This window comes from Tinamus guttatus, unplaced genomic scaffold (assembly GCF_059628265.1).
Source record: "Tinamus guttatus ecotype Peru unplaced genomic scaffold, ASM5962826v1 Tinamus_guttatus_pri_ptg000038l, whole genome shotgun sequence".
Taxonomy (NCBI): Eukaryota; Metazoa; Chordata; class Aves; order Tinamiformes; family Tinamidae; genus Tinamus; species Tinamus guttatus.
In genome coordinates, this window is record NW_028288572.1 from 4,732,683 (window position 1) to 4,804,771 (window position 72,089).

A 72,089-nucleotide genomic window follows, 5' to 3' on the forward strand; every position below is an offset into this window, starting at 1 on the left:
TTTATGCATTTCTGTTTGCTCACTTCTTGAAAAACACCACCATTATTTAATAGGTTAGCAGTGCTGCAATGCTTCACACTTTCAAGAAAGTTTTTTTGTGTAAAATGTATTTTGATGTGTTTTACATACCAAAAAGAGGCCAGCATTGACATTTTAACTGTGTGTGCTAAAAATTAATCAACATGATAGGAAATATTTAAATTTTAGTTTATTTTATTGCTTAAATATAAATTGCACAGTGTATTCTTACATTTACTGAAACTGTTTCATTGCATACAGTACAGAATATATGACCATCAAGATGACAACAAATTAGCCCTATGCTGATTTTGAACAACAGGCTCTTTTTATCTTTTGAAAATAACAGAGATTTCATTTGATTTAAAATGAATCACTGCCAAAAGCCAACAATTTTCAAGATGACATGAAGAACAAGAGAAGTCAAAGCAAAAGCTGGAATACATTAAACAGCTGGATACCAATTTATTAACATTTAAACAGCACTCAACACGTTGCAGATAAAACTCAGATTGTGCATACTGAATTAAGTTCTGCAACTCTTTTCAAAAGCACAGAAAGATAAACGAATCAAAGCAACCCAATACTGTAAAACAACATTCTTAACTCATTTGGTTTCATTTATTACTGACATACTACAAGAATCTATCAAAACAACACATTTTGCAGTGACTCTCATTTCTTAACTGTCCAAAATGGCCAGACTGAACCAACTGACAACTTACAGACTCCCCTGAACTTCCAGAACGGCAGAACTTAGACATCATCTCAGCATTTGGAGCACTGCAGAGTGTTACAAGTGTCTCTTTTTTTTTTTTTTTTCTCCCTGCTCAATACCTGTACAACACCTGCTCTCCCCAAACACGGCTAATTTGAACTTTGGAAGCATGGAAACCTACCATTGGCATAAATGAAAAAAAAAATTCATGAACACAACAGAAGATGAAACAAGGTAAGTATTTTCACAGGCAGCATTCATGCAACAATTCAGAGAAACAATTCTGCATTTACACAGTCTGCATATTGCAAGAGTGCAAACAAAAGTACATTCTATATTTCTTATTCTTTAGACTGCTTTTTTGTACAAAAGTGCACAGTGTTACTCTAAAAATGACAGTGGAGAAGTGTTTTACATTGTATCTTTAGGTTATATTTACTATTTTAAAAATTACACTCTTTATATAGGTAAACACTATTATGTCTTACCTTAAAAAAACAAAAAGTGAAAACTAAAAGCTAGGGTGACAACGAGTCCTATTTATGTGCAGACTGTGGTCTGATCAGGCTGATACGGTGCAGCAGTAAAAATCACACCGGAATGCTGTAGGTAAAGGGCTGTTTCGTCATCCACTAACAGCTGTGATTGCACTGTTAAACTGAAAAGAAGGTCTCAATTACCTTTGAGTTTTGCGAAGGGTTTCTGAAAGTCTCAGCACGTTAATTCATAGGTTTAAGTAGCTGAAATATCTCTGATGTCATGTCATATGAGAGGCTTTTAAAAGTAATGTAATGGAATGCTGGACATCAGTTTAAAAATCTGGAAGTCTGCTCACAGCAGGTGTGTAAATGCTCAAAATATTTAGGAATTAGGAATAATTTAGGAAGCTAGCCAGCTTGCTATCAAACAATAGCCATTTGGGTCTCAGAATTATGAAATCACAGATTAATTAAGGTGGGACTTCTGAAGGCAATCTGGTCCAAGCCCTTGCTCAAAGCATGCCTGAATTAAGCTACATCGATTTGCTCAATGCTGGATCATTGTTCATCTAAACTGCTGGCTAACTTAGATGTTTTATATTTGACAGTAATATTTGAGAACATTCACTGACATTTGTACTTGCTTCAGTCAGATTCAGACAGATTACAGCATTTCAAATTTCTATTTATGACATCAGCTAAACACACTTTTTGTCTACAGAATTTAGTAAGACAGATTTAGGAAAGGCAACTTACTCAATTATCATTAAAAATTCAGTGATTCACTCTCAGTTTTACTGAATTTACACTTGAATTATATACTCAGATACATAAACCTATGAAAGCTACTACGTTTTCCTTATTTCCAGTAAGATTTGTGAAATGAAACGAAAAGGAACACACAGATGAATCTGTAAAAATGCTTTTGCTTGAAAACACATGTAATAAATTCTTGGTCTTTAAATAGTTTCATCCAGTCTTCTTTCAATTTCCAAAATATCTTTATAAAGCTGTAATAAACTACAGAGATACATCTCATAGAATATAATTGTAATTTTGGTATTTATGATTTAAAATGCCCTCAGTTTATTTGTTGCTATACTAAATATATCTCTCATGTATTTATACTAAAGCAGACAGAGCAAAATACTACTGCATTTTCAAAAGTACAGTCTGTAAACTATACATCTTAAGACATGAAAAATATTGCACAATTCATTATTTCAAGAGGAGACTTTTCATCTGTTAAACAAAGCACTAACTTTCAGCTGGTAACAGAGGATAGATACTGGGCATATATAGCTAAAAGCGTGTTATATATCAAAGATACTAACAAGTGTCCAATCATTCCTTTACTGTATTTGAACACAAGTAAGGTATTTTCCCATCCTGTGCCCACCCCCAATATATACCAAAGTAATGAAATAGATCAACTATGATGGAGAATGAACAAAAGGAATCCAAGGTCCTGCTCTACTATTACATGTATTGAGATGAAACAAGCCAAAAGCATTCTAGTTAGGTATACAAATTGACACAGAGGAAAACAAAACAAAACAAAACGGAGAGAAGCCCTAACAAATCCTGCAATTACAATACCTTAAATGAAAGGAATTTACAGAAATACAAATTCCTAGAATAACTGAAATACTCTTCTATATAGAAAAAACAGCTTTAACACCTAACTTTTACATGTACTTAAATATGAAAATTAAGGAATGTGATATATAACAAAGCTAATGTCAAATATACTAGAAAAACAACTCAAGACAGTTTCACTAGTTTGGCTAAAAATAGTCTGCATTTGGCTCATGTCCATTATTTTTAAGTTAATTTATATGAACTAAACAATAAAATTTGAAAACTCATCTTGCTCTTTCTATTGTATTCTACTCTAAATAATATCCAGCAGACTTCAGAAGACACTTAATACACACAAAGATCTGGAAACTTCATCTCATAGACTGGAACAGATTGGTAATGAGCATGTCCAGCAGTAATGGTCATCGTTCCTGAGGGGCTCGGTGGAGGGCTGCATGAGAAGAACAATCATTACATATAATTTATTAAAATAAAAAAGGCTTCCCTTTATTTAAATAATTATTACACTAATAACTGAGATCAAAAATGATTTTCCCCCTGATATTTTATCTTATTCTTGAAATTATAATTACCATGCCTCAGTATTTATTTGCACTCCAGTCTGAATCACCTTTATTGATGTTAGAGATATGAAAATCTTTTTTTTTTCCTAAATTAACAAGTATGATTCATACTGCACAACAGATGAGCACAACTCTTACTAAACTAGATTCTAAACAAGAGTGACTCTCTTAGATTAATCTTAACTTAAACTTTTTCAAGCATGTCAACTATTTTATGAATATTATATATCTTTAAGATACTATAACCACTTAGAAACAGTCTATAGTTATTTTCAAAAGCATTTTTCATTCATCAGATTCCTCTTGCAGAAAATCTTACCGAATGGTGAGCTCCAATATCTGTGCAAGTCTATCATGAAGCAAGTTTGCCTAGAGAAAAACAAGATTTGATAATTACCTACTGTATACTGACACTAAATCGAACACACCAGGCTGACTTGATGTTTTCCACATCACCATGAGGCAAACCTAAGCTACATTTTCCATTTAGACTTTTCCCTCCACTGCTGCAAGGATTCTAAGCCCCGAAGAGGCATGTGAGATGGATTGAGCTAACCTTAGAGTATAACTTTTGCTGTTGCAGAAAGGCACTTAATAAACTTCAAGAACATTTAGCTATTCAAAATGCCTACTGAGGTGAGCACTCATACTCCCCAACAGAGTATACATCAAATGTGAATCTCGGTTTCAAAGACAGTAAGGAACAACATTAAAATGGAGAGTGTTTAGGATCTCCACTCCTTTTCAAATGGTCAATCAAGCACCAATCAAAATTGTACTTTAAAACACTGGAATTTCCTAAGATTGATATGAACAGAGATGAAGTTAAAGAGCTGATTTGTATTCTTTAAAAGTAACAGTAGTGATACATTATCACAAACAACTTTTGTCCAGCATATACTCATTAAAGCTTATATTAATATATCTTCAGTGCTGTGTAACATTTTTCAGAAACTCACTTTGGTTTCACATTGTGCTGCGATTTCTTCAAATGGTGCCTTTTGGAACTTTTCAATCACAAGGCGCCGTTTTTCTTTTTCCTGTTCTTCAAGTCCATTATTATCTTTAAAAAAAATAAATACAATGTTATTTGAGGACAAGTGATAGAAACCTCTCAGTGTTTTGTCTTCATTTACATCATACTTTTAACCTTCAAACGTGCACTGCAGAAACAAAGAATTGTATTTGAAGTGATGTAACCACCATAATCAGGACAGCTGTCATCAGACATTGCATCTAATGCAAAATGCAGATTCATTTTTGAGGAATTGGGTTGAGAATGCTAGGTTTGTCCCTTTCTCACAATATGTTTTAATTACAAGGCAGTGAGAGTTTCTCTTGCTTCCATTTCCTGGGCTGAAACTTTTTACTTACAGCACATGAGAAAAGACATTGAGCAGCCTCTCTCTCCCAGTATCACACAGGTGGGTAGGATAGAAACACATGATTTTGAAAATGGAGTGTTTTTGAAGGCCACAACCTGTATCTTACAATGTATCTCTGAATGCACTGAATGCCTACCTGATCTGTTTTTAATATGTAAAAATGTTACATATTAAACATACATATATTTGTTTTATTAATAAACATCCCATGGAAATCTTACTGTTTTCATACATTGGCTTGTAATGACCAATTTATGCATCAGAGGCATTTCCAAATGTCCCTCATTCAGTCATATTAGCTTCAGAAAATGAAAAGGCTTAATTAAAATTATGGAAATATTGCAGAAAATTGGAAATGACTGATGTTTTAACTCAATTTATTATTTGATGAGAAATAAATATAATATTTCAATTATTTTATTCTAGCAAAGCTTCTTCTCTGGTGATTCCACAGCAATCCAGAAATAAACTGCATAAGCACAACTGTAAAAAGTCTTACCAATTGCTTTCTTCAAAGCTTCAAAAGTTATTTCTTCAGTATTATCAATCTAAATGAGAAAAAAAGAAAAACCCTTAATCCTCACATACCAAAGGCTTTGGAAAAACAAGGAATGTGATAAATACAGAATGCAAAACAAACACAGAATGCTGGAATGCTGGGTTATAGAGCTTTTTTTGCCTTACAAGTTTCTAATTTTTTTGTTAGGAGCTCCTACTGTAGCAGACACTAGATCAGTAGTTTATGCTCTTGAGGTACTGTAAGCGACTCTTGTTATATAGTCAGAGCTGACAGTGAGAGGTTTTTTTTTTTGTTGTTGTTTTGTTTTTGTTTTGTTTTGTTTTTTTAAAGAATGTCTTTAAATACGAACAATATATCAAGATAATTTTTCAGGCTCAACTTCTGACTTAAACAGCTTCCCCAGGATGGTCTGGGGAAAAATGGAAAACTGTACAAAATGAGAACAGGGAAAACTTTTCAGCTCTCCAAGATGCTCTATGACAACAATGCTTTGTAAATGGACTTGAATTTCAGCAGAACTTTCCTTTGAGAACAATTTGGTATTATACAGACAGAAAAAGTTTTGTTTGCAGTTTCTTTCTTCCCTGCCACAAAAGGCAATTTGTTAAAAGAATCTTGTGATTTTCATACCTTATCCTCTGTGTTGTTCCCAGGTAGAATATCCACCTGAATAGATACCGTGTCAACAATGCTCTTCCTTCTGGAGAGCCTGTCTTCATCTGAAAGAAAAACACTTTTACAACAGCTGAAACGAAGAACTACATTTCTACATGATTGATGATGATTTTTTTTTTTTAAAGATTTCTACATGAAAAATGACCAGTTACTATTCTGACAAATCCTTCCAACTTTCCCTTGAAAATTCAGTTTAAGAACTTGAGGTGAAATTTCATTCAAATTCACACTACTAAGAGATCACATGATGATACAACTGTTGTGAAGTGATTTACAAAAGCCTTAAGATTTTTGAAACTTAAACTTTAATACTTAGTTTGAAGCTATTCTGAAACAGAAAATAGAAATCACTTGAAAGTGACTCACTGATGAAAGAAGTAAAGATTCCTGCATGAAAACTGAAAACAATTCTTATTTTGTTATTACAAATATTGTATTAGGAGATTCTATAATCTGCTTGGTGGAAAAATGTATTCTAACTTTTTCTGACTTTGTCCAATATTTTAGGAAGTCCAATTATCCTGAAAATGTCAGAATAAGACCAGCTATGCTTTTATTAAAAGGAAAATTATGATTTCATTAATGTGGAAATAGATTAGGGTCAAATGGGAACATTATTAGATGGATTTCTCTTTTGTGACCGTATCTATGAAAGATAATATAAAAATAATAGTTTACCTTTAATATATACATGGTAACAAAAAATAAAAACAACAATAAATTTAAGGATATGTCACGATGCTCCTCTGACAGACACCCTCATTTTCGTGCATCTGACCTAATCCATCACGTCACATTTTAAATTTTAGTTTAGATCAAGATTTAGAATTGGTCAGTGTTATTTTGAGTTGAATACGTGTAGTGCACATAGTGTCTATGCACACTTGATACTACATTGAGGATAAGGAGAACGACAGAAAGATTCCCCTGCACATGGGATTTTATGCTGGTTCTTTCATAGTTTTTTTTTGAAGACGCTCTTAAGGAAAATGTTTTTGTGGTACAGATACTAAGCATGAACAAACACAATTGACTCCATTAGATCCAAACTTAAAAGCTTCATAAAATGAAGTGCCATTTTAAGATGAACAGGCAATGAAAGAACACATTCCAGCTATCTTTATCCAATTCTCAGGATAAAGCTCTCTGTTGAGATTTTGAGGAGGCATTTTGAAGAATTTATTCAATTTTTTGAGCCCCGACAGCTTAAAAGCACTTTCCAATAGACCAAGAATTGCAGGGAAACATGTTGTCAAGAGCAAATGTGAGGCAAAACTACATCTTTGCTGCCACCTTGCTGCTCCCTCTGTAGTTGATGTGCAAGCAGGAGCAGACACATTTTTAGTTCTACTTTGCATATGACTTTTTTTTTTTTTTTTTTAAATAATGGATGCCTCGCTGTTCTTGCCCTTCTCTCATTTCAAGATATGAAGCGAGTAAAAAAATCATGAAATTTGCACTTTTTTCTTTTAGACCAGAGAGTTACTACTGGGTACATGATTTAATTACGGGATGCTGGGAAGCAGTGTTTAGAGACTGCTCAAGACTTATGGGAACAGTTAGGGCAAGGACTAAAGGTGAATAAAGGGAGGATGAGGCATTTTGGGAAAACAAGCATGGAAAGCAGAGGGCTAAGGTGACAGAGGGACCAATTGCATGTGGCCAGGTGGCTGAGCAGTGCACTTGCCTGGCCATGCCCTGGGGATGATCAGGGCAGCCTGTCCAGTCTTCTCGTGAAACCCCATTTCCAGCTATTTTCCTGGGTGAAAGAGACTATTCTGTGCATACAGGTGCCTGGAGGTCTACGAGACAGCAGTGGAGTGGGACCCAGCTGACAGCGCCTGTGTGCCCAGGTCCAGGCCAGCTCTTGGAAACACTGGGATCCAAGGATTGACTGAGAGACATGGAGGTGCTGGCATGTGCAAGGACTCTACCAGCTGCCATCTAGATCTGAGGGCACAGGTTGGTTTGATGGGCTGAGACCAATTGTATGAGGTTCAACAAGGCCAAGTGCACTTGGCTCACAACCACCCCATGCAGCACTACAGGCCTGGGGCAGAGTGGCTGAAGAACTGTGTGACAGAAAAGGATCTGGGGGTGTTGGTCAAGAGCCAGCTGGAAACGAGCCAGCAATAGGCCCAGGTGGCCAAGAAGGCCAATGGCCTCCTGGCTTGTATCAGGAACAGCACAGCCAGCAGGACCAGGGAAGCGATCGTCCCCCTGTACTGCGGTGCACTGGTGAGGCAGCACCTCGAATCCTGGGTTCAGTTTTGGGCCCCTCACTACAAGAAAGATATGGAGGTGCTGGGGCGTGTCCAAAGGAGGGCAGTGAAGCTGGTGAAGGGGCTGGAACACAGACCTTAGGAGAAACAGCTGAGGGAGCTGGGGTTATTTAGTTTGGAGAAGAGCAGGCTCAGGGGAGACCTGATCGCTCTCTACAACTACCTGAAAGGAGGTTGCAGTGTGGGGGTTGATCTCTTCTCCAAAATAACTACCAAAAATAGCACAAGAGAAAATGGCCTCAAGTTGCACCAAGGGAGGTTCAGGTTAGATATTAGGAAAAATTTCTACATGGAAAGAGTAGTGAAGCACACAAACACGTTGGCAGGTCCCTGGCAATGTTCAAGAAACATGTAGATGAGGTACTTAGAGACATGATTGAGCAGGCATGGTTGCACATGATCTTGAAGGTCTTTTCCAACCGTAATGACTCTATGACACCTTACTTCTCAGGAAGACTGCAAACTGATTTGTCCTGAATAAGCAAAACTAAAGTAATTCAATAATTTGAATATTTTGAAATAAAGCCACAATTTGGTGAGTTAAAAAAAAATGTAGGTTAACACACTGTCTGACTCCAAGCGATTTTAAAAGTATGACTCATAAGTCATTTTTGGTCTTACTACCTCTGTAATGCCCGCCAGCAAATTTTAATCAGGACTGCTACTTTCCAAATTAAAAGCCAGCTTTCAGCAGCATTTGTTTTTCTGTACAAAGTAATAAAACCTATGCCTGAAGAATAAGCTTATGTCAAAATATGATTTAGTATGAGGATGGATTTACAATAGTGCGATGCTCTAAACATCAACTGCATTTTAATCATACAGACATTAATCCATTTGGAATGAATCAAAAAAATTAGTTTCCGCTTTAAGGACCATTTATACTGGCAGAATAATGTAAAAGAACAACAAAAAAATCTTATATAAATCAAGCTCCCAGAGTAAGCAAAGCACTAAACCCCTATACATCATCCTTTTTACCAACTTGGGTAAAACAGCACATATCCTCACTGACTCTTTCAGGTCTAGAAAAGCTGTGGTGAGAGATTAATTACATTTATGATATTTTCTAAAATGACAGTATTATGCTAAAGAATAAATAAATTGAAGTTTTTTTTTTTAAAAAGGAAGCTTGTACACAAGTAAAACTTTCCCCACTTCCATTTGTTATCACTCAGCTGAGGCAAAGTCTGTTCTTTGAGGAAGCCAGGAGAGTAAATTAGCTTTCCCACAATGACCAATTTCTTCATTACTAGTTGCTTTCTCTATTTTTTTTTTTTAATTTTTTCCTCCCCTTTCTCATTTTTTATGCTATGAAGGTATCTACACCAGAAGATGGTGGCTTACTTTTGAACATCCTGATTCTAACATCAAATTTGCACTTCCACAACTCACTATATAGCACATCTAAAATGCTTCATGGATTTATAGCTTAGTCTGGGGAACACTACATGAAACAGTAGATTACTAACAAGCCTGCAGTATTGAGGACAGCAACTACTTTTGTTGCAAGTAAATACAGTATTTTTGCTGTAAGCACATACATTACTCTAAATATTTTTTTTCTCCTTTTGCGTGGCTGAAAGTTTGATTTATTGTCTCAGTGATATTTGCTGTAGTATGTCAAGGCAGAGTGGGAAAGATAATAAAGAGTAAACTGTGCACCTGGGGACAAAACTTATTTTGTGTGTCTGGTTTACAATCAAAATCTATCCCATGCTCAAATCCTGCATTTACAACGCATCACAGTCCCTGGGGAGAATCTGCAAGGGAAAACTAAAGAGAAAATCTTAAAATAAGAACTGTGGGGGCAAATCTTCTTTTAATTTAATATAATACAAGTAAAACTAAATTAGATCAGTAAATAACAAATTGAAATAAACAGAACTGGACGATAGCAAAAGTGATTAACATTGTATTTACGCATCTTCACATTTCATTGAAAACCCTCAGTTTTAGAGTTTACCATGGATACTGAGGAAGATAAATCATCATGTGTGAACAGGTGACAGCTTCTTGCAACTTCCCACCAAACTCTTGCTATTTCACTACATTTTCACTAATATGTATTACCATTTCATTTTTTGTCATCAGTATTGTCACAAAAATCATAGCTACGGACCTACCATCTGCTCAGAGAAAGAAAATAGGAAGCTGCCAAATTTTAGAAATGCCAAACCAAGAGCAAACGTATAGGGAAACCTTGCAGCTACAAGCATGGTTACAGGTATATCAGGAAGGAGATGCAGCAAGGAGAAGGAGGAGGAACTAACACAACTTCTGGCCTGCTTGGCTAAAGGCCTTCTAAAAGCAGTTTGTTCAGCTGGGCACATCCTATCCAAACACACAACAGCTAACAGGAGAGCAGGCTGACCTATAACATTACCTTTTGACTTGTGCCTGCATTTATGAGATTTTTTGCCTGATGGAAATAGAGCTAAATTAAAAAAAATATAAATAAACAAATAAAATTATAAAAGAAATATAATCAAGTGCATATTTAAGCATCAGTTACCCTCTTCCTAAAAATAAAGGGCCTTCTGAATATGCAGAACATCAACTCTTTATGAATACTAAAACCTAATATGAAAGCAGAGATTATCACAATTCTATCTTTATATGTCATTGTTAAACATTAAATTCTTGAAGCTTAGGTATACTAGAAATATTTAGGATGAAATCTTCTTACTGGCTTTTTTAAAAAATTTGGATTCAACTATAACTTTCAAAATAAAAGATTCATCTTCTACTGAATTTAAGATATTTTGAAACACTATATTCTAGCACAACATGCAACAGTAGAAAAGAAACATTTCAATCAAGTAAAAGTGAAAAGTTTCACAGTTTAAAAATATTCACTTTGGTCCTGACTTTGATAAATGAAAACTTTGAAAGCTTTATTTTGAGCAGAATCAATGATTCTCAACGTCAAGATAATTATCTTGACAGTAAAAATTGAGAACAAACCCTTTCCCTACTTGGCACCTATCTCTTCCTCCAGTAATAAGATGTATAGTGTTAAATTACTTCTCTGTGCCAGATGAAACAATCAAGCATAGCAACATTTCCCTCATTAGAAGAGGCCACCCCAGCAGCAGCAAACATCAACATTGCAAATGTGTCCTGGAATGCATCACTTCCTTGCTTGCTAATATATGGAGCAAAAACAGAGCTGTTGTCCTGGAAAAATCATTTCCCCAGATAGCACCTATCCAAACAAAACTTACTCAAGAGCAGGCTGCAATGTCCTTGAACTACACTGCAAGAGTCACAGGTCTGATATTTTCTGTCTACAATCTGTCTATGTAAATACAATCTACAGAAGACAAAAATCATTTTCCTAGAAGGAATTTTGACTTAGGCTACAGATTGGAAGTAACAAGAACTCCCACAAATCTTCCTCAGATATACTTGACCTTCAGTGTGTTACCTCACATGTAGCTTGAGAGCCACAGACAGCCAGTTAAGGCAAACATAGAATTCTTGATTAAAATAACACCTGCTCATTGAGAATTCTGCTAATGCAAGTAACGCCAGCCAGCACAAAGTAAGATGGCAAGAGCATGTGAATCAGGATGGGATATATTCCCTCCAGTGACTACAAAAAAGCACAAAATATATTGACTTCTATAGCCCTGCCTTCCCTGCTAGCTCAAGTTAATAAAGAAACACAGTCATAATGGCTAGTGTCCTTCCAAGTCTTTTTTAGAAAGCAAAGGCTTCTTCAAAAAGAATTTAGGCGGGCTCGAGACATATGAAGTTGAAATATCTGAACAATAAACCAATAACTCATAGCATCATTATGTAATGATACAATTTCACTACTTGCCAAGAAAATTGTATGTTGTTTGATGTGGTGACAAGCAAGGCATTAGGAAAGCACTCTTAACCGGTACATAGAAGTTTTGCCACTAATCATCACTTACCTGTGACCTGGGGCACATATGGAACTGACAGTCTTTCCACACTGTATCCACTGCCGCCTAATGATTCTGCAATCTTGTTTGTGAGGAAAAATAAACTTTTTTCATGCTTCTCTAAGGATTTTGGAAGACTGTTAAAATACATATTTAAGGTTATTATCTAACAACAATGATTTTTTCATGGAGTGAAATATTCTTCCAAAGTTTACAAGCAACAAGAAAAAGCCTCAAGAAGAGAGGAAGAAAAGCAACAATAAAGATTGGTGATACTCTGATGAAAATAAAATTTGTTCAGCTATTTAAAAAGGGATGTGCACTTCAAAGTGAGTCCACTGAACAACTCCACCATATTTTAAGTTACCTTAACACATCTTGATCAACTGAAATACATTCCTTACCTATTCTAATATTTAGGAAATATGCTCTCTGATTGACAGAAAATTTCAAACTACAAGTAAAATATATTTGACTTTATCAACACTTAGAACAAGCATCATATGGTACAGATGCAAGCATTTCTGACTGCAATAAAATAAAGGCCAAAAAACAATATTTTTTTTATACGTTTTAGTGCTTGATTTTATTCTATCTGGTACATTATTAAGTCTCCATAATGCATTTCACAGACACAACCTATTTCAAAGATGTATAACTTTCAATACAACTATAGCCGTTTAGTAGGTAGTCACTAGGATAGGCAGTTAATTAATCAACATACTGAGTTCTACTTACTTGCATTTGTCTTTGAAAATTGTTTCTGGCAGAAAATAAGGTGCTTCCAAACTTCTGGTTTCAATGACCTGCAAAACAAGACAAATAATAAAAATGCAATACTTCCATACTTATCTCCTCCAGTGAACAAGCTGAGCCTGAAGTTCTGCTGCAGATTAAATAATTCACTAACATCTACCTCGGCACAAATGAGACATTGGGTGATGTCTTTTAACTGAAGATGATGAACTAAGACTCTAGTTCTCATGATCCGGTGTATGTCAGCACTGTTTCAACAAAGCCAGTGAGGCTGGAAATTCTTACACAGAAAGGGGATTTTGTTTATGCTGCTATATATAATGGACTAAGTAAAACAGCTATACTGTGAAAGAATGTTCTGGGGATAAGGTTAAGAGTCAGCAGGTAATGTCATTAGACACAGAAGACAAGCAGCAGTGTCAGGGGGTGCAAATACAGTCATTTCTTAATATAAAGGCTGGGTGAAGATTTGCTTAACTTTCTTAAAATTATGCTTTTTTTGAGGAAAGTGTCATATATAGCTAGCTGTAAGGGCAATTGCTTCAAAAACAATATGAAACAGAAACGATGCAAGCAAAATGAAGACTTGAAATAAAAGACAATATTTTCACCTATTTTACCTGTTATGCAAAATTTTGTTAGTTATATTATGCTACCACCATGTTCCTCATTAACACACGAAGTCACAGAACACAAGCAATTACATGAAAATCTATTTATTCATTTTGCAATAAGACACACTGTGCCAAGTGGCTGAAGTTATTTAGTTATGTGTTACCTTGCTGACATGCTGACAAAAGGCAGGGACCGCAATCATCTGACTGAGGAAGTTCAGATATGCTGCAACCAGTGCCATGACCCCACAACGATTAAACATTGGCAGATTATCCTCATTTATGATTGCCATGTCCTGAAATGTAAAGGACAAATTAAACACCCCAAGGTTCACAGGTTGTTCTGAATATAGGGAAGTAGTAACAATTGTAGTAACAATAACATTAGCTGATACATAATGACTATCTAGTATTTCTTGGCATTTAATACTTTCTGTGTACAATATTGGCATGATTGTTTAGCTCCTGAATTAGGTAAACATTGATCTGGAGTTAGAGAACCTGAAGGCTCCAAGCACTAAGAGGAGGAATTAGACTCCTCACAGAGTCAGATTTTCACAGAATCACAGAATGGTTGAGATTGGAAGGGACCTCTAGAGACCATCTAGTCCTGCTCAAGCAGGGCAGCCAGGTCCAGGGCTCTGTCACCCTCACAGGAAAGTTCTTCCTCACATGGAGATGGAGCTTCCTGTGTTTTAATTTATACCTTTCACCCTTGTCCTATCACTGGCCACCACTGGGAAGAGTTTGGCCCCATCTTCTTTATATTCTCCCCTCAGGTATTTACATGTATCAATCAGATCCCCTCTCAATCTTCTCTCCAGGCAAGAGAATTTTGTTTTGTAGGAAGAGAGCATCTAGTAATGACTGATAATCTCTGGACCTTAAGATGCCCATAATGATCATCCACTATTTAAACTTTTTTCAGGAAAGTTGAAACCATTAGTTAAAAAAAAAAAAAAAAAAATCACTGTGGTGAATCAACAGTACTAAACCATACATGGCAGCATTTAACGAATATTTTTAATATTACTACAGTAGTAGGTGGGTAAGAACTGTTTTTTAGAGACCAGGAAGCAGAAAAAGGCAAAAAGCAACATTGTTGTCAAAATGACTGCTCAGGATGTCTTTTAGTCACCTTTTATTCTACATCAGCTTGATTCTTTTGTATTTCCAGCTCACACACTCCACATTTGCTCATCTCTTCTGTAAAAGCGATACTTTAGGAAAACTATTTTACAATGCAGATGCCAAATAAACTATGTAAAACAAATGTAGGAAAGTCTTCCAAAGAAAATCATCTAAATAAGTACCTTTTAAGCTTCCCAAAGATACTGTGCAGCTAGTCTTGTTTAAAATGCATGTTTAGGTTCTTAATTATAATTTTAGCCCCAGTGAATGAGCTAACAAAATATAAAGTTACACCTCAAACTTATCGTCTTCACGCAGCCATTTAGGTTTTTTCTTTTCATGCATATTTCCCAGCTTTGACAACTGAAGAATTCTTCTGACCTTGGACTAGCTCTCCGCATTTTTGAGAAAACCAACCTGAGACTGTTGAAGGTTAGAGTTTGAACAAAGCCATATATTCACATATCCTGCTCAGTCTCCTGTATTGGGGTTAGGAGCGGCAATTCAGCTGATTATCAGCCTTCTTACACACCACAATTTAACCTCACTGACAATTTCCTTTTACACAGATATGTAACAAGATTTATCTTCCTATGCAAAATTTGGTAGTCTTATTGCTGGAATTAACTTGCCAGCCTTCCAGAGACAACACATGAGATCAAAGTGCAGATGATGCATCTCTAATGCTTCCCAAGCTGAAGCCATAATATTGTTCTACATCTCTTAAGTATACCTTCTGCATCTTCTATACCTGATTAGTCCAAGGGTCCCTTTTAATAACTATTATGTACATACTGCACATCCTTAAAATGATATTAGGTCTGAATGATGTAATTCCCAATTTAAAGACTAATAATGCAAACAAGCAAAAATATTCATAACTATTCACAAATAGAAATTATTAATTGGTGATCTCAATGCTAATTCAGAATCATACCTGCAAAGCAATAGCTAATCGGATGAGGTCAATGACTACTTCTTCATTTGCTAGTTCAATAGTGATAAGAGCTAGAGATGTATAGAGAAGCTCAAAGTTCTTTTGGACATTGTCGTCTTCCTTGCAGCCTAAGTAGATGTGTCTGTACAGCTGCTGACCATGCTGTAATAATAAAAATAAATAAATAAATAAACATAGTAATTTAGGTTAGAAGGGACGTTTAAGTGTCATCTAGCCTCAAGCAGGGCTAACTGATGTCTGATCATTTTGGCTAGAGAATTAAAAACATAAACATACATGTACATGCTTAGTCATATAACTAGTTCACAGCCATGAGCCATGACAGCTATTTCAAACAGGTAACTTAGGGAAATATTTCCCTAGCAAGACACTGGCTACCATTATTATCTTCAGTTAATTTAAAATAGAGAGAAAACACTGGTTTGGAAGAGGTAGATTCAGATTAAAACAGTTTAGTGCCTATATCTTGTAGAGCTTCACCTAATTTCAGATATCAAAAAAAGACCAAATCTGATATGCAGACACTGTTTTTCTTCAGAGATATCTTTACCTCACAGACCCCGCAGCTAGCAGATTTTTAAATAAGTCTTTTAAATAATGATCTGAACACACATGAAATATGTCACAGCAGAGAAAGACTACTACCATAAACTGAGTTTATACGTTAATTCAGCTTTTATTAAAAAAAAAAAAACAACTCTTTATAAAACAGTAACACTGAACATAAATTAAATGCTCTAGAGAGGTCCAACTATACGGAGCTCTTTCCGAATCATGGTTTAGATATACACTAAATTCAAATTCCATGTTTGAGATTTGAATAAAATACTTGCTAATCATCTTAACAATTTGTAACAGAATTGCAAAACAAAAGCAAAGCTACAGGTCCAATTACTTTATCTTCTTTCGAGATGGAAAATCTAACATTTTCTTTCTATTACCTTTTTCATGAAGCTTACATCTTGCCTAGAAATTTTGTCTCGTTTTATCTTTAGATCAGAAACATCCGGTATTATCCTACAAAGGAAAGCAAAAAGGCATTTCAGTAAAAAGAGGTTGCAACGGAGGGTCTGTGAGATATACAAATTGTTTAAACAAGACTTGAAGCAATTTCCACTCTAATTATTCATGTTTAACAGAACGTTTAAATTCCAGTTGAACAGGGAAACCATAAATACAACTATGACAATCACAAATGCCCCTCATCTCCTCCTTAAAATACAATATTTTGTCTTCTACAAAACAGATAGCAGACAGAGTCAGTTAAATTAGCAGGTATTTGGAATGATACTTTAATGTATCATGCATTAAGGCTTACCCATGAAACTCTTTCCATCAACAAATGCACTAAGGGCACTGTGCATTTATCACAGCACATTTGCATTTAATATCTAGGAACAATTTTAAAAGCCTAAATTACTTAGTATTCGGATATTAAACTAGAATTTCACCTATGTCAAAACAAACAAACAAAAAATACCGTATTCCTCTGAGCTTTGCTCTGTTGTCATGTCGATCAATGAGATTATGCAGTACTTCCAACACCAGCTGCCTTAGCTCAGAGTCATCCATAAGCGAAGGTGACAATAGTGGGTCCAGAAATGGGGCAGGAAGGGCATTAGTAATAGCTGTTGCTTTGTATCCTGAAGTCACCTGTTCAATGTTGGAGTTATATTTAATGCAAGTCATTATTACACTGTAAGAATTACAGACTGATTACATTATCAGTATTATTCTTCTCTAAAAGACACAAATAAGAGTGTTCGGTTCAGTACACAGAACACACAGGGTTCAGCAATTTCCAATTCTCTATTATGTATATGTGCAAATGACATCTTAACATACCACCAAGAAAGCTTTGCTTCTTCCAACATCTTTTCTGCAATCTGCATCTTCACTTTATAAAAGAGGAGCCAAAACAAAATTTAAGCTCAAAAATACTCCATTATTTTATAGGCATAACTTGAATCCCTCATGGCTACTTCAGGCTGTATCACTTCAGTGATCAAAAAAAAGTTTTCACTGATTTCAACAGAAAGTTTTAGGACTTGCCAGATAAATACTGTCAGAGACAGTGTAGGCAGAGCTGATCCATCTCAAACAAAGACACTGTATAAGATGACCCTTTGAGGTCCCTTCCAACATGTTTTCTATTACTAACCTACAGCTGTGAAGCTTCAGGCCTACTTGAGTCAGAATTCAGGACTTCCTATTCTGACCTGAAAATAACAGTTTAATTGATTTGCCTAGCACTACACAGAAATTTCATGGCAAAACAGAGATAGAAATTCATTTTCCAGAAGGGCATTTTACTGCTTTAGTCCTGAAATACTAATCATACAATTTCCTCCTTCTCAGGCACTAAACAGTTTTCAGCTTCTGCAACAAAATAGCCCAGAATTCTGCGTACAACATCCTCCTTTAGTACTGAGTTCTGGTTCTTACCATTAGGACATGCCTCCTGATTTCAGAATAAACCCAGAGACTTGTGGAAAAAATAGTTAAACTCCCATGACACATTCATGCCATGAGAACAAAAGACGACTACACAAACAAATTAACTATATCCTCCAATTTGTGATACTATTGTTACTGAGAGTATTTTTTGGTGAGCAATATAATATACGTCTACTGGAATTACTATCAGGCCCGAAGAGTGCCGATGTGAGGGTTAAAATTGCAGTTCAGGAAGTTCCTGACAAGTGCTTTTTGAATATAGTTTCTTACACTGAAACCTCAAGAAGAACCAAGTCTCTAGGATAACTCCATCAAACAACAGAACTTAGCTATACCAATTATATAAAACCTCTGTATGTTGTTCAGTACTGGTGTTGTACAAAGTATTAGCAAATGAAACTCCTTGAGTCCTTGCAAATATGGTTAAAGTATAATTTTCAAGAATTCTCCAAACTCTTAATCCTAACTGCTACTTTTCAGAGCACCATTTGTAGGCTAAGGTTTGAAAACCGTATTCATGATAATACATTTATATAATTCACAAGAAACTGAGAAATACCAGGAAGTCAACACATGATATCTTAGGCTTGGCGATCGGCATCCATTCCTACACTGTAAAAATATTATCAATTTTACGAGGTAGAGCTTTCCTAATGCCAATGATAAAAGCAATTTCAGTTTGATGTTGCTACCACTGGTTGCAGGACTAGTCAACTCCACCCATTCATCTTTTCTTGCATCTGCAGTTCTCTATAATATGGAAGAATATTTCCTGAATTGCTTGTAACACAACTACTAAAAAGCTGGCAAATTTTATTCAGTATAGCTAAAGACCTACTTAATAAAAACATATACTTAATTTCATAATACAGAATAGAACTATACTTACATGTACATACAGTGAAACACTGTGCTTATAACGTACTGAATGAAGAGGCTTACCATAAGCAAAGACCTCAGTAACATGATCTGAATCCTCCTAGTTCCCAAGTCTCTACAATCAGAAAAAAATGAAAATTAATTTCTTTGCATATCTTCATAATACTACTCTATTGCAGACATCATTCTCGTGACAACTTTTTTTTTTTTGACAATAGAATAAAGTTATTGTGGAAGGGCAGTGTGGAATGATCCCAAATAAGGGGCAAACATCTCCAAATGAGGTACAATAACTAAGCATTTCTAAATGGAATATTTACATCAAGGGTTAAGAAATACATATATCACTTTTTATATATGTTGTACGTGGACCAGATCTAAAACTTTCCATATGGAAAGTAAAAAAAACCTTCCGTTAACTAAAATGCTCACCCGACACACGCTGAGTTTCATTTCCTGAAGCATCAGTGCTCAGATTTTTTTCTGAATTAAAGTGCTATTGAGTCTGTTAAGAAACCAGGACATTTTGTTCAGTAAGATACTGAAACTTTGAGCCTCAAAAGAAAGTGAGCTCCAAAGCTAGCATGAAAAATTCAAAGAACTGCTGAGTTCTTGTATCACAGGAAGGCACACGGAACAAGACGCAGCTTGTGCTTCCTCCATTCTCATCTTCCATCTGCTGCTACTAAAAGAAGTTAAATACCCATCGGTATGTAGTCACATAAACGCTGTTCTTGCAAGGATTAAAGTGTATTTGGACTAAATTGCTCCATCCAAGGAGACTTTTTCTAGCAAGTAAGAGAACTGTTTTTTTTTTTTTTTTTTTTTTTTTCTCTGATGTGCAAAACCCTCTATCCACCAAACAGCATGAAAACAGAGCAAGCTTCTTTACAAAAGTTTCCGCATTGCTGAAGAAACTTCTGTTTTCACCGAATATAACCCTGAACACATGCGGCTGGTAGCATCATCCAATTGTCTTGTGTAGCAGAGACCAAGTTTTCAGATAAGCAATGCTAGACTGTACCACCAGTCAAAGCCTGCTTTCTTTAGAATGACACATGCATATATATGAAAATACTAAATATTCAGCTCCAAGCTGACAAGGGATCCCCTCAAGGTAAATTGGAAAACTGGGGGGGAAGGGGGCACAGAGGGAAAATAACACCAACTGGTAGTCCAAGTACAGAATCCAAATACCTGCTTAATAACTTAGGATTGCATAGCATGGACAGATTCATATTTTCCACGGATGATTACTGCCCATATTGCTGGGGCATGGTAAGTTTTAAATTACATTACAAGTTGCCAAGAAGCCAGGAAAACGATAGTCACATAAGTAAGTCTGATCCCCTGCTAGTTTATGTATGGCATAAAGTTTCCATGTATACCTGAGATATATAGCTGCAATCTCCTGTTAATTTCCCCAAGTTGAGCAAAAGTAGCTTTTAAATATAATTATTAATACTATAAGCAAAAGAATCAACTCAGAATCAGGAAGTTTGAGTTTATTGCTGAAGTCTATCCATCTATAGCTTTTTTTCTTATTTCTAAGTATAAAATGGAAAATCTAAGGTGTAGAAATTTCTATTTAGCTTCTGCAGTGAATTTCTTATTTAAAGCCATTTTGAATAGACTAGGCAAAACCAAAAAACAGTTAGGCAGTTATGTGACAGTTACAGCAACTCCCTGATTCATAAAACACACGTTTAAGTTATAAAATTAGTAAGCCATTAGCCATTTAGTTCCAGAAATACCATATATGCAGATAGCAAAATAAGCAAAATAATTAGAAAATGTTTGATTACAATGCTAGGAAAGATGTTTGCAGACAGAGTTCATACTGCTGATATTGCATTTACTTTGTTTAGATGTGACATTTAATATTGTCCCTAACAAGTGAAAATTTGCATTCCATTTTTCTTATTTTTTTTTTATCCACTTCATGGTTTTGCAGCATTTGAAAAGTTAAGTTTATAATTAGAATTTCAAAACATAGAAGGTCATACAGACCCAAGATGGCTTGTATCCAGCGACTGTGAAGTTATCCCAAAAACAGGTACTTTTCCCATAATGAACATCATAATCTCTGATCTCTGGTAATCCGGGAGATTGCTTCCAAAAAACCCTAAACAAAAAATGGAGTGAAAGCACAGCAGGAAAGAGAAATACCACGCTCTTCTGTCTGAGAGAAGCCTTATAACCATTAGGAATATATTTACAAGGTCAAGAGAGTAAGAATAAAAATTCTATTCTATCTGGAGATCTAGTATCTCTACAAACTAAGGTCTGTTTCAGTATTAAGGTATGTAAACAGACTCTCACAAGCATACAGCTATTAACAACTATGCCTTACAGCAATAATCTCAAAATCAGTTTGAAGGAATAAAAAAGTTTTACTTGAGATTTTTTTATACACTTTAATTTCAACTGAGTTTTACTACAATGGTGAGAAATAGCTTATCATTTATTGCATCATTAAATTTATTATTTAATTAAATTTCAATTACTTTTAGATGTGTATTCCTTTACATTTTCTCTTTTTCTTTCAATACATTGCAATATATATCTAAATATATATAACAGTACTATAGTGGGAAAGCTTTTAAAGAGATGTTTTGATGAAATTTATAGAAACGGTTGCTACCATTCTCTTAAAAATACTGTATAGCAAGACAACTGGTCATTAGATGTCACTGTAGCTATGTTGAACATGGGTTTCCACAAGCTGTTGGGTAATACCTATTTAAGTGTTGCCATATAGAGACTGCTATATGATTTTCATAAAAAGAAATAATAATGTGGTACCAAATGTATTAAATGACTACAAGAGGGAGCAAAATATAATCAGCATGCTTATTAAAAAGTCCACTATAAAGAGGACAAAAATTGACCAAATGCTTACATTTTCTTCTTCATTGAGTTTCTCAGTTATCTGTTCGCTTAATAACAAACAGGGCAGCCTCTTAGGACACAAATGTACAAAATAAGCTTGGGATTTAGAAGAGCAGTCACGGATCCCACCCTCACCATGATTCACTTTTAATTCAAGCTCTATTTTAATACCATCTCAGTGCACGAGACGGAAGGATTTCAGGCGATCCTGTGTATTTTTACTTACCAATTGTTTGAATAATTGCATTCTGGACAATCCTCTCATCGCTCTCCTTGGAGCTTGTGCTGAAGGTGGCGCTCCCGGCTGAACTGCGCCGGTCGCCCAGCTCAAAGTCGACGCTGATGCGCAAGTGTTTCAACAAGGTATTAAAAACCTCCAGAACTGTCGGGCCTGGAAACAACACACAAAAACGACTGCAGCTGCCGAGGGAGAGAAGCCTTACGAAAACAAAAGCTAACCTTTTAGAGAACTTGCTTTCAGTGTAATCTGATTTCTGCTAAAAACAAGCAAAATGCACTGTTTGAAGGATATGATATAGAGAAACTTCTGAAATATGCTACACCTTTATGTTTTTCTGAATTATTGCAGAATAAGAGCAATCATGTACATATGACTCTTCCATTACTATCGAGTTTTACATAGACACATCGAGTTTTACATAGTGTTCAAAAAATCTGGTTGCTAAAATTAAGCATCAGTTATGGGTGGTTATGGTCAATAACTGCAGATATTGACACATATGCTTCAGTTATTCTAGAGCTTGTTATTAAAACTCAGGTCTATTAAACGGACTGAATAATGAGCTCTTCTCATAATATGATAAAAGGCTCCACAAATCTCCTTGTTTACATAAGCAAGGCTTCTATAAGGAGAGCAAGGATAGGCTCAGAATTGTAAAATTTCAGAGGTAACATTTCAGAGAGCTTTCCTCATCCTACTCCTGACTCTGAATCTGTAGCACAAAGCAGGTGTCTTCCTGATCTTTTACTCGTTACAAACTAGAAATTGCTGCCTTACACAAATCTCCAATAATAAATCTACATTTTTTGATGCAAAGAGGTATAAACCACAAAAGACCATTCAAGCATACAGTTGACTAACTGAAATTTTGATCAGCAATTTGCAAGTAGGTTTTATCAGTAAAAAGAAGAAAAGAGTAATGAAAGAACAACAGTGATAATAATTAGAAAAATATATGTCTGTTTTCATTCAGTCTGAAAGCAAACCTACTTGATCTGATACCATTAATTTAACATGACTTACCTATTGATCCTTTAGCAGCTATTGCAACTGCTTCCAAAAGAACCTGAATAATGCCAGCACGGACCCGCGGTGAGTCCCTTTTGCGGGCATCAAGGTGTCCAAGTATTTCTTGTATTACATGATGGGAATACTGTGCCTATTAAAATATACATTGGCAAGTAAAAAAAAAAAAAAAAAAAAAAAAAAAAAACACACCTTTTATTTAGTATAAACTGACACACTATTCAGCCACATTCAGGACTTTTTTTTTCCTGTTTTGCAATATTCTTACAAATTAGTCTAAATTCCAATCAGCACAGGATTAAAAATATATCAAAGGATAGATGAAACCACAGAGGTCCATCCAGTCCTGTATACAGAATCAAACAGTTAAAATTTCTAGGAAAGTGTGCAAAAATAAAGGAAGCATTCACCACTACTTTATTCAGTCACTTGCAGTTCAAGGACTTAAACTGTTCTTAAAACATTGGTATATAATTTGAGAAAACTGGACGTAAGATAAATCATGCATACCCAGAACCTGAGTTCTGTTATCACTTTATATTTTGTGTGTTTGTGCTCAATACCATCCAAGATTTAATACGTTGGTTGCCTACTGGTAAAAGTTGATTTTAGATAAATACAGCTGCATGTTTCTTGAGTTCTAAAACCAATACAGCGCTGAAAACATAAGCAACCTAGCAGATATCTATTAGACACAATTTCAAATCAGCCTGCCTATGCTGCTTCTTCTTCTAGGACTTGCTGAAGGACCTCCACACTACTTTCTTCTGAGGATTCCTTAATATTTCTGTTTCCTTCTGCAAACTGAATCAGATAACTTCTTGTCACAAATCACAATGGGTTAGTATCTGAGAAGTTTAAGTGTTGCCCTTTAAAGAATGTGGGGAAGCAATTTTCTGGCTTGTTTGACATTTTCCATTGCCTGCTGTCATCACGAGGTAAGCATTTAACCATGTCTCACATGTTAGAACATGAGGGAGGGAAACAATCCTAGAGCAAACCTACCTGTATAGAATACATGATGATTTTGAAGCAAGAAACAGCAAATTCATTGGGATCCCATAGTCTATGATGGTCTAAATGTCTGCAACCAAAAATTAAGAGATTTAAAACAATGACTTTGAAGAGATACAATAAATGGCACTTCACACTGTCTTCCACCTAAATCCACCTAAAAAGTATTACTTCCTCACTTTTAGTTCTAAAAGTACTTGCAGCTGTACCTTCTAGCTCCTCACCTGGCTTATTGATCAGTTGACAAAACGAGCACTTCAGAAGTGTTTTGTTTTCAAGATTTAATATATAATTACAAATCATTTGGCAGTAACAGATAATTCCTTTTGCCAAATATGATCTTTTATATTCAAGAATTTAAGGAAGCTACTCAAACCAAAGATCTTTGGTCTAAAACATACTGTTTCCATCCAAAGGGCACACAAAACGAATAGCTGATCCTTTTATCTCTCAGGCTACCATGTGCTCTCTGTTCCTCTAGACAGGAAGGGGCTACCTGCCCCAAGGATCCATTCAAGCAACTCCTGTCATCTACAGGTGCCCATTCCTCTTAAAACAAGAGGCAGAGTTTTCTTTCTTCAGGAAGGCAAAGAATTAGCGATTTCAGATAGCTGAACTGGCAGGGAGGTGACTGCTTAAATTAATGCTGTGTGTTAATAGCTCAGTGTGCAATATGGTTTGTATAGCAGAAGTGTAACCAAAATACCCGAAAATTACAGCTGAGGAGGAAGCATGGTTTCCATTGAGATATGTATGAACAAAATTCTAGATGAAGCCTCTTTAAAAGGCAGAAGACTGGGGATAAATACAATATTGTATAGGTTTGAATTGGTAAGCTGCACCAAAAGGCAACACTAAGCTCTCAGTCTTCGGGTCCTTCTGGCACTGCCTTTCACAGACCTGGCTCTGTCGTCATCCAGTTCCAGCAGCTACAGCAGACAGGAAGAACTATTGTTTCTTTCAATTACAAATTTTTTGCATTAAGATATTAAATGTTGCCAGAGCACAGTTGATGTGTGAGGAAATAAATTTATTTTCCATTTGCCTTATTAGAAAACAGGTCATAATAGCAAGATAACAAAACAAGGCAAGCTTCCATCTGAAAACCTAGCACAGTAATAAATTAAAGCCATTGTCAAAATCCATTTTACTATTAGAGTTAAAAATATATGTATATACACTACCATGAATCTGATGCATATTTATGTTATCTTTCTCACCAGTATTAAAAACATACTAGAAAAAAAAAATGGAATTCAACCTAAGAATCAATCCTATTTAAGATCAGAGGTATTTGAGACCACTGGGAAAAAAGTTAACATATGTAGAGCCCAGCTAAATAAAAGTGAAACAGAGTCAAAACTATCAGGCTGTGGAAATACAGAGCAGGGTTACAGGAACATATGGTGCTCTAGAGCAGAGAGAGCTTGCAGAATACATGGTTGTGTACAGGCAGTATGTTCTGATCGTGTAATTCCTTAGTTAGAAAGCAACAGCTATATACATATACAAAAAAATCTCATGCACCATCGCTTGAAAAAAAACCCTAAATAGAGATCTTTTCCTATTATTACAATGTAATTTGTGCAAGGTTTTGTAACTCATAAGAACAGCAATATGGTGAAATGAATGGGATATAGTTTATTATAATTGAAAAATTGTTTATATTTGATAGACTTATCTCTCAGTATATTCACTCACTATTTCAGGTTTATGCTAAAATTCTGGTAAATCAAAATAACTTGTGGTTGTTGACACACAATAAGCAATCTTTTTAAACCACATGAATATAAAACTGACATTCATTAAGCAGTTTGCCAGACTGAACTGTCAGATTTCATTAAATAAGGGAGTTTGAGAATATCTAATCACTAGAGATACTTGCAACAATGGAAATTTTCTGCTAAAGGCAAGGAGAAAACAGGTCAACTCAAGCCTCACCAGCCGGGTAACTTCAGATTTTAACTCCAATCAGTAGGCTTAAATCCTTCAGTCTTTGAATAGATATCATCTATAGACATCAGCTCTTAAAAGGAACTTAAAGGAGTTCAAAATAGTCCATCCAGATTATGCTTAGCACCCAAACCTTAGCACCCAACGTTTGTCATTACTGAACGTTTACTAATAGCAGAAAGCATTTGGGGGGAATAGAAATTAAATTCCAAATGTGGGAAAGAATGCAAATTCTTAGCAAGCAGAACATCCAATTCTGCAGTACTATATCAGGCTGGGATAGGTGCACATGGTAAAAAAAATTATAATGGGAGAAAAAGGATTTATGCTTTCCACCCTTAAATAAAAGGTCTTCCCTAGCTTCCATTCCCAATTTTTTGTTCTTGCTTAAGAGTGGTAAACTGAAAATGTCTTTCAGTAGCTTCGAAGTCTGTCATTGTATGAAGGGAACACTTGGTTTTGGTGGAATGCTGACCATCTAAAAACAAATATTCCCATTACAGATGGATATCTTGAAAAATCTAGGATCAGAGGTAAGTAGCTCTCCATCACTAGTAAGGGACATGATTTAAAACAAATACTGCCATGTACAGAACTTCCTACAAGGACTTGTCTTCTGAGAACACCGCTACACTGAAGGTACTAGAAAAGGTGAAATAAATTATCTTAATATTTAATACTCACATGTTTTATATAGTTAGAAAACTACTACTACAATATCAAGAATAATATAGAGAAATGCTGACCTTGGACAGCTAATATAACAGCAATAATCTGCACAGCAGGCACTAATGCATAACGTGAATACTCTCTGCACACTTGCCCTACACCAAATGAGCTGCCAAAGATGTTTTTACAGGATATCAAAACGAGTCTTTGAAGACAACCACAAGGAAAGCAGCAGTCTTAGATTTCATTAATTTGGGCATAGTGCTCTTCTATTTTTTATTTTTTTGGTACTTAAGCTTTTCTTGGCTTGTGCCTCTTTGCTAATTAAAATAGCCATCAATGCAATGTTAACAATCTGAACAAGCAATTTTATGTCCAAAAGAAAGGCCAGCTGAGGAAACAACCATACAAATGATTATATTGCATTTCTGTGACATGGGACAAATATTCCTGCATAAGTATCTTCAAGTTAAAAGGCAGTCAAGACAAAAGAGAGACTAAACAAAGTCTTTTGTATTATCTCTTAAAGAGATAATATAAAAGAAAAAAAAATCAAAAGAAATACTCGATCTATTAGGGTAAGATCTTCCATAAATTTCTCACTTACGCAAAAACAGGTCTGACAGCATTATTCATATTCCCATAGGTTGCACGTCCTAGTAGTTCTCTGAAACAATTCTCAGCCAGCACAGCAGGATTTTCATCTTTCTCTCCTCCTGTAGGAGAGGATGGAGGGCCTGTTCTACTGAAATAAGATAAAATACATTGCAGTTATTATTATTAAACTTACACTATGTGCTCTCAGTTTGACAACATTCATGAGGCAAACTGTTGGTCTTAACAGGAATCCTAGATTCAAGCTGAACTACAAATAAAATGCTTTCATAACAGGACTACAGGACTGCATTCATCCAGCACAGAGCATTGTATTACCAAATATGCACATGGCAAAAGAATGGCAAGTTATGCTTATTTGACCTACATTTTAACAAACTATTACCCATTATTAACAACAAATGAAGGCTATGACACTGCAAGAATTTAGGCAGTCACTGGGTCATATTGTTCTAATGATCTCATTCACCTGCCCACAACTGAATCTAATACTATGTGGGCAAGCGTGAAACAAACCTCCAAATCCCCTGCAGTAACAGATGGTTTGAGTTAAAAAAAGAAAAAAGTTGGATCAGAGCAATTAGAACACTGTCACCCACTTACCTACTTCATAACTAGACACTGTAGAATCTAGTCAACTTCAACAGATCATCCCTTAATGTTATATCTCTTTTAGGAAGAACTTGAACAAAGAGTATGACATTTATTACACTGTCTGCATCAGTACACATATATCCAAAATTTTTCACCACACTAAAATCCACTGGTTGGCTAGCCTGCTTCTTTTGCTTGCCATCTGTTTTTCCTCACCTTTATGACACTGCAGGGCTGTCAGAACCCCGTACTTATCCCATAATATGCTGTTAATAACTTGGGAAAGGTGAGGAAAAGAAAACACACATCTTTGGCACTTGTAAATACTTCATTCTTCAGACCATATAACAAAGGGATACTAATAGTAATTTTTCCCATAGTCTAATTTGGAAGCTGACTCTTTCTGAATATTTTATTTCCCGTAACAACATTAAATGTGGAAAAAAGCATGACATAGCAACTGAATTCTTTAGTCAAAAACTAAATGAGAACAACACAGAAGAATAAGAATGTAGACTGTCAAACTTTGCATCAAATATATTGGAGGTTGTTATTCGAGAAATTTGTCCTTAACAATTCATTACAGTTATTTAAATCATGGAAATTATTACTGATAGTAAGGAACAATAAAACAAGATGGCATGCTGGGAGGAGAGAAAAAAACAACAGGATGGGAAGATAAGAGTTTATTCTGACTGCTACTACTCCTTTAGTGCACTGAAATACACCAGGAACGGTGTCTTAATACTGTCACATGCTACTATCTCCTTTCTCACAGCAATGAGCAAATGGATTATTTAGTATCAATGAAGGACCACAAGAACATAAGAGTACTGAGTTAAAGAGATCTGATCTGCAAAATAAAGGTATCAGACGGATCTCTGAATTATGTGCTTCATACATTATACTTTTAAGCTGATACTGGTGTTCTATGTAAACTGAGTGGTTGAAAAGAAAGAAAATAAAGAAGGAATGAGCATTCAAAGCAATTTTTATAGGCCACAAGAAATTTCTTGCACAAAACCCAAGATAGAAACTTAAGTTAGGATTCAGTCACCTACATCAACACTGTGTAGCTATGCATTAGGAATTTCTTTTAGACTGCGGGAACCGGTACACTAAAACCTTAATTTCAATCAGTTCTGCAGTGCAAGGTTGTGTTAAATATATTTAAAACACAATTCATGAGAAGTGTCAGCTTTTGTTAATGTTCACTCTCCAGCACCATAAAACCACAGCTTTAGTGAATTACAGAAAGTTGAATATTAAAACGCCACTAGTCAAATGAAGATGCAACTCCATAGTGTTGCATAGTGTTGTCCATAATTTTCCAAACAAAAAGGATCGTCCAGTACTTAAGCCTTATTGCAATCTAAAAGTTTTAATATTAAAAATATATATATATGTAAGCCTGGTTATGTTATTTTTAAATGAAGTTACAATGGTAATTCTAGCTTGTCAGATTTTTAGTACTAATAAAAAAAAAAAAAAAAAAAAAAAAAAAAAAAAAAAACACCCAGGATAAAGACAGGATAAAGACAAAGATACTTACCTATGTATAACAAATAAATATTTAAAGAAGTGACATGCTGTACATTCTACTCCTGCCTCCTTACATCCTGTTTTCCCCACATATTGCCTAGACGGTTTTCAAGATACACGGTCACCTTTCTCAAAATATAAAGGTATGAATGGCAGTGCAGGAATAGCAGCTAGTCCCATTACTGTTTTGACATAGATTCCCTATAGAGGAATTCCCCAGAGCAGCAATATAAAAGGAAAGACAGACTGCGAACTGCATAACACACACAGAGCTGGCACATCAGGAAGAATATTAGTTAAAATGCAGTAAGAATCCATCATTTTCTGAGTGTTTGCACATGCAATCTCACAGCAGGCAACTTCCCAGAACTGCCTGGAGTCCTGGTTTAGAATAGGTTGCAAGAAGAATTTGCAGGACAAAACTTCCTCATCTGAAACAGAAGTTTTTAGGATACTGAGCATCAGAAAATGCAAAGTTATCTCCCACTGTCTCTTGGGATCACATTTTTGTTTTGGAGTTTTGCAGGACCTACCATGTTACTCACTGATGTGTGCTCCTTCGCAATATCAGACACAAGACAATGAATCTAAAAATAGAACTTTTTAGTTAAAAGAAGTTTTTACACTGCTTCTCGAATTTCTAAATTCAAATAAGAAATTCATGTTCATTTTGCTTTGCTGATAAACATGGGTAATGATTTTAGTTTTTAGATCATAATCAGAAAATGTTTGGCAAAACCCTTACCATCCCTTCATGCTAAGGCTTTCACCATCATCACAGGTCCACAGTGAACCAGAAAAGGATTACTTATTTTATTGCAAAATGCTTATGAATTTCATTTATCCTGCCATCTTTATTGCAGGTAATCTCTATCAGAAAAGGTAGCAACAAGGAACTGTAAAGAGCAATATTTTAGGCATTACAGCAATTTCCATAGCAAACATAAAACATGGGATCAAATTGGTTACAAGCAATGTCACAGTAGTAACTTCTATATTACTAAAAAACCCCCAAGAATTAGCCAATTAATTTGACCGGTCACGTTAAATAAAACTTAACTGCTACAGTTGAGTGCAGTAACTATAGAAATGTTCAACTACGATTCACAGTTATTGTTCAACCACCTACAGAAGATATATATTCCTCCAAAGTAGAATTTAGATCAATATTATGAATGTACTAAAAGATCTAAGTCTGCAGCAGGTGCCACAGTCTCCTGACTTCAATAAATCTGTCATTTTGGGCTTTACAAATATTCTGAAGCATGTTACAAGTCCTTAAGTTAAAACATCCTTTCCATTTCCAGTTTAACACATCTTGTGGTTAACATGTCCTTTTCCCCATTTTACCAATGTACATAAATGGACATAACTGACTGTTTGGAATTTTCTTAAGCTGGGATATTTTCTGGAAACTTTTCTCTCACACATAATGCTCTGATTCCATCTGCCAGAAAAACATGTTTCTTACTCCTACTCTTCAAGATGCCTCTGTTTACTCTCCATAAATATGAAGTCACATGTAAAACAAAACGAGAAATTCTCTGTAGCATTAAGGCCACCAGATCAACAATTTATAAATACTGTTTTCAGCTTGTGTGTCACATCTGTATCTTAAAAGGCCCTTATTTGCCACTTGGAAAATCATTAGTCATTTCTTCTGTTGTACGCATACTATAGAAAAGTTTCCAGCAGATTCAGATATTTAATTAACAGCTTTTTGTCAGATTTGTTTTTGGCCACCACTACAGCATTGCCCAACAAACAATGAGTCCTAAAGAATATATAAACTGACCTCCTTTAAGCAGTTGATCCAAATCCTACTTTAGTCTGAGTTTTTCTACAAGCAGTTAGCAATTCCTCTGATTCTGCTGTACTGAGCAAAGTAAAAGCTTGAAGACACTGTAAAGAGTTATGAGGAAAAGTGCCCACCTGAATGCAAGGAGCCCTTAAGAGACAGCAAAAGATAATTACACTGTCCTTGTTTGCAGAAAAGTTTCAGAATCATGGGCTCTTGTTCAGATTGCTCTACACAGGTAAAATCCAACTGAGCACATCCATATCACTGGGTAATGGGCTATATGCAGCAAGTAGATAAAGAATGGGCAGGTAAACTATTTGATTTCAGGAAGAATCAAGTAGTAGTAGTTAGAAAAAAGGGGATAAATATTCAGCTGAAGAGGAAAAGAAAAATAGAGAGGTCTAGAAAGTCATGTGAAAACGTGAAATGCCTGTCATTGTAATATTGTCTCTTGAGTCTACTGCCAGGGAAATACTGAAGAAGCTAGTGCTGAACATGAAGTGAGTTTTTAAGCTTGTTTAGTTTGATATACAGAAATTTTCCTGTGCTGCCAGTAACTACTTTTTATACTTTCAGTGTTTAGACATAAATATGTGTTTTTCATACTCATGGACAAAAAAAGGCGACATTTCTGTTGCAACTGCGACATTCTCACCAACAATACAAAGAAATTTTCAAGTTTCACTTTAATTACCAACTGGAGAAAGAGTTGTTATTAATGACCAGATAAGAAATAAAGGCCCTGTTTTAACCAAATACAATTAGCATGATTATTTGAATCACCTAAGAATATGCACTTGCTCATCGCTGCACCTAACACTATTAAAAAGCATTTACATTTTTTAAGCTCAAATACCTGTCAATATCTTCTATTTTCTGCATATTAAACAGCAATGATGGAACTATCTTATCCATGTGCTGAGGTTCCCATATAGTTGCTCGAAGTTCATCATTAACTGTTTTTCGGACCACTCCCTGAATGCCCCTAATTCCAGCAATGCGGATCCTGAAGAAGGGGAAAAAAAAGAAAATGAAAAAAGAAAAGCAACACCTTACAGCATGATTTTTGATTGATTATATTCCATTTCAACAAAACTAACCAAGAACTGAACAGCAACAACAAAAAGGAAAAAAGAACATAAATTCTAACAAAGACAATCTAAAAATTAGCTATTTTCATTACATTGAAGAAAAAAGTTTTCAATATTTTCATAAAAGGTTGTACAACTGAAAAGAATCACAAAACATTTTTTGTTGAAGCAGTAATAGACATTAGTCATTATCATGAGTACCAGGAACAGAATTTTACAACTAAAAATAAGTACAAGAAAGGTTGATACAGACATCAAATAAAACAAGCAGTACAAAGCTGTGATAAAGTTTGAAGTTTCTAATAAATCCCTCAAATTTTAAAAGCTTAATTCCATTCTGAACACTAGCCTTTGATCAGCCAAATTCATTGAAATAAAACATTTGCTAGATGAACTGTAGAGCTAACTGAACACTATGATTTATATTTTTGACGGAATTTAATTTTTGTAAATACATCAGACTGCAGCCTTCTTTTCAGCTATTTCTGAAGAATATCACATGCATTCAACCAGGATCTAGTATCAGCAACTTAGCACTTCTAGAGCTTTCCAGTTTTAATAAGGTTATAAACAGAATAGGGAGTTATGGAGGTTCCAGAACAGCTAGAAAAGCACTTCCTATTGCTGTAGTGCAGCTACCATGTGGCTGGGCTATTCCAGTATTAAGAATCTTTGACTGACACTTATGACACAGAGCCTAAAATTCCATCACATGGACATTTTTCCTAGTCTCCTCCACTGAAGGGGGAATTTCACTTATCAAGTGACATTCAGGATAAGATTCAGAAACGCATGTGCACACAGCAGTGGAAACTCAAGCTATCAGGTGGATGGTTTCTACTGTAGGATGAGCTGAGTTACTACCTGGGCTGTATCTGCTGCACTGTGTGATACCTGCATTTAGTGTTTTCGTCTGGAATCAGAGCTCACCCATTCTGTTGAATCACCTACAGCAAATTCAGCATGCCAGTTCCAACAGTCACTTTTCATAAGAGAGAACAATTCTAGAGATCTCTAAAATGAACTTAATTTGTTCATGCTTTGGATGATGTGAAAAGGCCACATTGCTATAGATTTGATTATCTGAGTAAATGCTTCTAGTGCTTCACAGAGGCAGGGGAAAACCACCCTTCTGCATATCAAGAGTGCCACTGCCACAAACTTCATGTTCTTACCATTGTACAGGAGGCTGGGGGTAGAGGAAGGAGAAGGAGCTTGTTACTGAAGGACTGCACAGCATCAAATTCCACCACAGTTCTGACAAGAGCTTTAATTCCTTTAAAAGCAGCTTGTGCAAGTCTCCAAAAGCAGAGACTGAACTTAAATCAAGGTCACGTATACAGTTTTATGTCAACAGGATGAAATTCCTTCCTGCCTAAGGAGACATCTACATTGCAACCCGGAGAACTTGCACCACAACCCTGACAGCATTAGAACTAGAGCACAGGGAGCAGTGCAGGCTGACAAGGTGAAGAGCAGAAGATTAAGATAATTCACTCTAACAAGAATCACCTATGTTTTGAGGTATAGAGTTTTGGGATATCCTTCAGAATGGGAGATCATACTTAGTTGATCAGTGAGGGGATTTCCAACATGTCTTAAATCATTCCATGTTCCAATTTGTTACTAAAATTCTCTCTTTTCTGGGAGGGTAGTGAAAGTAGAAAAATGCTAAAATCTTGAGCTGAGTTTCATATCCTAACCTGCTATAGAATGTTTTAGGATAAGCAAGCAGTTCACCATTGCTGATTCCCTAAGTCTAAAAATACAGTCATGATTAAGCACCTATATTTTTGGCTCTAAAAGGGATGAGGAAGCAGCGGCAAAAGTATGGGAGAAGCAAAAAGTTTAATCGTAACCTTCTAAGAGGTAGAAGTTTACTATAGAAACTTCTGCTTAACAATATCAGAAATCTAAGATGGCGAATTATAACAAAGAAAGAAGGAATTAGCAGATTACAGGAAAAGTGAGAGTAAGGATTGTTTCTGTTTAATGAAGAATTTTTAAAATTCTTCATTAAATTTTTAAAAAGTTTTAAAAATACAGGTTATAGATGAAGACAATTCAACTATTCCTGAAACTGCAGCCAACAAAGCAATCCTACACCCAAAAGACTCTATGAATATTTAACACCAAGATTTTTCACAATGTAATGTGTGGAAGAGAACAGCACTAGAGAAATGCCTATCATGTATTTTGAAAGGCTTTAAATTGTCTGAGAAGTTCCAGTTTTAAATATTCACAATTCATAAAAAGAACATCACTAGGGGGAGCTAAAGTAAAAAAAAAAATATGCCATGTTTACATAACACTGTAAAAATTCGTAATACTAACTCATGAAAGCATTTGTTTTATACAATATCATAGAGCAGACAGCTAGGGAAAGGCAACTTTAAGTAATTCTCAAATAACTGACTTAATGTACAATTTGCTATTCACATAAGCAGATCATTAATTTCTTAAATGATTTATGCAACTCACATTTCCAGCATTAAGTAGTGCCTTCCTGAAGGGAATCTTTGTAAATCAGCATTACGCAGGTAAAATTCCATTTAAATACTCCATGAGATCTACTCACCTAAGGTTTTCAATAGTTGCTGAGATTTTCTGCATGGAAAATGAACTGTTCTATTAAATGTCATACTAAAATCCGTATTACACACATTACAGACATGATATCAATGTTTCAGCTGTTTCTCTGCAAACATACATATGGACTGACACTTACTCAGTTTGTATTTCTGGATCTTGATCACAAGAATGACACATGGCACTGAATCGAGACACAAAGAAGTCATAGCGTCTGTGGTAGGAAGGGGTGTCTTCCTCAATGTTGGCGAATTTGACAAACTGAAAAAGCAGCATGTTAGAAAAGCTTGTGAAACCAATTCTGTGGAAGAAAATAATGAATCCTAAACTTCATGTTGGAATTTTCATCAAGTATTTCATTAAATAAATGAAAATCAACTTTTAACAATATCTAAGTGAAATGAACTTCACGTTTTTCTGTCAATTCCGTCTAGAGAAAAGAGGAGTCAGGGAACTGTAGACCAACCACTTTGATTTCAATTCACAGAAAGCCACCCTTCTCCCCCTACTTCTCCTCCCCTGCCTCCAAAAACAATCACAATTTGAAAACATCTAAAAATATAAGTACCAGTCAACATGGATTTGTCAAGAACAAATCATGTCAAACCAGCTTAATTTATTTCTATCACAAAGAAATAGATTTTGTGAATCCAGAAACAGCAGCATCTGTCATAACTTGACTTCAGTGATGCTACTGACAAAACTTTACACAAAATTCTCAAAGAAAAGCTAGCAAATCACTGTCTAGAGAAGACTCCCCATAAGAAAAATGCAAAGAGTCTGGGGGTTAATATATATAAGTTCCTGTAAATCGTCAAGCTGCAGTGATGCACTGTGCAAATCTCTGAAGAGGTCTGTCTGGAATACAGCAGTATTTGAGTTTTACTAGAGACTTTGATGATGACAAATGATGTTATGAGCACATAATTCCACACCAATGCATGGAATGAAAGAAGGATGAGAAACAAAACCAATGTGCCATCAACTGGTGATGTTTCCCTTGGGCGTATCATTCAACTTGCTTTAAAAATTAAATATAATTATGACTAATGAACAGTCACCTTCTGCACAGGACTCCAAACCCAAGCACTAATGGTATCATTGTTCCACTGGTACAAATAAGAAACTGTCCTTCTCAATGAGGCATCCTACCAACTGGGGAGAACATTTGTGGTAACAATTTAAATGGCATTATATTGGAAATATGCTTATTTCAGATAGAAAAAAATGTTTTGCTATCAAACTACACAGAAGAATCCACCAAGTCAACATTCCAGATTGCATTAAAATGTTTTGTATTCAAATGACATTCCTCCACATAGAAAACGATCACCTGAAAGTTAATTGCATAAACTGATTATATTCACCAGCTGTTCTCTAAAGAATTTTTTGTACCCTCCGTAAGAGTTTGACAGATGAATATATATCCAGAAAAGGCTTGTGCTGGAAATAAAATCTCAAACAAGTTCAAGAGAGCTCTTCCCGTCTAAACAGGGAAAAGAAGCATAATTCATTAATTTTGCCCTAGCACTAACTATTAATGATCTCGACAATACAAGGTAACAGTTGGGTTGCATATATTATTTTACCAAATTAGATGTTCTGCATGATATTTTGTTACTGAAGTGATTAGAGAAAGCTAAATTTAGTTCCGCAATTAGTTTCCAAAAACTAAAGCTTATTGCCAATCAGCCTTCAGACTATACCTCATTTAAGACCAAAAAGCCTCAGTTCTCACCATATTCCTTCAGTTTTCGAACTAGCATATGCTACTTCGTCAATGGTAAAAATATCTTTCATAACAGAAAAAGACAACTGTCAGACTGGAATCTGGTTTATTACAATAAAAATAAAGCAAAAATAAAAATTCAAGGTATATACTACTGAATTCCACCTGTTCTCAAGTCTCTGCCGATGTAGTTAGATTTACAATTCCATTATATATGAATAACTTGTTTATTGCAATAACAAATATATATAAACTGACGTTAATATAAATTAACTATGTTGATTTATAAAAACAATTTAAGCTTATGACAAAACATTATTTCTGCTTTTCATTTACATACTTTCATGCTAGATCTTCAAGTCGCTAATTTATGTGGCTTTCTAAAAGAGAACTCTAACTTGCTTTTATAAAGCAAACCTGAAAAGAACTGAATTTAAATTAAAAAGTCAAACAAACTAATCTTTTGGGTCTTTATTAGCTATAGAGCACTAAGTAGAAGTTCAGTCTTCAAGGTTTTTTTCTCTTGTCTTCAAGGCTTTTTCTCTGGCTTCCAAATCTCAGTTTTTGATAACAGCAGAAGCTTTCAGATCTTAAAGCTACTAGAAATTACTTAGTACTAAGATTTGTTTTTATCTGAAGCTCTGACTTATGAGGAGCCATGAGATGCACCACAGCTGAAGTAAAACCTGTTTGTGAGGGGCTTTTTTGGGAGGTAGGGAGAAGGCAACTCAAACAATGCAGCTAAGAGTCAAATTTTGCTGGAGACACATTTGCCTTCATACTCCAGTGAAACTTGGATGCCAGCTTTGGATGGAAAAATAATCAAGACACTTTAAAAGACATAGTCATAGCCATAATCATTGCCCACGATTAGAATTCACCTAAATTTGTACTGGCCCCAAAATGTGTTCAGCCTTTGCACACTGAAACTTTTCCGAAGGCTGCCTTTTCCCAGTTTAAAGATATTTATTTCCTGTACAACTTATCTTAGCACTTGCAGACAATACCACTTTTCTTTCTAATGTGATACAACAGAATAATTCAAGCACCTATAAAAGAGCTAAGCAGTAACTCTTTACAATCACAACTCACTTTTCTTTCTCTGGGTGGGGGAAAGAAAGAATTAAAACAAAAAAACAAAAAACAAACAAAAAAAGAGGATGTCAGAAGTGATGGCAAATCTTCATGTCTGGTGCCAAATTTCCTCAACAAGCAAGGCAGGTCAGCATGCCCAGAAAAGGCAATCTGTCAGTGCCAATAGAGCTTGCTCCTCTAGAGTAAACACAAAAAGACAGTCTGTTCTGTCTATTGACTATGGAAGGTGCCTAGGGAAATTAGTATAATTGAGCTAAAATTAGCCTTTGAAATGTCAGAGGCATATAAACTATTTGGTCTCCTGCTCTTACAGGATTTGACATCTTATTTATAAAAACAATTATTTTTGGTTACTGAATTTTACAATAGACAAACAAATTATTTCTTAATTTAGGAAGTCCGTTGACTTGCTTTGTTCATAAAAGGTTTCCTTAGGAACTGACAGGGATATCAAACAGATGACCATAACATGGATATCTGCTCAGTAACATATTTGTTCAGAAGAGACATAGATCTTATACATCAAAGTGGAGGCTGGCATTAAGTGCTCCCTACTGAGCACATTAAACAGGAAATTGATGCTTTTTGCTATTTGTCAGCCCAGGAAATAAATTTTAAAGCTATTCCCCTAAACAGTCTCAACCAGGCATTACTTTACCCTGATTCTTTTTGTTTTGTTTGTAATCTGTCTCAAATAAATAATTATCCTGAGTCAAGTTGCCCTATTTGTTTGGAGTCTAAGGAGACACTTTTTCCCTTCATCACTTTCAGGACTCTGCATTGCACTGCATCTAGAAATCCTGCTACAGAGCAGCAACACTCTGCACCTTCCTGCTTCCCTGGACTGCAATTTATGCTCAAAGGATGCTTGGAAGTCTTGGAGAATCCACACAGAGCCCATACACTAGCAAAGGCCAAGGCCCTGCATAAGAAATCTCAGAACTACTCTTTCATCTATGCAATCATGACCAGCTTCACACATGCAATCAAAGTCAAAACAGTCCACCTTAAAATCATGAAATTTCTTAGAGGCACATTGTACAGGCTGGAAAATACAATGGCTATAATGGAAACATGACAGAACCAGAACATTGATACCATCCATCACTCTTCTTGCTCAGGAGAGCATCTTCAAATCTTCATCTAATCACTTCCTCAGTTGTGCCTTTCAAGCCTGGAGCTGAACACCAAAACATTTAGGCTAAGGCCATGGTGAGGCCAGAATGCTGAATCTTTTTTTGCCTCCTGGTAACTTTCCAGACAACAGGAACCTTGATCAGGGGTATCATCACTGCAGAGATGCCTCATTTCCTCTATCCCACATCATTCCTCAGAGCAGGAAAAGAAAATACCACCTTACCTATGCAATGACTCCAGGAAGACTATCCTAAAGATTCAAAATATGAAAGAATAGCTTTGTTTCTTGCATAAAAAAATCATTTCTTCAGGAGATAAGCCCAGTCAAGAGCTTGAAAGATTTTTTTTTCCCCTGTCTGCTTGTATCTGTGTTGCATTTAGGTCCAAACACCAATTGCAACATGGCTAACTGACAATATTGCTACATACAGAACCTTCTCTATTCATGTTAACTGACACACTGTCAACTCTCAAACTCTTTTTGCCTTAGAAAACAAGCAACGATTTATTCTGATTTGATTCAGCATCTCAGTTTACTCACAGAATTGGTTCCTAGAACTTGCAGCTTTGGTTCTCCTGATTCCAGAAGCTTGGCCACCATGTGAAGGAAACTTTCTACAAATGGCTTTATGCTTTGAGAATGGCAAGCCATTAAAAGTTGGTCCAGGGCTTCCATGGCAATTAAAACATACCTTAAAAATTGTAGAGACACTCACATTAACACACATGCTTGATTTATCATAATTCTCAATTTCATCAGTTTAGGTCCTTATTACTACAGAGCTACAGAATTTAGAGATGAATAGCTGGAAGAAACATTCTTACAAAAATCTAAAATTGTATGGGCATTTCCTACATTTAAATTTTTTTTTTACTCTTTTTAATTTTATCATATATTTAAATATATATTTATATATATATATTTTTTTTAAATAGAAATTCCCTCAGTTTCTCCTACTTGTTTTGTAAGAATGCTTTTAGAAGGCATGTCAAAACGAATAATACTGAGAAAAAAAAAAAGCATACAATAAGAATTAAATTGAAGTATATATTTTTAATTATAAACACCATATTTCTAGTCTTTAGCTCTTATGCTCATTAAAGTCACAGTATGGAAAGTCAGCAACATATCCACTTTTACAAAGTACACCAAAGAGAAGAGTTAAAAAAAGAAGAAACAATGAATTATCTGAAAGATCAATCATTTAATCATTCTGTGAAATTCCAGAAAAGGTACATTCTCAATGCCAAAAAATGATCCCCATTACAGATACTTCCTTTCTTTTCCAACTCTTACCACTTAACCTTTTTTGCACTCAATATTTTTCTACTCGACAATCTTTCAAAGTTCTCATTCAAACAGACTCAGAACATGATACAGTTTAAATGATACAGTTTAACTTCATATTTAAGTATAATATAGTCAAACAGGGCTGAAAACTATTCCCACTTCCCCATTCTCTGAATGGCTTTCAATGGCCTGGGTCTATCAACTAGACCATCACAGTGATCATGAAATGCAGCTACTTTTTTTCCCATCTTTTATGCAGCAGTTTATTTCTTTACCCGTAGCGGTGTCTGACAACGTCTCTGCTCAGCCTCTCTGCCAGGTAAGCACCAATTCGATCTAGTTTTTCTGGTGCAGAAACCGCATAGAAAGTCAATTTCTCCATATCGGCTTTAACAAGACCATCCTAAAACAGAGGCACAAAACCACAGAAATCAAATTCACAGAGACTACAAAACTTTTGAAGCATCTTTGCTTTTGTCTCATGGAAGTTCAAAGATTGGATTCCTGCAGACTGGAATAAGTAACTGGAAGAAATAGAACTTACGAGAAAAACTGCTGACAGCTCAGCTGCAAAAACAAACAAACAAAGAAAACAAACACCCAGCAATTTAAATCAAGTAAAGCATTGCTGAAGGAAATGAACTAATTATCCTTACCTACCTTTCAGCCAAAAGCAGTATTTAGCAAAATGCATAATCAGTTCTGAGAAATACCTTTACGCTACTGGTACAGTTTAATTTCATCCCTCAGCCCCGAATATAACATATATTTAATGCACAATTTTAACAAATTTATCCTATATGCAAACAAGATTTTTTTTTTTGGTCTCAGACAAGGCTGAAGTAACTCAAGGCTACCTCTTACAAAAAGATCTTTTATTGAACATAAAAAAAAAAGATAGCAAGAAACTGTGAAATAGAAAAAAAAGAAAAAAAAAACTCAAGCACTATGTATTCACTAAAACATTTTCAAGCATCAATTGCTTAAGTTTTAAGTCATCACTTACTTTTGGATCTTCAGGAAATATGTTGTCTACCAGACGCTTGTAGCGAGGTCGCAAAGCAGCACAGCAACAGCACACTCCTGAGGACAGATTTACCCAACAGGTTTTAGAACAAAGTTAAAATGAAAAAGGGAATTTTCTTTAAAAGTGGCTTGTTGACAAGGAAGAAGAAAAAAAAGAAAGTAACAAACCATAAGATGAGGAATGGTCTTAGTGTTTGTAATGTCTGGGTTTTGCTCTATCTAATATTCTAACACATTATGGGGACCAGTCTAAAAAAGAATATTAAAGCTTAAACTAAGGTGAAAAACACTCTGCCTTTCTCCCTGTGACCCAGAAGGTGCCTTCAGAAGTACTCTGGCAATGTTTAATATCCTTAGTTAAAATTAGTATCATACAGCTAACCACATTTACATTTGTGTAACATTTGTGTTAACCACAACAAATGTTTTATGTTAATTGTCAGTATAAATTGGAAATCTGGCAAGTAACCTCACGAATATGACAGATGATTTTAAAGAATTTTAGTTTCCATTCTCCACCGACTGCTGGATTACATATTACTGTGAAAATACATATACTCTCAATGAAGTTTAATATCTTTATTTGATGCCTTATCTCCATTCTAAATGAGCATTTCATAACACAAGAAAAACTCAAAAGAAAAAGAAAAAAGGAGTTGTTAATAAAAGCTGCATTATGACAGGCAACTGTATAAAGGAATATAAATTAAGAACTATAGAAAGTAGCGTAAATCATATAAATCAGTATAATCTAAAATATAGAACACAATACTTCACTTATTCTACAGTTTATTGGTGATGAAAGGTGGTTAGTTAAAGTTAAAAAGGGTATTTTGCTGACCTCGTTTCTATCCTGCCAGTGATACACAAATCGGTAGAAAAAAAATCTATTATCAGAACAACACATAGAACTTAATTACAAAGTATATATACATTTTTTCCCTAGGATTCAAGATATAATTCTGATCTGCACAAACAGAAATACCATCTGAATTAGAAATATAACACAAAAACAAAAAACCTCACAAGTTTCTAGTTATATGTCCAGTTCCTTTACTGATGCCAATTTATTCCAAAGCTATTTAAACAACTTGACAAATCCAAATTTAAATTGCTTCAGGTATGGAAACATTATCAGACTAACTCACTGGTCAGGTAGCAGATCGACATTAAAACAGGGAGATTCAAAGGCTCTTTCCCAAGGATGCACAAGGACCAGGGGCTGTCTTGTCTTTCAAATCTCTGCTACCCCAGAGTAGCTGAATATCTCACAGTTACCTTAGGAAAGGGATCCATTTATGCACTCAAAAAAAGGCTAAAAACCTTTTGCTAAAATAATAAAAGGATAATTACACCAATTCAAAATAGGCAAAAGAACAGAGGTTATCCTAGGGGGTAACCTTGATGTTTACAATGTATCTGCAAATTTTCCAGGCTGGTAAGAGATACGAGTCAAAGATACCAGGATTTGTATTTCTTTACAAACACACAAGACTCGCTGAGCAGATACTGCCCCATCCATTCCACTCATTTGACACTTTCCTTTCCAAAAAAAAAAAAAAAAAAAAAAAAACACCTGAATTCCACTCACAGTGCAACAACTCCACTCTTAAAACCTATCTAACTAGAAACTATCCTGAAATATGTTGTTGAAGTAAGACTTTGACTTTAGTTTCTCTTTGGTGCTATTTTAACTTAATAATTATTAAGTGTCAATTATAATCAGTAAGATGATCATAAACTTACAATATTACTCTAGTAAAGATGATAACAAAGAAAATCCCAAGCAATAAACTTTCTACTGAGAATTTCTGTATGAAATAGTACTTGGTCACTACTGTGAAACTCTTCATACGACTTCATCTCTATTGACACCTCCTAGTACTCACTGAAGTCTAACCAGTGTAAACTCTCACATACACAGAAAAAATTGCAGCCACTAAGTGACTAATATCAGGCTATTTCACATGCTACTGGAAAATACGGGTAAGACCAAAATAAATTATGTTAAAAAAATACTCACTTTACAAGTAATTCATAGTTGCATGAATGTATTTTATATAAGTTAGTATTTTGTAATATTTGAAGATAAAATAAACAAGAAAGTGAAAGAAGGCACTACTCTAAGTAGGGTCTAGCATATCACTCAGTACTAGAGAATAAAAGGCATTAAAATGCATCAAAGCAAGACATTTTTCCAAGTCACACAGCTCTGCAGTTGGCTCAACATTCTTTGTGTTTGTATTTTTCTACCTGCCTCTTCTACATTTTATACTAGTATCAGTCCGGAGGAAACGGTATATTTTACTGCTATTATTTATAACAAAATACTCTTATAGCAACTTCAGTAGAATATTTTGCTTCAGCTACCTAAAATATAACAAGAACACACACACAAAGAAACTGTAACATATTACATGGAACACAGGCATTTAAAAAAATGGTTTAGAGTTAGTTTCTCCCCTTTTAAGGGACAGCAGAGAAAAAGAACTAAAATTTAAGTCTTAGAATTGTGGTTTAGAACACAGGAAATTATGTAAATTGAACATCAAATGGAATCAGTGGATACAGACACTCATTTGAGAAGGATGAAATATTAGGTTACAGAGTAGCAACGCTGACAGCCTTACTGGATGGTTTCGGTTAACAGAAACTCAAGAGCATTGAAGTGCTGCTCTTCACATTTATACCATAGAGTGAGTTTTGAGCTCCCGGCAAAAACCAACAATAAGTTACATAAGGTTTGAAAGAATTTTCTTCTCCCTGTCGCAGGTTTTCCATTCATTTTTACACTGTCATGTTCTACAGTTATAAAAACAAAATGCAAAGCACTAAGATATGAACATAAAGTAATTTTAATTTAGAAAAAAAATTAATGTCATTAAAACAGCACATTCAAGTTTTAGAAAGCTACAATTTGAGCTATCAAAGCTTTCAACTCTGAAAGCTCTTTTGAGTAAAGGTATTTAAGCAGAACACAATTAGAAAAGTGACAGATTCTCCAAAGAATATAGAGAAAAACAGAATAATTAGTCATGACACTGATTGAGATAAAATAGCTTTTATCATTACTCTGTGTTTTGATATAACATCAAAGATTATAAAAAAATGTACAAAATACTTTAAAAATATTTCTGAATATAAAAAACCCACAGAACAACTGAGATTTAACAGTATATTAGAAATGAAATGAACCTAAGAAAATTAACTGAAATGTACAGAGCACAACACATGAACACTTTAAAAGGACAGAACTACGCAACTAAAAAAAATGATTCCTTACTTCTTGCATACAGATTTAATTCAGATAAAAAAAACTGATACAAGTAAACAGTTCATTTCACACAAATAAGCTGTTTTGTGTCTATGCAGAATATATACACTAAACTGAATAAAAATAATCTTGTTCCAGTCAAGGTTGGAACAAGACAGGTTTATCATCCCAAAATACTGTGACAATTTCCTTTCAGTGCCAGACATAATTTTCACTTTAAAGGCCTCCCTCTTGAAGATACCTCTTTATCATTATACACAAGTCTACAGAAACTTTGGTTCCAGACGCTATTGATAAAAGAAGGGAAAAGCTAACTCCTGACAGAGTTAATAAAACTTCATACTGTTATATTATGCCAAGGTAAATATTTTAAGCAATGGTTCAGTAGTTACTTTGGCAACAGTGGCATTTTCTACGTTTGCAAATACATGCTCTGTTTTATTAATCTCATAATCTGCCTTTTACATATTAAAGCTGTACATAACTTACCAACTCCAAGCACACTTTTTACACGTATTTATTCTACATATCATCAGCAAAAAATACAGCCCACGTTATCAGAAAATGGTAATTTCACCTACCCAAACACATACATGGCCTTGGTTCAAAAGCAGAATTATAGTCATAGGTTTTTTCCTGCTCAACAGTTGGAACTTGGACATACTGCCTCATCTTGGCCGCGAGCGCACTCCCCAGGTGCTCTGTCCTTTCTCAGCAACTTGCTCTCTCAAACTCGTACAGAAGGAGTTTCTTCACACGAGGGCTCTCTACTACCGTACCCTTATCTGATTAGCTCTGTGACATCTATGTGAAGCCAAACACGTGAAAAACTTCAGTATCAAATTCCATTAATGAGGCCAGGCACAAGAAAAGAGAGAAAAGACAAAAGTTGTACTGAATCACCACAGTGCGATCCACAACGCAGCACGATGCAGTTTCGTTATTTCGCCTTCCCCGGAGCAGACAGCTCAATGCTTTTGTCAATTACAGAGATCAGTACAGAGAAACTAGAGGAATGCACGTTCATCCAGTTGCCGTGTATCTTGTAAAAAGGCAAAAATATTAGCAAAACATGTTCACCTGATCTTATCCAACTGAATGCCCAGGAGCAACAATTATTTTGAATTGCTGACTATAATAACTTTTTAAATAGAAGAGTTTAACTTTAAAATCAGATAGTTACTGTACAGAATTACACAGATTAATTTCATTAACACTATCTTTAGTAATACCTCAGAATTCAAGAAGCCGGTATTACATCAATTTGGATAAAATGAATGGGAAATTCTTATATAAGCATTTCATACAATTTGAAATATATACGCCTCTATGTTTAACAGAAGTACAAATAACTTTCAATACTAAAATAATGTTCCCACTGCACTTCTAGTTTTAAAAGACAGGTAATAAACTGTCTGCACAAAAGTTTACTAGATGCATGTAAACTCAGAAAAAAAAAGTTACATAGAAATTCTCGTCATGTATTTTATTAAAGAAACCCTATGATGCAAGATGGAAGAATATACGTTCTGAAAAAACTTTATTTCAAAAGAGCTAAGCTAATATTACTGCTGCAGCTCATTTGCATGAAATTACAATCAATGAAAAAAAAAAACAAACAAAAAATATTTAAACTGTCTTTAAACCATGCCATTATCTTTATAAAAAAGGATAATGCACAAACCCAGAAACTGATTTTAAAGCTGCCTAATTATTTTATCAAATATATATATACACACATATAGAGAGACTGTGCTATTCTGTCAGTTTCTTCCAGACCTCTTTCTAACACTACTTAATACCACTGTTTCTGCTCTGCAAACAGCAGACAACAGTATTAGACTATCTGAAAAAAGATACTATTCACTTACTGAAAAACTTCATTATGTTCCAAAGCTTGATACAATCATCCATATCCTTATATTCTATTTCTCAAGATTAAAAAAGCCTCTCCATTTTTTTCAAAATCTATTCTAATTAACAAAATCCAGTTTATGTCTACTGATTAATCTGTATTTTATTATCAATATAAACTGAGCACTATGAAGATTTTATCTGTATGATCAATGTCCTTCAATATAAGTATGTAAAAATAGTTACCTATGCATTAAACTTATTTTCTCTTATCTAAGAAATGCAAATAAAAATTGACAATACCTAGAGAAAAGTGCATAAAATATTACTGCCACCACTACACTAGCTATATCTGGCTAGTTTTGAACTGTTAATATTAGTTGACGCGTATAATCGACTATTTTCAAGGACATTCCCTTTCTATTAAAAGAGAAATTATTCTGACCAAAAAAAGGTTAAAAATATTCTCCAACCTGCTATAAAAAGACCCACAGCTGTACAGATGTGCTAATCATCCCTTGCAATGTCCCCCTGACGCACTCTCAGAGGGAACAGAAGACTCCCCATCCAGACGTCCCATCCTCCAAAATAAGCTTTTCCCATACTTTTCTCTTCCCTAGTTCTATCTGATTTCTGAAGAGCTTGTTTCTAGCCTTTCTCCACTTAAAATATATATATATATATATATATATATCCAATTTCTGTCCCAAAAGTATAATCTTGATGTCAACTCCTGAAAAATATCTCGGTCAACAGCAAACATTGAAAATTTCATCCATTAACTAGGTTTAGCAATTGCACGTTTCCCTTTGAAAATTATTTGGTGCTCACAGTTAATGAAACAGAAGAAAATAATTATCCCCCTGAAATTTATTTTTGGCAGTAACATGCTGAAATATTTAGTTAATTCCTGCTTGATTTCAGGATCTGTGCTTCCACATTCAAAACAATGTTAAAAGAGATAAAACAGGCTACAGCAAGAAGTATGTACAAATAATTAGCATACAGTGTTTTGTGAAAACTATGAATGACAAGGCACAAAACTATCAGTAAGGGGAACAAAAGAAAAGAAAAAATAACCTAGCCACGAAAACCTTACCACTAACCTTCTTCAATAGGTATTCATTTCAGAAACACTAGCAATTAAAACAAATCCCCAGAGAAGATATCGTCTTTGGGATAGTGCCTTTTAAAGGCTTCTAATCCATTAGAAAGCAGGATTCCATTACGTCAAGTTCTCCGGTTGCTTTATTTTTCACAAGTCCCACTGCCTGCAGTGTTTCCATGTTGCCTCTTCTTCTTTCCTCCTATCTTTGTTCTTATTCTCATATGGGAACTTCTTTTACCTGCTCGGTTCTGTTCTTTTGCACGGCTTCTCCTTTGCCACCCTGAGTACCAGAGCTCCCTATTTTTAACACGTTATTAAGAAAATCTAAAAATAACCTGGTTCTAGTGAGAGAAGCTCTCCGACACATTATACGTATCACTTTAGTTCTTTTGTCCTTACTTATCAGCACATTATGTTTGCCCTAACAAGGTCATTTACTTCTATGGCTAAAAGGAACACACTCACAAAAAGAAGATATATCAATACGCCTTACATTAAGATCCCTAACTTCCCTTTTCAAGGAAGATTCAAAATATTAAAAATGAAGATTTTTATGTTGCATTTTTTCCCCAAGTTTACCAAATGTTTCAGTTAAGAAATAGCTTACGTTTTGTGCCTCAAAAGCTATTATATTTGAAAACCAGCTTCCTTTACAGTGTCATGTTTTAAAAGCTCTATGTTAATACCAATTTTGCAGTCCTTAGGCACTACATGCCTTCTTCATTTATATGTTCAGTCCTAAGTACTGCACAGTCCTTCCCTCCCACCACCAGCTGTAGCTATGATACCAAGTCTTAGCTCTTGTCCAGTCACCAGCACAGCTCCCCTTAAAACAAACAAACAAACAAACAAACACTCTCACATTAGCTCAATCCTTTAAGGTCACCCCTATTTACTTTAACACTATTTCCCTTGCATATTCAGGTCATATCCACAGCATCAGCAAACATACAGGGACAGCTCAGAGAAATATGAGTAGTTCAGCCTGGAGAAGAGAAGGCTGAGAGGGGATCTGATCAGTGTCTGTAAGCACCTCAAGGGACACAGTGAGGAGGATGGTGCTGGCCTCTTTTCAGTGGTGGCCACCAACAGAACTAGAGGAAATGGCCACAAACTGAAGCACCAAAAGTTCCACAGGAACTTAAGGATTTTTTTTTTTTTAAACAGTGAGGGTGACAGAGCACTGGAACAGGCTGCCCAGAGAGGTTGTGGAGTCTCCTTCTCTGGAGATCTTCAAAACCTGCTTGGATGCCACCCTGTGCCACATGCTCTAGGTGACCCTGCGTGTGCAGGGGGATTGGACTAGATGATCTCTGGAGGTCCCTTCCAACCTTGAGTATTCTATGATTCTATGATTCATTCTATGAAAATAAATTACACTTGCTATTCCAAGGACCTTAAAAATAAATCTCACATTGGGTAAGCCTCAAATCGATCTATAAAAGGTTTTTAAAGGTGTAAATATATACACACATAGGGTTACAACTATTTACCTATTGTCAAGGGACCTTTGCATAAAAATTCATCAACAAGCCTGCATATCATTTCTTTTTATGTATCTTGAGTCCCAGGGTCAGTACAGGACAATCCAGAGGAGGATCTGCCCTTCCAGCATCCCCACTCCTGCTCCAGGAAGGGACACCTGGAAAGGCAAATTCAGGTAAGTGGGTGATCCCTCCCCAAAACAGCCAGCAGTGAGTGACAACCCTCTGTGGCGCTGGCATGAAGCTCTGCAACCCAGGATAAGAATAAATATTGACTTTATGTACTGAGCCAAGAGGCTTTCGGGGGATTTGGGACATTTACTTCTGAGCTGAGGGAACCATATGATCTGCTAAAAGACTCTTAAAAGAGTAAGGAAGGTTCCTTCTATGTAATAGAGTAATAGGATAGAAACCTTCTCACCCAGTCCCTGCCTTTTGTGTCCTGTCCGGTCCCAGAGACTCAAGCGAGGTGTGTATGGAATGTGCCATGGTAATGAAGCCCTCCATGCTTGGGCACCAAGGACATGGTGCGGGCTCCCTTCTGCTCACAGGCTAACACTGTGTTGACCATGTCATGGAGATGGGATGTCATGGAAAGACAGTCGGATCTAGTCTACCCCTCTATGTTCCCTTGCTGCTTTTCCATGTGGGCACCAATGATGCAGCAAAGGGCTGCTCTGAAAGCATCACGCGTGGTTATAGAGTTCTGCAGGCTGTCAGCGGTACAGGGGTCTGGTTTTTCTCCTCGATGCTGCTAGTGAAGGGGAAGGACAGGAGCACAAATAGACAGCTACTGAGAGTTAACAAGCAACCACGCAGCTGGTGTTGACAACAGGGTTCCGGTTTCTATGACCATGGGGCCCTGACTGGAGATTGATGTCTGCTTGGGAGGGATGGGATCCACATCACCAAATGGAGCATAGGTGTCTGTCAACCTGGCAAGAAAGACCATAAACCAGGAAAGACATAAAAGAGGGAAAGTTACAGAGATCACGCACTTAGAAAAACAGAGGATACTTCTGATTTTGGCATGAAGGCAAGCAAGTGCCTACATAATGCGTGTAGATATTCAAAAGCCAATGGGATAGGCCTAGACAACGCACTTTAGGTGACCTTTCTTGAGCACAGCAGGCTGGGCTAGATAATGCCCAGAGGTCCCTTCCAACTCAACCACTCCGAGGTGGTCTAATCTATGTGCAAAGCCAAACATCTTGCATTGATACGACAAATACATGGACTTCCCCTTGAATGTGGCTGATAAAATTAACATCATTCCTGCAGTAATGGCCGCAAGTCTGAAATACAGAAAGATTACATACAGATTACATCTCTTAAAACACAAAGCACCACCCAAACATCATGAGTGATCCTGCCTCCCCTTTAAAAGGGGTCAGAAGCCCTTCAATCCAAGACCAGAGTCACAGAAGCAACTGAAGACTCCTGACACCTGGGAACACTGCCAAAATGCTTATAGACCTACCGTGCTGGTCAATCAAAGCCTGCACAACAGAGTAGTAGCTTTTGCCATTTTGGAAACTCTAGCATTCCCATGACAAGCAACAGAGTGAACAGTGCCAAAACAACCTCCTTGTGGGAGCCCTAAAGGCCAACAGCAGACAATTCTGTCAGCACTAGGCACTTGCACTATTTGAAGACAGTGCAACGGATGGCATTAGGAGACTGATCATTTGCTCTAGAGAAAATATGGTGACTTCAAATCAGTTAGCAACCAGTCACCAAGTGTCCATGTTTGCAAGACCTCTTAGGGTAATAACTACCTGAAGTTTCATGCATGAGAAATCTAAAGTAGAGGGCTGTCAAGACGTTCATGACTTCTGCTCATTTTTTCAAGTTCAAGACATTGCAGCTTCATGATATCAAACTTGTTTCCTTGACCCAGAACCAAACAAAGGGAAGATCAGCTACAGGGGCAAGAAGTTCCCCCTGCTCTCACTCAAGAGGAGCTTTGTCCAAAACACAAACAAGTAGAAGTTCATGCAACACGATTTTAATATATATACACTTTTTAAATACAGACATTAAAGATACACGTTACACTAAAGTTATTCTAGATTTATCTTAACTATAGAATATCCTCGTGATTTGCTAATCTTTTCCATTCATCTTAGAAAGTCTACCCAGTTTGGAGTCAAATTTCCCAGAATAACTGGAAAGCAGTTCTTAGGTGGTTCTGAATGGTCTTATGTTCTCCAAAACTGAGTATATCTAGAAGTAGAACATATGCCTTGAAGCATATGGCTGCATTTGGAACGATATATCACAGCTAATGAATAAACAGCTCTGTCATTATGATATTCCTGATCAGTCATGGCTATAAAGTATGTACAGGCAGATTCCTCTGCTCTTCCTCTTCAGTACCTAATGATGCCAGTTTGCTCTGACCAGGCTGAACTGTTCAGTCTAGAAGACTGACAGATGTATAATTACAGACAAAGAAGCAGTTATATACACACACACACACACACACACATTTTGTTAATCATGAGGTCCCTCATTAGCTTTCTGAGGAAACCAGACAGAACTTAATGCATACACAGACTCATTGTCTTCTACAGCAATTCAGATTCTTACCCACAAATAACCACTACTCCTCACTGTTCACAAGACCAACTTCAAATTCAATTTTCAGCGTTCTGGTAGTTCTGAAGAACTCATGCCTGAAGCAACATTCGTGCTGACTTCAAAAGCAATGGTTTACAAATCCAACAACAACAACAACAACAACAACAACAACAAAAAGCATATGGAAAGCATTGGGTCCAGCTTGGTAAGAAAGTACCAAGCTTTTTGGAAATAAATTTTCATGTAATTTCAATAATGTCAGACAGTTTTTAATGAAATAACTGTTCATATCTCTTAACACATGAAGTGTACAAATTGTTTGTTAGCTTCTTAAAGTCCCTTCCCAAGCATGAAATAGTTAGGTTCTAGTCTGTTAGAAGTAGGAGAATTTGTTTTAACCACAGAAGTCAGGGCAGAGTACTGATGTAGCACAGTGACACAGTTGGTTTGAAGTTCCTGGTTACAGGCTACCACAGGCATTCTCAAAACACTGTTAGAGACTTTAGAAGTCTTTAACACTGTTAAAGACTTTAGAAGCTCATTTCCATAGAAAGCACAGAAACAAAGCATTTAAACATGTCCAAGTATAATTTAGACATAGTTGTGTCCCCACCTCCCACCCCACTCCCCCAAAAATAGGATCTTTAACAGGTTTTATGCTGGGCATCAAGAGAAAGATTAAGTTACAGAGTTATCAATTATTTTAAAAAATCTTGAGCCCTAAAATTGCGCTCAGATTTTATACGGTTATACAAAAACATGTCATAGTCCTACGAGCTTTGCAAAATCCGTAAGTTGGCTTCAGTGATAAAGCAATCATTGTTTCAAACTTTATCCACAGATGATCTAAATAGAAAAATCTATCAGCATTAATACAGCGATAAACCCCCACTACAAGAAAAAAAAGTTACGCAAAATTGCTTAAAATCCAATTCCTCCATTTCTTATAATACTGCACATTGTAAACTTTAGCTTCAATTCACAGCAACTGCTAAAAATGCAGAGATACAAACTTTGAATACCATTATTTATACATCACAAAGTTAGAGAAATGAACAGCCATAGGATATAGATTTAATTTGTCCACAGCAAAATAAATCTAGGTTTGACCTAGAGGTGAACCTTCGATGGAGGAAATAATTAACTTTTTTCTTCCACAGTACCAGAGACACAAGCTATCAAAAGTTGGGCTGTTGCTCCTACAGATTTGATAAAATACCAGTTCAACACTTTTTCAATTTTCCCATTCAGTGGACAAATTATTTTTGTTAGTTTTGCAGTAAGGACAAAGCACACAGGAAAAAAAGGTTTTGCAACAACAGACCTGACTCAGTCTGGAGACAATTCTCCTACCTGCCATTTCATTCATTCAAAATTATTTTGAGTTAATACTGCTGGGAACTCTTGCCCTGTGGGCAGGGAGACTGAAATGTTCTGGTGTGCAGAAAATTCAATCTAGTGATTGCTGGAGTAGAGCGAAAAAAAGGGTCACCATATCTTTCCTGACTCATATCTATAAAGAAATTACAACATTTAAAATAACTGACACAAGAAGATGGAAATTTGATTGTGTTTAGAAGCTATAATGCTCCTTATTTTAATTCTTTGTTTTGGTATAAAACCTTTAAAAAAAGCTGAATTTAAAAAAGAGCTGAAACAAACATGTATTTTCAAATCAAATATTTACCTTTTCTCATATAATTGTCATGGATTTTGCTAGTGAACAACATTCCAAAGCAGAAATTACTCTTCTATGATCCTTACTTAGAAAAATTTTAAAGAATTCGGCGCTCTTAAAAACAAACTACCAATAGTTTTTACTTTTTGAGCTGCTATTTCCACATAGAAATTACCACAGGCTAGAGAGCTAACTCTTGAGACATGCCTTTTGCTGTGAAGTAAAAACATACCAGTCCGATTACTGCAATATTCACTCCACACAAATATAAGTTTACTTAAGCTTCTGATCAACAGAAGTCTCTCATAAATAGATTTAACTAATATGTTTTCATGTACTGCAATTAAGCAAGTTAAGTTTGCTAATTTACAAAACTTTACTTGCTAGGCAAATTCTTCAACACATCCATGCAAAAAAAAAAAAAAAAATTGTATAATTGTTTGTGTACTTTTCAAATCTAAACAATAAAATACTCTCCCCATATTGAAAAAGTTTAACACATCTCTCTTTCTGGGTATCAAGAGGTTTATTAATAACTCCAGAAATATAGAGCAAAGCAGAACTCTGGCTATTTATCCAAACACCCTTAAAACAACAAAATCCTTCACAGTTCAACTTTGAACATAATCAGCTGAAATCTACACACTGTCAGATGAGGAAAAATCTCTTCTATCTACTTACCCCAATTTTCTACTCATTCCTGTCTAATTCCTGTGTGAATTTATCCTGAATGATGTGACATTCTGGAAATGAAATAGCACTCATTGAAAGCCAGGAGTCATGTAGAAAACTAACTTCTATCTCCAATAATTCATAAGACATCCAATTAAAAAAAAAAATCATTTGCATTACTTGTAGTATACAGGGGAGGGAAAGAACGTCCAAAGCATTTTTAAAATCACTGTTAACCCTAGTTGTTCCACAGAGACATGCATTAAATTACATGGTGGGAAACATACCCCCTCACAAATCAATTCTTTTAGTATCATGCATTAAAGAAATAGGCCACTTGCATGCATAATCAGCATGAACGTTCTTACCCTTTCGTCCCATGACTGAGAAATCAATAATAAACAATGCTGCCCATGAAGGTTAATCGATTGATAGGAAAACCCAGTTGCAAAGTAATTTCTGTAAATAACAACAATAGCAGTATTTCAATAAAAATGGAAATAAACTACTATGATACCTTTTAATATTCATTCAAGTATATAGTATAGTTTAGAAATACTTAGCTTAAAGGGTTAGATGGACAGATATACTTCTAACTTAACTGATTTGCTAAATAGTTGTATATTCAGATTGTGCACATATATAAATGGCATAATAAATAAATGACAACAGCTAAAAAATATACTTTTCAGATGTGGACAAGCAACAGACAAGACTGTGATTTATTTCTTGGCCTTACTGAAACAAGCTGCAAAACGAATGATTATTGCAATTTATGGGAGGAACGTTGTTCATAAAAAGTGCAATTTCTGCCAAGTGGCTCTTAACACCAGCTTTCCCAAGTAGAGTTTGCATGATGCATACACAGAGAATAACTTTCTCCATCCCCTCCAACTTTATCAAAACAGATATTAAGAAGAGTTCTTATTCTTTTCAGTATAGAAAAGACAAATATTTAAGAACGGTGTGAAATATATTTTCACATATTTTACATATTTGAAGTATTTATTGTGTATTTTTAAGTAAAAAAAAATCTATTACATAAAGTGTTGACTTTGTAACCAAAATACAATAGCTACAGATAGCTGCTTTTCTTTCACCAACTGAGATATCCACTTCCACCAACTCAGCAAATAGGAAGAATTTAGGTTAAAAGCTTCCAGTGAGACAGCTAAGGTTTCCCACTGTTTGCAATCCTCTAAAAGATGAGAGCAAAGTATCACACAGTGAATTGAAATATTCTCCCATGAAACTCTTCTTTAATAACCAAAGTACAATTTACACAGCATTAGTGTATTTATTCTAACACTCTATTCTAAATAGTCAAGAATGTTCACCAGAAAACCATATGGGCAGAGTCAGAAATGTATCTCTGACCACAATGGTATTTAAAAATTGTATTTCATAGGGAAATAAACCTTTCCTTTTCACTAACAATCTTGATATTACTTACAGTATATAGAATCAAAACTAGAACTACAAAGATAAATCATTCTGAATTTCCCTAAATTGTTGTCAGAAAAAGAACTCCAAGAAGTTAACTACCTCTTAAAATTAGTTAATAAACCACTCATGGAAGAAAACAGCATTTGAAATGCATTAAAATATGTTTAACAAGGAAGATATACTCAATAAGGATATTTTACTTAAAGTTCAGTTTTATTTAAAGGAATAGAAAACAGCTGGCAAAAGATTCTCCTATCACTCAATTATCCATCTCTTCAGTGATAAAATTTTGAAAGTAAACAGCAAAATGGTAAGAAAGAGGAGACAGTTTTGTCCTGAGTTTTGGAGTCTTACTGTGACAGAGTGCCCAGCAAACACACGGCCATTCACGCACCCCTCCAGTAACCCAGTTTCAGTACACTATTTACTCAGATTGCTTCAGCATTCTGAAGTTTACCCAAAAGACTTAGTGTGATCAAAAAATATGTCCAACAACAGAAGATTTACCGTATAATACTTATACATTAATTCAGATCAAGGGTTCTCTTTCTAACTGAAAAGTATTCTGACAAAATATTATAGGAGATTTTAATATTACTAAGTTTTGCAGCAGTATTCAATCATCATAAGAATGTAGCCAACTCGCATCTATCAGATTACTGAGACATTTACGGATTTCCTTATTTATATTTACTCTGATTTGCATGCTTGCATATGAAGGGTCTGTTCATCATTCAGTTAATATCAGTTTAGCCTAACAACTGTTATTAGTGAAACCTTGAAAATTAAAAGAAATGATTTGAGTTAAAGAATAAGAATATAAATCATTTAAATCAACATTCATTAGTATAGCCATCATAAATAAAGTATCTTATTATAGTATACCAGTGATATAGGTAAGAAAGAGCTGCAGTTTTACCAAGCATATAAAATCTGAGCGTTTTGTTTGTTTGTTTTTTAAACATCTAAGTTAACTATTTAAGTGAAGCCTAGACAATAAAGCAACTAAGTAGGTTATCTGTTTCTGGAGGAAAGTAAAGAAAAAAAGAGTGCATCCCTAAAAAACAATGCCCCAGAAGAAAACAGTCAAACAAGTGTTTTCATGAAGAAAAAAAAAAAAAAAAAAAAAAAAAAAAAAAAAAAAAAAAGCTTGGGAGAGAGGATCTGTTTAATGATAAAAGTGTAATGTAACAAATGAACTAGATCCGTACAGGTTGCTCCAACAGGAAAATAGGTAGAAGACACACTTGTGAGGAATAAAAACAGATACCATTTTCTAGAAAAGTTAGCCAATTGCAAGATCTTCCCATTTGTAGACTTTGTTATTGCTGCTGCTGTTTTGTTTTAAAAAAAAACCACTATCAGATCTTTCAATCTAAGGTTTTTTTGCATTGACATAAGTCACAGGTAAGTCAGTTAACTTTTGCTCAAATCAATTCACCCTTGCTATAATATATCAATAAAAAAAAACTTTTCAAGTGCTCATAACTTGCAACTTTCATTTCAACTTCAGATTATGCTTATAAGCATTTCTTGAAAGAGTCTCCATGTTATTTGCACATGAGAAACTATATGCAAACTCACAGCTCTAAGGAAAACAGCAAGCCTTGGCAAGCTTGCTAGAACTGCTGCAGCAGTTGTATAGCAGTCCACTACACGTCAATGCCATGTCCAAACAAAGTCAAGCACTTTTAGCATCTTAAAATTAAGATAATCACCTGAAAATTTTGTCTGTATGGACCTAATGTTACAGTAGTAAAACCCTTTGCATCCGTTCATGAAGTACTCCATACACTGCTGCCTCCTCGCATGCTCAAGCAGAATCAGTGAATAGCATTATCAGTAATAACTACATAAATCCCCCCAAGAAGAGATCAGTTCTATCCACAAATCCATAGGAAAACTAATTAAGGCCTTTTGCCCAGTCTTCTCAAAGACCAATATCTTGGCTTTCCCCAATTTTTCAAATCACCACTTTTATATCTAGACATCTCTAAACTGTTAAAAAAGAGAGGTTAAAAGATTTCAAGGAACTGCAGAGGCTCTGGGGAAAAAATGGTGGGACAAGCTATTCTACTTCAGCCCTACAGAAGTCATTCGAGCATGCTCAGAAACATTTTTGGAAAAGTCTGTCACTCCGATAGCCACCTATACATTTTACTTCAGAAGATGCTCAGTGCATCTGTGAACATGTGGGGTGCAAGAACTCCAGGGGACATGGGGGAACCACACTAATAAGTGAGCTCTCCAGATTTCAAGGACAAATAATTTGGGATTGCAAAGCAACACACTACAGTCACAGCCTGTGTTCCCCCAATATGCTCTGAAAGGAATCTCTTGGACTCTCTGAAGTAGCCTAAATTCGGAGACAGAAATCTTACACATACAAGAAAGCAAGAAATCTTGAAGTCTATCTCTGTAGACACCAATAAAAGATACAGCTGGCATCAAAGCAACATTTGCTTGCTTACTTTAATATTTAATCATACTTCTTTACATCCATTATTGTTGGAGAGGAGCAAATTAATAACATTTTTGTCCATATAAACTGCAATACATATATATGTTACCTCCCCTTCATCCATACGCTTGGAAAGCAAGTACAGTATAAATTATACCAAAGAGAAATAAATGGCCACATAGTTTTGAATGTAATATTGTAATATTTGTCATTAATGAGAAAGGCATTAAGATGCTAAATACTGATAATGACTCTCAATATACACAAAGCTGACAAAAAAATACAGAAAATATTATGATAAAAGCCTTAGGAATGCTAAAAAAATCTGCAATTTAACTGCAGCAGCAGTTTATCATATCACAGGAATTAGACAACAGTTATGCCAACAGCTTCAAATCAGAATATACAATGCAACAGGTTAATATTGGCTACTGTATTGTTTAATGAACTCATTTTACAAGAATTCCTACAAAGAGAGAGAAAAAAATCCAACTATTTAAATAAAAAAGTTTATAATAATATCTTACAATAACAGTGGTCGAAGCAATACTGCATATTAAAATGTTAAGAGTTATTAAATATCCATTTGACCATGTAACACAGTAACTAAAACTTTTGTAACACATTTTTAAGGAACCAATACCCACACCTTACCACAAATCTTAACTCACCTCAAACCCTCCCCCACAAACATCTCCTGAAGAAATGTAGTATTTTAAAGTCTTTTTACAAACCTGCAAATAAGATTCACTCAATGATTGAAGTTTACCTTTTGCAGAAACCTGTACCTTCACAATAAAGCAGACTGCTTTATTCAGAATGACACTAACAATTTTAATACAAAGACAACATAGGATTTTTTAAAAATACGTTAGAAAGCCACACACATTTAGTTGCAGCCACACACATTACTTTAATACATTTCATAACCTGAGGTGTCATAAGTGAAAAATGCTTCTCCTCGAGGTATATAAGAGCTCAATTCTTAAGAGCATCTCCCTCAAAGTCTTGTTTTATTTTACATGTTAAATATCCAAAGTCTTGTATTACATTATATTCTAAGTAGTAGTCCTATCACCTGAAAGACATATATGTGATTTTTACCAAAAATAGCATTTTGCTTAGGAATATCATTTTATGTTTGTTAAATCACATAACGAATCAACAGTTGTGCACATCTTACTGAAGAGGAGAAAGAAGACTCCACATTAGGTTCCTTTGAAAAATATACCTGAATCTTAAATTATAGAGTATTGGACAGTATTAAATTTTGTAAAATAACAGCCACATATCATCATTACGTTCTGTCAGCCCACTCCCTCCTTTATATTAAAATACATTTTTTTTGTGAGGCTAAAAATTTAACAAAATTAAATATTCCTAATTATTCTTTTAGGGAATACTTAAGATGACAATACTTACTAGCAGGCATTGTTAATAAACAATCAGTCTTCAATTTTATCAAGTACAACAATCTATAAAGAAAAAAATGTTAAGTCAAAACAATAGTTTTAGATAACTTTCATTAAAAAAATATTATCAAAAATGAACCAAAGTAACATTCTTCACCTCTAATATCACATTAAATGTTACCACAGAACTCCAGATGTCATTTTATCTGACCAAATTATATGTAGCATAATCACTACATATAATACTAATATAATTACAATCAAAGTACAATATTAATACACCTACTTTAAAAAGCAGATCTAGATTTGACTGTATGACACACAAGTGCAGTGCTTCTTACCAAAACCTTGCAGTCTCACTTTAAAGATATTCTATAAAATTTGGCTAGGATGAGAAACTCTAACCTCAATTATAGTTCCATCAGACCCAAGCAATCCTAGCACAAGAAGAAAATTTACTTTGTTTTGCTTACTGGTTCTGAGTATGTTCTTCCTCAGATGCTTGAATGTAGGATTTGAAATTAAAGGATGATTTATAAGGAGAAAACATTGATTATCATCATACTAATCCACAAGTGGCACCAAGAAAGCCAAACAGACACTAGAGCAGATGTCCTTTCCTGTCTGCCCTAAAACAACACATCTCTAACAGACCAAAATGGAAACAATCTTAGGGACCGCACTTAACTACTTTAGATTATAACAGTAATATGAGAGTATACCACTCTGCTAAGCACAAAAAAATCAGAGCTTTGCACCAAATCTCCAATCTGGTAAATACTTTTGTTCATATGAAATTAAGAAAAAAAGCTCCATGAGGGATAAAAGGATATTAACACCCACATTATCCTCTCAGCCCAATACAATCAGATCTGTATATTCAAAAATACAGATGTAGTTTCCTGCTACAGGTTATATATAGTTACATAAAAGCTAGTATACCTAGGGCTTTGTGATTTCATTTAGGAAGTCAATTCTGCCATTAAGTTACTTGTTTATGTAACACTATAAATAACAACTCTGAGACTGTCATCTGAGCACCCATCCATTCCCCCAAATTAAACCAGAGGAGAGTAAAGGCTGAAGCATCTCCGACAGATAATCCAGGCTGGGAAACCATGAGGCAAAATTTTCAATTTTTGCACTACTTTTTTTTTCTCCCCAAATATTCTCTACCTTTAAAATTGATGAGAACATTTAATATTGAAGATAGGCAAATGGCCAAAGTGCTGCAAGTGGCCCAGGTGCTGCAAGGTTAAAGAGTCACTTGCTCATTCTTAAGCACAATCAACTAAACTCCAACTACAATTTTCAGACTCCCCTACCTCCCATCCCAAATGCAATTTAAGACAAACTTACCGTGCAATTACCTGATTTCGCTTTCAATTAGCTTCATCAGGTAACCAGAGGTAATGCTACATATGAACCTGGCTATAATAATGTAGAAAATAGGTTCTCTCATCCTAGGTGGTCCACCTAAAAGGTGGCGAAGCATTTGTCCTGCTTCAGCTTAGAGAACTCAGTCTTAAGTTTTGTGACCAGAGAAAATCCTGTGTGTTAAATGAGCATCCTTATCCAACCATCTTAAAGACTCCTGTTGAAAGTAACATCCATTTCACTGTCCTATTAAAGTCTAACTAAATACATTGTTGAAGGTAGATTAAAAAAAAAAAAAAAAGCTTTCTTGCCTTTCTTGCTGTATTCCATACGAATGACGACATATTTGTACAAACATTAAGAACAGTTTAAAAATGACAGAGTAAATTTACAAGCACTATTTCATTACAGCCTTAAAATGGCCAATTAGAAACCACTGCACCAATAAAAACAGTTTGTAACTTAAACATTTTGTAACTTTGATTTTATTATTAAAAGTATGGTCACCTTTCATTATGGCTGAAATTTAAGTGTCAAGTCTGATTGGTATTCTAGTGCCTCCTTCCACCTCCAGCAAGGGTAAAACATTTCCAAAACTATAACAAACATAATAGGAACAATTGTCTATTATATATTACTTACAAGCTATGTTCTAATACCTATTTTTATAGCTCTGAATCAATAACCAATCAAATTCTAGCAACATTCTGTAAAATAACATGCAATAGTATTGGTAAAAGCACTGCATAAAACTTGTTGGAAAGACTTTCTACGTACCACAGCCCTACAACCATGATTTCAACCCCAAACTATCATTTTCAAAAGGAAATTTGATCAACTAAGTTTAACCAACTGTGTATACTGAGCCTTCCAGCAAAATGCTCTGTATATTGGAATTATTAAACAAAAGATTTTAAAGTGTTTTGACCACATCATAGAGCTTAAGAAGGCAGAAATTACTTATACCCTGTTAAATTTGCCTTGCGTGTTACTAGAGTTTTAGCACACCTACTCAATTTGCAATGAGAAAACATATGATTTAACTTAAAAGAGTACAACTTCCAACCTAGCCAACTTGATTTTTATGCAGGAGTTGTAATTTGGGTTTGCAGTCACAAGCTGATAACCTTTTCCACAGTTTCTCTAGCAGAGCAGAGAGATCTCACAACCCGTTCTTGAGAGTCACTCTAGTATCTCAGCTAAAAGTACCATAGGATACAGCCCTAGGTATATTAAGCTCAGGTAAGGGCAAGCTGCAATGCCGTCACTCAGTTCCCCAAAGCAGAGCTCTCCACCGCTCCCCCTGACAGGGAGACCAGCCTGGAGGGGCCACCCAGGGCTGGGCAACCATCTGAGCGACCATGGCCTGCAGGATGCTGCTGCTGACAGAGACGCTGAGAGCACAAGAAGAGCAGGGAACAGTTTCTAAAGCAAGAGACGAAGCTCTTTAGGAGCACGCACTGTGCAGCCCTACTACCTCGTTCTGTTCGGGTGCAGTAAACCTTGTGCTAGTCGGGCCTGAGTCCGGAGGCGCCACAGGAGCCCCCTCCACAGCGTCCCCCGCACGCGCCGCAGCCGCCGCCACCGCCTTCCTTCCTCCCTGCCTCCCTCCTTCGGGCGGAAAGCGCCAGGGAAGGGCTGGGAAGAGCGCGGGAAGTGGCGGGTCAGAGCAGGGGGTAGCACTCCCCGCCACACTCACCTCAGCCACCTCCCCGCCTCAGTCCAACCGCCGCCATCTTCCCCCCTCCCCTCCCGCCCGCCATTAACCTGCCTGGCGGCGCAGGGCACCCTGGGAGTCGTAGTTCCGCGCCGGCCCTCAGCGGGGCCCAGCGCCGGCGGCGACCACAACTCCCAGCAGCCTCCGCGGCGGGGGCTGGGGGGTGTCTCGGAGCAAGGGGGCGGAGCCCCCACACACTACGTCCCGCCCTAGCCCCGCCCCTCGCGGGAGGGCCCGCCCCTTGGCGCGTTACGTGCGCGCGGCCGCGGAGCCAGCGCGGGGGCTGTGGCTGCGCTCGTTCGGCTTCCGGCCGATGCGGGTCGGCTTCAAAACACGGCATTATCGGTATTCCCGCTGCAGGTAGCTTAGCTGGACGAGGATTCCTTGTCTTAACCCCCTAGCTAAGCCCCTAGGCTCTAAGGGCTTCACCGGTTTCACGCGGTGACTGGTCTGATGAAACGCCACGATGTCTGGTGCTCCTGAGGTGTTTTTTTCCTCATCCACACTCGAGGGACGATCAGTGTTTCCTATCTCAGGGGGGTCTTACAGACAGTCTCGTTATTCAGCAAGGGTAGTGGGGGACATGAGAGTTTTCTGTGCCTCCTCATACAGTTTTCAGCAATATCCAAAAGATGGTAAATCTGGAGGAAAAAAAAAACACTGCTATTACTGCATCACATGTATATATGAGCAGCAGGAGGAATTAAGAGAGTAAAGTCAAAAATAATAAAAAGATCCTTTATATTTGTTTATATGATTTCTGAAATGCTGCTTATGTCCTATGGATTTTTAGGGCTCAACATAAATAATTTAAAAAATGAACAGCTTGCCTTTAAAGGGTTTGTGGATTGAGGCATTGCCTATAAAACATAACATTTGTAGACAGGAGTGCTATTAAATATAATTCCTGCTTGGCTAATTTCTCATTTTTAATCCAGACTGGCCAACATCCCCAAGTGTTTTGGACCTATGGTTCATGCATATGCACAAAATTGTGTATCCAATGGGAGCTGCTCATTTTAAGGAGTTAAAAAAAAACTAAAATATCTCAGAGGAATTAGTGTACCCTGACAACACTGTAAGGCAGGAATGGCACAGAGTTATGTTAATTTTATGTAAGGGCGAGAGAGATACAGCCAATTTAAAAATACTTAATTCCACACAGTCTTAATGGAGATAGTGGAAAACAGAAAAGATAATGTACAGTACTCACCAACAGCAGCTAGTAAAAGATGGATCTATGAAATATTTACATCTGCTCACCACTAGACTGTCTGTCAAAGCTAGTAATTCTGGCTTTCAGTAGTGAAAAAATGGTAGTTTTCATAGCAGTGACTGCATGGCTTGCTCAGCCACCAGTGAAGCAAGCCATGTATATTTAATTGAGTATTTTTTATCTTTATAATCAACTGCCAATTAAATGGTAATTTTGTTAATATTTATTTTGCAGCCTATTTTTCCTAACCTCACAGATATGAGAGGTTTCCTTTCAGTCTATAAAGAAGTGCTTAACTGCAATATTTTATTAACAGGCAAATGTAGTTGGTGTCAGGATGCATTTCTCCCCAGAGCAGTTACACTAGAGATATGGGATCCTCAGGGCCTGTACGAAGGAATTTACTCCATTGTTCCTCATTGTAGCAGACAGCATGGTGGGTGCAAACAGATTCTGCTCACCAGCCCTGCAAACCATACAGAAATCCCTGATTTTTTTTTTCTCTTCCTTTACAACGAAGAGTTCTCAGTGACAGCTATGCTCCCTAGGAAGACAGCTGTCAGGGGGACAGCAAAAATAGATTGGAATGATTACAGTTCTTTTAGAAATTCGCAGAAAGTGCTGAGCAGCTGCTGTCAGAAAAGTTAGCGTCTTGCAGATGTCTCGGAGCAAGAATCTTAAAATCACCTCCGAAATCCTCAAATGCTTTTGAAAATTAAAGAGTAAATTTCATATGAAAAGTGAAGAAGTTTACAGTGTCTCCACATGTGTAAATAAAGTTCTGATATGATATATACATGTATATATTGTACCTTATAATATAAAGGATCCAAAGATGCTTTGTTTATAAGGCTTTTATCCCCTTAGAGTCAAAGAGATTTTCAAATAAATTTATTAAAACAAGGAAAGACATTCTAATTACACCAAATTACATGTTTTTCATGCTTTTCTCCCATCATTTGGAGTGTTTGCAGTCATATTTTTTCGTACAGGTTAGGTTAACTGATAGAGTCTGTTTTTAGGGCTGGTAGTGTTTCAACAAGGTAGATGATTTTATAATACTATGTTTAAATGAGGTCTGTGTTATTAAAATTTAATTTACTTTTCTAACTAGGGCACGGGAGGAGAATGAAATACAGAAACTTCAATCATACAGAGTGGGTGGTGATGTGATGTATTAAAAATGGCACATGAAATTCAGAGTTCCTAAAGCGTGATGAGAGTAACTAATTAGACATATGACTCCTAGTTGATCGCAGTATAGTTTTTCTTATACCAAATCAGCCATTCCACAGAGCTGTGTACCTCATCATATTCTGTGTATCTTCACCTGAAGCATTGTCTCCCTTTTGCTATGAAATAGGAAAATAATGTCAAAACTTTTGATTACAATCACATTTCAGAATAGAATCTAATTATTCTCTTCCATTTCTAGTCTCAACTAGATTTTTGTTGAGAATTGATTAAAATCCCATAGAAAAGAATATATGTGCTTCATTTTTGCTACAAAGACTATTTATTCCATGTTACTTAAAAATACTAATAACAAATAACATGTATTATGCCCTGTGTATTTATTTTTATTTCTTTTTCCTTGGTTTCTAAAGTTTATACAATCAGTCACCCCTTAATATCTTGGAAACCAGCAGGCCAATTGGAACCACAGTTTACGGAAATAGAAGTCTTCCAGGTAAGACACTTCTGTGGGCTTCATGAGAATTTGCAGTAGATTTGACAAAAACAAGCTGAAATCTTGGCCTCATTGAACTCCATATTTTTTTTTTGCGCCTTGGCCTGGCCTCGGGTCAGTAACGCTCTGTTTAGTAGCTCGCCCAGCAGCACTGCTGGAAGTCGGAGCCAGCCCTGACACATGCTGCCCTTTTCCCCGAAGGCTGCGAGGGAAGGTGGGAGGGCTACTAAAGGTATTAGAGGATGAGCTAGGTCATACTGAAAAAAGGGAGGAGTTGCTGTTATTGCAGTGAAGAATCCAGGTTATGTACTTCTACTGCTCATCGAACAATTCTATTTATGTTTCTCCTGCTTTAGAGAAAGATTCTGCTCTCAGGCATGTCATATCCACTGTACTAATCAAATAAGTTTCTAAAAGGTCTGTAGGAGAGAATCTCTGCTGGGAGAAAAAATACTTGGTTTCAAATCTCAGCTTGCACAAACTGGCAGGATTATCCTGAAGTAAATGGAGCTGTATTGGTTTAATGCCAAGCGACATACTGCTTTGGGATGTTAAAAATTCATCCAAGCACGTATTAAAAATAAATGAAGAAGAAAATTAGAGAGGAATGTGGGGTAAATGGAAATAAAATCACAATATGAACAACTGACATGTTGCAATATGAAAATATGAGGTAGGAGCTAAAATGTTAACTATTTAATATCAAGGTCGAAAGCTAAACAGGAGATTCATCTCTTTCCATGTCAAAGCACTTTTTTTCCAATCTTCTTTAACCATGAAATAGTACTCATTTAAAACCATGCCTATATTAAGCTATATATTTTTTACCTCTTGCAAAAGTAAAAACATAAGGTTCACTTATGCCTAAAATTTAGGTATTGTAAAATAGGAGTAAGAATAATGATGGTACAGAACCAATATACAAGGAGAGGACAAAGTCAAAGAACTGAACAGCGGGGACACAATGTCTTAGAAAAATCTGAAAAAGAGCTTAAGAAAACCAGTAAGGACAGAATGAAAGTAGTCCTTGTTGTGCTATCTGCCATTAAAGGAAGACAGTAAAATAATCCAGAGGGGCTTTAGTTAGTTGATTTTGTTCACCACAGAACCACAGAATGGTTAAGGTTGGAAGGGACCTCTGGAGACCATCTAGTCCAACCCCCCTGCCCAAGCAGGGACACCCAGAGCGCGTGGCACAGGGTCACATACAGGTGAGTTTGGAAGATCCCCAGAGAAGGAGACTCCACAGCCTCTGTGCAAGATCTTTTCAGTAACAACATCCACCATTAACTGGCATGATTGCTATAGGAATTGGCTGATCAACTGGTAAACAGGAATTCCATAGAGAAGAAAAAGAAAGTAAAGTAAAATCAAATAGAGTAAAATAAAACAAAAGTAAAATAGAATAGAATGCTATAGCATTACTTTACCCTGATTATACCAGGGGTCTCTCAACCTCGTGAGGAGTGACCTTAGCCCAGCCTGTCCCTGCCATCCGTGTGGCATGTGGGCAGAGCTCGTGCACTTCAGCACTTTTGTTGTTCACTTTTTACTCACCCATCAGTCCTAACCGGGCTGGAGGAAAATGATCTTCCTGAAAAAGGGACTGAGCACATGCTAGGATAGGGAGAACCTGGCAGGAGTTGGGCAAAGAGATCTCAAGAGTGGATGCAGGGAAGAGGATGGGTCTGGGAGAAGTCAGTGACATGGAAAAAAAATGAAGTGGCACAAGAAGACAGTAACACAGGTTGAAATTCAGTCCTGGAAGAACTTCACAGGGTCATCTGTACTCACTAAAGCTCTTGTGCTAGGGCATAGATATTAAGGCTGAAGAATCTCCCCTTCCCTCTCTTGTTAGCTGCTACTTCTAAGGAGCACTCAGTGTCCCAAAAAGAGGATAGAAACCTACTGCTGTTGGTAGCGATTCCACACAGCTACTGGGAGCAGAGGTAGCTAACCTCTTGGATCAAATCACACATTATTTTATTTCTTTGAAAAATAGATTCATGCCCCTCTAATTTCAGATAAATGCTCAGCTGGTTTTATAAAGCTTTAATTCTTCATATTTTTTAAGTCAATTTTGAAATAACATTATATGGAACAAAACCCTCAATATCTTTCATTTGGAAAGTATCAATATAAGTTCTACATGTTTCTTTTTTTTCATTTTTTATAGTCATAATTCCTTGGCATATATGTCAGAAATGATTTTTTTTTGGGTGCAAATTTATTATGCTGAGCTGTATTTAAGAAATGCCAGAAGGTGGCGGTGCTCCCTTAATTTGCCCCTTCGATTCAAGCTCTGAGATTTGCACTGCAGTTACCTGATCACATAAATCAAATACTCTTCAGCTTGGACTTCTGCCTCATTTTAGGCACAGCACGTAACCCTTTTTGTTTACCAAATGAGCAACTTTTCTCCATCTTTGCTTGTTCTTTGCTGTTCACCGTGGGTCCCCATGCAGCACTTATTACCTACTCAGATTTTACTTTTTTATATTTACTTAATTTCCTTGTGGACTTTTCCATAGCGCTCGTCAATACTTATCTGAGCGCTTTACAAAATGTAGGATGTTAGTTTGCTTTAAGTAACACTTTTTGTTTCTAACCTCTTTTGTACTGAGGCACAGAAAGATGAAGATTTGGGGATATGCAATTTGCGATGCACAAAACTTGGCTTTTCTGGAGTATTTGTGTAGAGGGGAAATTGTTACTGCTATAGGAAATGGCCCCTTTCTGAAGCAACTGCTGCCAATACCTACCAATTACAGTATCTCCTGAGGTTTCCACACCATTCTTGTTTCCTTGGACTAACTAAAGCTCATGTTTTCCTTTCTCATTCACTATGCAGCAAGATGAATTGGGAGGAGTGGAAGTTGTTGCTTCTGTGCCTGCAAAACAACGTGAATAAATCTATGTAGTTGCAAAGAGGAAGGTAGGGCCTGTGAGTTGCAGGAGAGGTGGGGATCTCGCACTCCAGGGAAACTGGGATAGAGGAGGGAGATTAAACATGGAAAATAGCAGGAGAGGAGAAAGGGAGGTGGAGACCAAGTCTCATGTCCTGCCCTGCCTCCAGATTTCTCCTTGCCCTATTCAATATCCCTTATTGAAAGCCCACCCAAATTCCTCTGGTGTCCTTGAAGGCAGCCCCCAATTCCCCTGGGTCTTCCCAGTCACTGTGTGTGTTCTTGTCATCTCCTGCCAGGTATTCCTTTCCCCCTTTTTCATTCCCTTTCCCTTTCCTTTTCTCTTTCCCTTCCTCTTGCACTCCTCCTGTCAGGTTCCTAAACAGAAAATGGAATAAAGACGATTCTTTATCTCGTTGGCGTTGAATGCAGTAGCCTGGGCAGGGACCATCCCCTCAGGTGACATCTAAGACTATCAAGATCTGCAACTGCTCTATAATTTCTGATTTGATCTGAAGTATCACAGCTGGCCCTATGTGCTTACAATGTGATAGATATTAACTTTGTAGAGCACAGCACTTAAAATGACCTTTGTTAAGAAAGGTTCACATGAGACATCACACTGAAGACCAAATTTCTTAAGAAGAAATTCTTTCGTCTTAAGAAATTCTTAAATCAAGATATTCTTAAATTAAGAAATTCTGTATCAAAACTGATACAAGACATGACAGCCAGTAAGGCTGGTATTTCCAAAGCTCAGTGACTGCTGTTAGCAAAGCAGCCTCATGCTCTCTATCATTCATATACTTTTGGGGGGAGACTGTGTTTAGATTTCTGCTGTAAGTGATGTAGAATTTCTAAAGCCAACCACATGGTTGCCACATGGTTCTCAATCCCTAAAGTGTAGCCCTTCTCATTGGGAGCTGGGGGATACCTGACGTTTCCCAGCTAACCCGGATGCCTAAGCAGAGAGTGCAGGAGTCAGCATTACTTAAAAGTGTATGCACTCTGAAATAAAATGAAATGAAATGAAATGAAATGAAATGAAATAAAATAAAATAAAATAAAATAAAATAAAATAAAATAAAATAAAATAAAATAAAATAAAAAATACTACAGAGAGTATGGTGCTAAAATGCTGCATTTCAGCATTGCTGACTTCTGAAATCACTTCAGGAAATGCTGTTCACAAAATCACTGGCAGGGTCAGTCGCTGACGTCAGTGTGCCTTATGAAAGTTCACTGAAGTAAACAGGATTGCCTACACCTGAATGAGCAAAATATAGCTCAGTCTTTCATCTGCAGTGACTGCTACACAGAAAATATTATCAGTTGCTTGACCCTATTCTGTTCTTTATCTTGGTATGACTGGGAAGGAAGAATAGATATGAGCATTTATACCATGTTTAGTACGTCTGAAAGAACAATTTACAGTTTTAAATGCAAAGATATCTATAACGCTTTCTAACCAATCTTCTCCTCTCTGAATAGGTAATTACTGAGATTAAATGAGCATCTCTAAATTGCTTATGTATTCTAATTGCTTCTATTTTTACTGGTCTTGTGACTGTCCTCCTATAGAAACCATTAAAGATGGATTTTTTTTTAGTCTTCTGCAGAAGAAAATGACTTTCAGAAGTAACAAGCTGTTGCTTCTGAGGAATAAAAAAATACATTTTGCAATACTTGAGATGTTGAAAGTTTCTGAAGCAGGAATAGTTTTAGTCTTCTAATTTCAAATCCTTACAGCACTGAAAAGGACAAAAGCTACCTAAACTCTAGTTGGCAGAAACTAAGTTAGAAATAATGGACCCCATTCTCAAGGTAAATAGTCATTGATGAAAAGAATTGTTCTGCTTGACCTTCATACCCAGTTCCTGACTTCTGCTGCAATAACAGCATTTCATTTTGTAATCTTTGATAATGTGGAGTTGGAGATGCTCTTCCTCATCAGCCTAAGACTATAAACAGGAAGAAGTCACAACTGCTACTGAAAGACGCTCCATTGACTTCAGCAGAATTAGGGTTTTATTCTCTAGATACTGCAGATCAAATATGAAAATAATGTGCACAAGCATATTTACTAATTTCTGTTTCACTGTTTAGTTTTCCTAGGGAAAAAACACTCATTTGCTTCAAGTCTTTTCATTCACTAACTACAAAAAAGATGCAAAAATACTCATTATATTGGAAGTACTCATGCACAAATTGTGTGTATCGAACTTAATGCCTTCTATCCAGAGTGGTCTGACAGATTTTACAAATATAGAGTCTGTAAGAATTTCTTCCCAAATAATTGGCTTCAAATCATTCCTAGGGTGCCGTGCACATGGTTATATAGTTATTTAAATTGTAAATGGGTCAATGAATAAAAAGGCAGCTGCATCATGCTCTAGTTAAAATATCTGCGTCTGTTGTTGCCTTCTTAGAATTTATTGTGGTATTTTTGCATGGAAGACAAAGAAATCGGAACAACTTATTGCTTACTTTACAGAATACAGTTTACTACCTGCAGAGTAAATGGAGAGGAAAGCAAATAAGCTTAACAATTGCAAGCACCATTCCTTGTTTCTCACTCAAAGGGTTTTTGAATACAGATTTTGTAACCTTGCTTTTTACAAACATGGAAGTTGATCTATGTAAAATGCTTTACATCTTTGCATCTTTAAGTGAAAAGTTCCCTTTTTTCTTTTTTTTTTTTTTTACAGATAAGTCCTTAGAGGCAGTATATGCTCTTGTAACTATTGCAATATCATGTACTTTTCTTACACTTAATTTATGGAAAGATAACGTGGTTATTCTAATAGCAGTCATTTATTTCCTCCCACTAAAATGGCTTTATTGTTCAGATAATTGGATAGAATTGTCTGGTGAAAATGATATCTCACTGGGAAATCTTTTACTGTGTGCCTTATTTGTACTACAGGTGTGCAGTTTTGTATACATTATTAAAATGTGTGTTTCTAAGGCATAATAGACTTTAATGCCAAACATACAATGTAACAAAAGTTTCTGGGGAAAACTGTAGGTCATTCAGCTGGTCCTTGTCAAAATCTTTAATAACATTATAGAACGACCTGTTTAAAGTTCTTTCATGGCACCAAGATATAGGAGTGAAATTCTAATTTACCACATACTCAGTCCCTTGATTATTGTGGATAATAAAGCCAAAGTGAGATACATATGTTTTTTTCATGTATTTTCTTTTACAAATAATAATCAAATCATAGTTCTGTAAAGGGAAGTCAGATTCACCTTTTTCTCTCTTTTCCTCTTTCTCTCTTTTTCTCTTTCTTATAATGAGATTAGAATGAGGAGAAGTTTGAGCAAAGTCCATCGGAAGGGACTGATCTGCCACCATTGTTGCCCCAGCACCAGACATTACACTAGGTGACTTATCAGCTGCGTGGTATGACCAGGTTGCCACCTCTGCAGGGAAGACAACAAAGTTTGGCCATCGGGCCTCTGTTCTGCTCCACTCTGTTTATTTTTATTAGGATGTGCTAGGAGGGCAGATTGTGTTGCCGAGGGAATCGTGGAGAGGTAGATTCTGCACATACCAACCATCCTGGAAGCGGTGACTGTCTCTCACGTCAAACAAGTCTTTGTAATGTCATAACTTCTGCTAAGCCCTGTTTTTTGTCTAATTTCCCCTTTCCTGAGCAATTTTCCCATATAGTGTAATAGGAGAAAAATGCTAATGGAAAGTTTTTTTTTCCTGCATTTTCCTTAAGCATAATGCTAAAATTTAAAATATACTTTATAATATGCAAGTAAAAGACAATCTTCAATCGCTTAAAACAAACCACAATGTGTGTACTGCAAAAAAAAAGACCAGAACCAAAAAGTATTGTGCCTTGATGTAATTCAGTTCTGTTTCAGTTGTTCTCTGTGTTCAGAAATATTCCAATTAAAAATACATTTGCAAATAAATCCCTCCAAGTTTTGCTTC

General features: G+C 36.0%; 1 protein-coding gene across 5 annotated transcripts; it reads right to left on the reverse strand.

The window, feature by feature from the left end:
* Window positions 1-1,223: 1,223 nt before the first annotated feature.
* EFR3A (EFR3 homolog A) lies at window positions 1,224-59,325 on the reverse strand. Of its 5 annotated transcripts, XM_010212415.2 has the most exons (25): window positions 59,242-59,325; window positions 54,281-54,371; window positions 41,240-41,316; window positions 40,509-40,636; window positions 39,484-39,634; window positions 35,121-35,242; window positions 32,158-32,307; window positions 27,357-27,494; window positions 24,119-24,197; window positions 23,111-23,246; window positions 22,073-22,237; window positions 20,965-21,079; window positions 19,018-19,069; window positions 17,099-17,271; window positions 16,560-16,635; window positions 15,598-15,759; window positions 13,694-13,825; window positions 12,898-12,965; window positions 12,169-12,296; window positions 5,916-6,004; window positions 5,265-5,313; window positions 4,340-4,443; window positions 3,700-3,749; window positions 3,153-3,247; window positions 1,224-1,394 (listed from the first exon to the last, which is right to left on the reverse strand). In XM_010212415.2, exons 2-25 carry the CDS (start codon window positions 54,291-54,293, stop codon window positions 1,390-1,392), a joined length of 2,457 nt encoding a protein of 818 aa, XP_010210717.2. In that variant the 5' UTR covers window positions 54,294-54,371; window positions 59,242-59,325; the 3' UTR covers window positions 1,224-1,389. The 5 variants fall into 5 exon arrangements, with proteins under 5 accessions (XP_010210717.2, XP_010210715.2, XP_010210711.2 ...); XM_010212413.2 differs by lacking the exon at window positions 1,224-1,394 and having other exon boundaries at window positions 1,796-3,247; window positions 27,357-27,491; XM_010212409.2 differs by lacking the exon at window positions 1,224-1,394 and having other exon boundaries at window positions 1,796-3,247.
* Window positions 59,326-72,089: the final 12,764 nt, after the last annotated feature.

Bases quoted from the DNA above. Each gene is read 5' to 3' on its own strand.
- EFR3A (XM_010212412.2), bottom strand. From the start codon at position 45,205: ATGAGGCAGTATGTCCAAGTTCCAACTGTTGAGCAGGAAAAAACCTAT. The intron at 21,080-22,072 runs GTAAGTAAAAAT...TTTTTTGTTTAG, and splicing joins TGCAATTATTCAAACAATTG to GGTTTTTTGGAAGCAATCTC. The intron at 6,005-12,168 runs GTAAGTGATGAT...TTTTTCTTTCAG, and splicing joins ATATGTGCCCCAGGTCACAG to ATGAAGACAGGCTCTCCAGA.